This window comes from Pelophylax lessonae (genome assembly GCF_965119305.1).
Source record: "Pelophylax lessonae genome assembly, chromosome: 5".
Lineage (NCBI taxonomy): Eukaryota > Metazoa > Chordata > Amphibia > Anura > Ranidae > Pelophylax > Pelophylax lessonae.
The window spans coordinates 42,549,734-42,621,822 of NC_138772.1; positions in this window are offsets into that span (position 1 = coordinate 42,549,734).

Sequence of the window (72,089 nt, forward strand, 5' to 3'; positions counted from 1 at the left end):
AGTTTATCAATTCTCAGCAGGAAAGGCATCATAGACATCAGTGAAAAACACCAAATTAACCATTTAGTCAGGCTCAGTTTTTTGTTAAAAGCAACCAAGTCAATTTTTTTTTTTTTGCTTTGAGAATTGTATTTTTTTTCTTTTGCATGCAATAGGAGGTTTTCCATATTTGAAGATGTCAGTAAAAATGTTGCCTTAACCACTTAAGCCCCGGAAGATTTTACCCCCTTCCTGACCAGGGCCTATTTTTGCGATTCGGCACTGCGTGACTTTAACGGACAATTTGCACGGTTGTGCGACGCTGTACCTAAACGAATTTGATGTCCTTTTTTCCCCACAAACAGAGCTATCTTTTGGTGGTATTTGATCATCTGTTCGATTTTTTGATCATGCGCTATAAACAAAAAAAATGCGAAAATTTCGCAAAAATAACAATATTTTTCAAATTTTTTTATATGAAATTCCCCCCAAAAAAATGTAAAAATCAAAATTTTTTAACATTTTAGGCCAATTTGTTTTATGCTACATATGTTTGGTAAAAAGAAATCGCAAAAAGCGTATTTTGATTGGTTTGCGCAAAAGTTGTTGCGTTTACTAACTAAGGGAAAGATTTTTGTCATTTTTGTTGTTTTTTTTTTTTTTTTAACGGGTAATGGCGGCGACCTGCGATTTTTTTGCGGGACTGCGACCTTGCGGCGGACAGATCGGACCCCTGACTGACATTTTTGACACTTTTGGGGTTACCAGTGAGATTACTAGATTACTACAGTAATCAGTGCTATACATATGCACTGTTACTGTAAAAATGACACTGGCAGTGAAGGGGTTAACTTTTTTTGAGAGGGAGGGGTTAAGTGTTTCCCTAGGGGCAGGTTTCTAACTGTGATTGGTTGTGGCTTGAGGTGTAAGAACAGTGATCAACGGTCCTACATAGCAGAACCGTATGATCACTATTCTTACACAGGGGAGAAGGACAGGCGGCTTTGTTTACACTAGCGCCTGCCTTTCTCCCGCTCTAACGGACAATTGCGAGTGCCCGGGAAACATCGGGTCCGCCAGGCACACGCGCGGGGGGGTCCGTGAGTGAGCAGGAGCGCACCTCTGGCGGCACGCGCTCGCTCCCTAGAGTCTCACAGGCTAGCGACGTAGACCAGCGACGTAGACCTACGTCGCTTTGCCTGTGAGGGGCTGACTGCCGACGTAAATTGTCGTTAGGCAGTTGGCAAGTGGTTAAAGATAACGTAATCAAAAACACATAAATGAAGTAAAAAATAAGTTTGTGACAAAAAGTATAAAAAAATTCAATTTAAAATGTGCAAAGATGGTAACAATAGTTCCAATCAGAAGATGCATGCACCGTTGTGTAGTGAAAGGATTCAGAAAACTTCTATGTTCACTATGTGGGCCGTCACCAGTAGTTGGATGGACTCTTACCAGAATCTATGGATTCAATCAAGGAGTCAGCCTTCAAGCAGTAACGTAGTGTTTGATGCCAAGACCCAGGTGGTTACGTCAAACCTCATGACATCTCAGATTCACCAGTATCATTTTGGGTATATATGGCAACGATGATAATGCAGGTTTCCTTCATGTGATGTTGACTTCAAGCCCGTAGTTGTCTTCTCACGGTGAAATAAACAGTGGACCTCTTTTTTTGATTCTTTGGCAATTGATCTCTCAGCATCGTCGCCCTGGCAGTGCTCCTGGTCTCGCTGTGCGGGGCCCAGACACTCCACAGACAGCCGGAGGCTTCTCACCTCCTCCCAGCTCCCGGGAGCTGTCCGTGGGTGGCCCCACACTGGGAGTAGACTAGGGGCACCAACAGGGCAACACCGCTGAGGAATCAATTGCCAAAGATTTAACAAAAGAGGTCCACTATGTATTTCTCCATGAAAAGACAGCAACATCACATGAAGGAAACCTGCAATATCATAGTTGCCATGCAAACTAAAGAGATTCTGTACCTAGATCTACACTGAGCCCATTGATTCTTCACTAATAATGCCCAGAATACAAATTCTACTCCATAGATTGTTCTATATTGTTCTAAATTGTATTTCATTAAAATTGATTTTACAAAATAAAAGTGACTGTTGCTATATATTCCTACAAATGTAAATGTGGGTCTCTGCTTTCCCCTTAAATGTCTTCAGTTTACCATAACAAGCATTCAGCCCATAGCGGTATGTCATTGACATGCAGACAAGCTAAACATTCTCAGCCAATGGTGTTTATCTCTGCAAAAATCAGAAATATTCATGGATTCGGAGAGCAGAGTAAATTTATTGTATGCTATAAATAAGATTTTGATAAACTGCGTTTCTGACCTTGGAGAGCCTGGCTGGCACATTACGGGACTTTGATACACAGCATGTTCGGTGTCTGTGATTTGTTGTCAGCATTTTGACGGGGATGGTGCCGCTCGCTGAACTGCAGACACGGGCCACTTAGACAGCCACTCCGAGTCCAATTTTCTACTGTGCTTTTATCTTTACAAAAATGTTTTATTTGTTCTCAGTCATAGACCTTGAGTTTTTTTTTAATGCTTTGAACATAAAAGGCTTTCATTGACTGACCAGCTAAAGTTTGCATTAAAGTTTATTTTTCATCCTTTCTTGTAAATGTACAACATTCCTAACTGAATTTGTCAACAGTCAAAGCAAATCAATGGTGTTCAAGAGTACTACATTTACAATATGACTGCAAAATGGGCACCTGGATTTCTGTGCTTGATATCCAATGGTTTCATAAATATCTGGGGTACTCAGTTATGTATCTACAGGCAGTCCCCAGGTTATAAACATCTAACTTACAAATGACCCTTACTTACAAATGGAGGGAGACAACAGGAAGTGAGGAAACATCTACCACTAGGGAGGGAAATTCACTCCTCCAAGAGTTCTCATGGGAAAAAGGTGTCTCCACTGAAGCTTTATCACCAATCCTTGTCTCCACAACAACCCAAAATTTTCAAAATACAGTTGTCATAGGGAAAGAAAGTGAGGTGAAATCTTCTGAACGGGGGCACAGACAGCAAAACACATGGTACAGGGGTGCTAACCCTTCCCTATGCTATCCAAAAAACTTAAAAATTATTCTTTTGGCTGGAGCTAAACTTAACCACTTCCCCCTAGGTGGACGTCATATGATGTCCAAACTTTACGGGTTTATACCGGGATGATGCCTCTAGCTAGAGGCATCATCCCGGTACCGTTGTTTGAAGCCGACGGTCGGCTTTCCGTCGGTACCGATCGATGCGGCTCGGGAGCCGCTCGATCGTTACCCGGGGGGCGGGAGGGGACGCCCCCCCCCCTCCCGCTGCCTTCCGCGGCTTTTACCGGGGCTCCCGGTGGCTGGATGGAGTCCCGATGAATGCCGGAAACGGCATCGATCAGGTCTCCGATGACGTAACCCGGAGGCGGCGTCCATGACGTCACTTCCGGGTTACTGTGCTGCAAAACGGCGCCAAATTTGAAAAACGGCTGTATGCAAAAAAACGCAGTTTTTCGGCGTTTTGCATACAGGGAAGTGTAGTGGAGGGGTCTAGGGTCTTTTAGACCCTCGATCCCTCCATAAAGTGTACCTGTCACTGCATATTGCTGTCACAAGGGATGTTTACATTGCTTGTGACAGCAATAAAAGTGATCAGATTTTTTTTTAAAAAAAAACTGTAATAAAGTTAAAAAAATAAATAAAATAAATGGGAAAAAAAAAAAAATTTAGCCGCCCCGATCACCGTTAGCTCGCGCACAAAAAAAAACGTATACGGAAGTCGAGCCGCGAATGAAATCGCTGTTCAAACCACACATGTGAGGTATCGCCGCGATCGCCAGAGCATGAGCAATAATTTAAAAAAAAGAAAACTGGTAACTGTTAAATAAATTTAAAGTGTCGCCTATTGAGATTTCTATTGATCGTAGTCTGTCGCCATCCCACGGGGGGGCGCAATTTAAAACCGTAACATGTTGGGTATCTATTTACTCGGCATGACATCATCTTTCACAATATACAAAAAAAATGGGCTAACTTTACTGTTTAGTATTTTTTAAATGCAGTGATATGTAATTTTTCCCAAAAAAAATGGCGTTTTAAAGACCGCTGCGCAAATACCGCGTGACAAAAAATATTGCAATGACCGCCATTTTATTCTCCAGAGTCTTTGCTAAAAAAATATATATAATGTTTGGGGGTTCTAAGTAGTTTTCTAGGAAAAAATACTGGTTTTAACTTGTAAACACAAAGTGTCCGAAATAGGCCTGGTATGGAAGTGGTTAAAAAATGTACCCGTTCCGACTTAGAAACAAATTTGATTTAAGAACAAACCTACAGCCCCTATCTTGTTTGTAACCCGGGGATCGCCTGTATTGACTTTACTGCTAAAATCAAAGCTCAGGACCACCCTCTTGTATCTACCACGAGGCCACCCATCACAGTGATGGGTAAACAATGAGGTGCGCAAGAGAGTGAGCTAGTGCTTAGACTTCAAAACCCAACTCTAGCCAAATTTTTTTAAATTGTTTGGATAGAGATTGTCATTTTAAATTATTCCCAAATTGCCTTTAATAATAAGAGTGCCAGTTTCTGCAATATTTAGAATTTATTGTTATCAGCCACACAAAAAGAACTCTTTTTCGCATTTATGTTTCCATTGATTACTTAGAGCCTCAACAGCTACCAAATATCACATTGTTAATTTTTTTTTATTATGATTAACTTGGCCTCACTGTTACAGACCAACAGTAACTACTCCGTTTGAATTTATTTTTTTGTTTTATAACAACTGAACTGAACTGCCAGGAGGGATGGGGTAGGAAGCCACTGAGGGACAGAGATGGCCAAGGCAATATCAAAAGCTGCAGGAAGCATTAGGGCTGGTACCAATTGACTAATCGGTTGTTTCAGAATTGCTTCTCCACCCAACATGGGAATTCCTGGGAATTTGGCTGGAGTTGGGTTTTGAAGTCTGAGCACTAGCTCACTCTCTTGCACACCGCACTGTTTACCCATCACTGTGATATGTGGCCTCATGGTAGGCACAAGAGGGTGGTCCTGCGTAAGGATGATCGAACTTTTGAAAAGTTTGGTTCGGCCAGAACATCTGAACTTCCCGAAAGTTCGGCCCGGATTTCAGAACCCCATTGAAATCAATGGGACCCGAAGTTCGGTAATAAAAAAAACACAATTTTTAAGCCCTAAAACCCAATAAACGCCCCTAAAAAGTGCCCAGGGTTCTGGGTCATGCCCCATTAACTATTAATCACACAAAAAAAAGTTCTTAAAAATTGTCATTTTTGATAAAAAATCCAATTATTGAAAAAATTAAAAAAAAAAAAAAAAAGAGATTTTTTGATTTTGACTTTGGATTTAGTATCTGGGGGGTCTAAAAGGTGTGCATGTGAATTTCAGCTCTGTAGCATGTCCAGACCCATGAAGAAAAAAAAAGAAAAATTTTCAGTAGAACAGGGATGTGGGACCCTCCTTTAACACCTATATGATCTTTTTTTTCTGGTTCTGGACATGCTACAGAGCTGAAACTTCACAGGTACACCTTTTAAACCCCCCAGACACAAAATCACACAAAAAAAGTTCTTAAAAATTGTCATTTTTGATAAAAAAGCCAATTATTGAAAAAAAAAAAAAAGAGAGATTTTTTGATTTTTATTTTGGATTTCGTATCTGGGGGGTCTAAAAGGTGTACCTGTGAAGTTTCAGCTCTGTAGCAAAAGGTGTGCATGTGAAGTTTCAGCTCTGTAGCATGTCCAGAACCAGAAAAAAAAGATTGTTTGTATTAGAACACTTTCTTTCAGGACAGGTAGTTAGCTTCTCTCCCGGTTTAATAGCAGGCATTTTTTGGGGTTCTTTGCAGTCAGGAAAAACCTCTGAACTTGTGTATAGTGGTACTGTGCACAAGTTCTGATGTTTTGCCTGCCTCCAAAAACCCCCAAAAAATGGCAGCAAAAACACACCTGGTCATTTTTTTTTTGGATGCTAGCGTTTTTTTTGGCATTTTTTTGGGTTCTTTTGAGGCAGGCAAAACATCTGAACTTGTGTATAGTGGTATATATACACACATACATATATTTATATACACACCTAGACATATATAGGTGTGATAGTAGCAGAAATATATCTGCGTAAATGATTTAATTAGCGCAAGCATTTATTTCTGCTACTATCACACCTATATATGTCTAGGGGTGTATATACAGACATATATGTATATATATACCCCCTATACACATGTTCAGATGTCATGTCTGACATCAAACATGTCCTCAAAAAAGCACTGACAGTGGCAGCCCCTGCAGCATAAAAAATGCTTGGCTGGTAAGAAGCCATAATGGTGTCCCGAAGCTATTCAGAGAAATGATCATTTCTCTATAGCGGTCACCCTGCTATGGAAGGGTTTGGTCACCCTGCCATAGCAGTCACTGTCAGTTAACCCTACACTACACTACGGTCCCCTGACACTTCATACTTTCCCTACAGAAACTAAATTTTTGAAGCTAACTTAAGTGTAAAGGAGCACTCTAACTACACTAGATATCCCTTTCCTCACACTAAAAATAGCTAAATGACACTTTTAAAGTAAAATTAACAGAACTGCTTCCACTCTCTTCCATGTCCAGTATAACAATGCTAGGAATATGGCGGGGGCGATTTTATATACTGGGGGGCGTATTCACTAATGATTGGTCAAGGGACCCCCTAGTCACTCCAATCACATTCCTAGCATTCTCCTGCCCCCTCAATTGGCTTTTGCTAATGGTTCTGGTCCAATCACGGGCTTTTAAAGCCCATTTCCTGAAGCATTGCATTTTGGGCGGTTCTGGTTGCCGAATTCCGAACTTTTTGGGCAAAAAGTTCTAAATTCGGCCGAACCTCGAACACCCAATGTTCGGGCCGAACCGATGGTCGACCCGAACCGTTCGATCATCCCTAGTCCTGCGCTTTGATTTTTGCTGTAAAGTCAATAATTACATAACTTAGTACCCCAGATATTTATGAAACCATTGGATATCAAGCACAGAAATATTATAAATAATTGTAAATTTAGTACTCTTGAACATCGCTGGTTTGCTTTGACTGTTGACAATTTCAGTTAGGAATGTTGTTCATTTACAACATGGGAATGCAAAAGCAGCTCAACCTCACCTGCAATGAATTCTGAATGATCCCAGAAACATCTCACACTGCTGTCAAAAGTACGCTGCATCTACTTTTTTTTTTTTAATTCTTTATTAGAAAGAAAACATACAGGCATACCACTTATCAACAACAGGTACAATCAACTTCCAAGTACAGCGAGCAAATAATAAATTATGGACAATACAGACAGCACTTCAAAATGTACCAACATAGCATTAATACTTCAATAGAGCACATCAGAAACAAAATGTAAACCCTCCGCGAAGCCCACGGCCTAAGCTTGTTAGAGCTAGATAGTGAACAAATAAATTCGCAGGACACCCTCAGGCAGCCCCCCCTGCCCCACCGGCATCCATCTCATGGCCGGCTACCGGGGAAGGGAGGCCCCCCTCAGGCGCCCCGGAATGCCGCGGCAGACACCAGAGGGCCCACTGGCGGTACTTCCCCCAAAGGGGTGTCGTACCGCACCACTCCAGGAAACTGACTGATCCACTGTATAGGGATCCAATAATACAATAGCCAATACCCTGAAGCGGCAAAGAGGATAAAAAAAAAAAACCTATAGACGGTATGCCTAAAGCCAAGAAAAAGAAGAAAAAGCCATGGAGAGTAAACAAAGAGAAAAGAGAAGGGGGAAGGGGACCAGGGCGAGAAAGGAAAGGGTCAAGAAAGAGCCAAAGAGGGGGGTGAGGGAAGGCCGGCCGACCCCCGCCCAGCGACCATTAGCGGGCAATCAACTCCGTGTATTCCGAAGTATACTTAAATTCGTGCCAGTAGAACCAGCGTTTCAGGAACTTTTCTCGTGTACTGTGCTCAGTGGCTACTAGATCTTCCATATCGTGGAGACAAGAAACCTTGCGGAGCCACATAGCTACCGTAGGAGGCTGCGTCTGCTTCCAGAGCGGGGGGATGCAGCTTTTAGCTGCCGTGAACAGAAGTGGCAGAATTGACTTCCGATAGGACGCCCTCGGATATTCATGATGATGAAGGAGGAAAAGGGCCGGGTCCAGGGGGAGGGAATGGTCCGTAAATTTCTGGGCAATGCGTAGGACCTCCTTCCAGAAGGATTGTAAACTCGGACACGACCAGAAAACGTGTAGGTAGGTGCCAACCTCCTCCCCACATCGCCAACAAACATCCGGGCAGGACGGAAACATGCGATGAAGCCTAGCTGGGGTATAGTGCCAGGGGGTTAAACACTTATTGCCTACCTCCTGATACCGCGAGCAGCGGGAGGTTTTGTACGTGAAAAATAATATCCTCTCAACCTGATGGTCCGTGAAAGATACATTCAGGTCCCTTTCCCATTTGGCAATAAATGGGGGACGGAAAGATTCATCCTGCGAGGCTAGCGCCCGGTAGACCAGGGAGACCGTGTGGCGAAGGGGGGATGTGTCAGAACACAAATCTTCAAAGTACGTGAGCCGTCTAGAAAACAAAGACGCCGAAGGAAGAGCTTGTAGAAAATGAGCCAGCTGGACTCGTTGCCAAAAAGACAGGGAGGTAAAGGGCGCTGTGGAGTTCATGGAAGACCGCAAAACCCAAGCCCCAGCCCTCACAAAGTGCCGAGCCTGATGAACCCCGGCGTTCTTCAAAGTCCTAAATCCGGGCTGATCCACCCCGGGCCTGAAGTCCGGGCTATCAATCACCGGGAGGAGAGGCGAGGGAAATGACGCCAACCGACCATTGTGGCACAGACGCCTTCCCACCGCCAGCGTGGAACCCACGGTCGGATGGGCATCCAATTCCCTGGGCACCGGGTCAGGGCTCCAAAGGGCGGATTCCAGGGGAGTCCCGACGGACAAACGTTCAAGGCGGACCCATTGCTTCATGGGACCATGGCGGTACCAGTCGACAATGCGAGAAAGATGACACACCTCATAATAGAGGACTGCGTCCGGCATCGCCATTCCCCCACTCAATTTAGGCATCCGGAGCACCCGCAGCGCCAAGCGGGGGGAACCCCTACGCCACAGGAACTCCCGAAACACCCTATTCACCCTCCTGAGGAAGGAGGACGGGACCTTAATGGGCAGTGCCTGAAGCACATACAAGAGGCGGGGCATGATGTTCATCTTTATAATATTGCAGCGCCCAAACCAGGAAAAAGTCCCTTGGCTCCACCCCTCCAGATCCTGCTTGATACGAGTCAAAAGAGGCGGGAAATTACAGTCGAAGACTTTCTCCGGGCAACTCGGGAGAGATATCCCCAGGTACTTGATGTGAGACAGGCCCCATTTAAAAGGAAAGTCAGCTCTAAGGAGAGTTGACAACGAAGCCGGCAGACCCACCGCTAGAGCCTTAGACTTAGAGTAGTTGATTTTATAAAACGACAATGACTCATAGACCCGAAATTCCCGCAGGAGGTTCGGAAGGGAAGTGAGAGGACGTGTCAGGAAGAAAAGTAGATCGTCCGCGTATGCCGCCACTTTAGGCGACTCACTGGCACTCACCGACAGTCCGGCCACATCCGTATTCGCCCTCACCTTCCTCAAAAAAGGCTCTAGAGCGAGAACAAAAATCAACGGGGAGAGTGGACACCCCTGTCGAGTGCCATTTGCAATGTCGAGGGAATTCGAAAGGGATCCGTTGACCTTCACCCTAGCCGAAGGCCTAGAGTAGATGGCCCTGATCCAGGACAATTGGCGCGCTCCCAGGCCCACATGTTCCATGGTAGCCAGAAGAAAATCCCAATTCACCCGATCGAACGCCTTTTCGGCGTCCGTCGACAGGACCAGCATTGGGATTCGACGGCTATTAGCATAATGGATGAGGTCAATCGCCTTGGCGGTATTGTCCCGAGCTTCTCGGGCAGTAACAAAACCCACTTGATCATCGTGGATCAAACTTGGTAGCAGGGGAGCCAGTCTAGAAGCTAGGATTTTGGTGAAGAGTTTCAGATCGATATTTAGAAGAGAAATCGGCCTGTAGCTTGCACATAGCAGTGGGTCCTTACCCTCCTTGGCCAGGACAGTTATATGAGCACGCAAGGAGTCGACCAGCAGGGCCGCCGACTCACCTGCCGCATTGTATGCGGATAAGAAGTGAGGCGAAAGGACCTCTTCAAAGCACTTGTAGTACGCAAGGGTGTATCCATCCGGGCCGGGTGCCTTCCCGGGTTGCATGCCCCCCAAGGCTGCAGTGAGTTCACCAGGGCGCAGAGGTGCGTCCAACTCTTCCACATCTTCCGGAGAAAGGGTGAGGAGGCCGGAAGCCGAGAGATACGATCTGATCTCCTGGATCCTGGCAGCACGTGATGACGGCGAGGGGTCAGAGGGCAGATTGTACAGGGAGGAATAGTACAGGCGAAAAGCCTCAGCTATGTCCGCCGTCGAATGAACCCTATGGCCCGATGAGGTGGAGATCTCCGGGATAAATGCCCTAGATCTTTGTTGTCGCAAAGCCCTGGCCAGCAATTTCCCACACTTGTCCCCGTGCTCGTAGAAAGCTCGGCGACACTTAGCCAGGGCGGCCTTGGCTTGGAAGAGGACCAGATCACGGAGCTGATCCCGAAGAACAGCGAGCTCCTGAAGAACAGCAAAGGCCTGAGACCGCTTGTGAACCATCTCCAGTTTGCCAATTTTCGCCAGGAGGTCGGACATTTGGGCACTCCGTTCCTTCTTCCTCCGCGACCCGAGCTTAATCAGGACCCCTCTCATATAGCTCTTATGGGCCTCCCAGACCATCATGGGCGAACTGTCTGTTGTGGCATTGGAGGCGAAGAAGTTCCTCAATTCAGCACCAAGTTCCCCCAAAATAGCAGGATCCTGGAGAAGGGTGTCGTTAAGCCTCCACTGCCATTGTGACAACTCAGGGGATCGCAGGTCTAGGTCGAGGAGAACGGGAGCGTGGTCCGAAATAGCAATAGAGCCAATAGAGGCAGCGGAGACCCTGGGAAGCAAGGACTGCGGCAACAAAAAAAAGTCGATACGCGAATATGAGTCGTGTGGGGGGGAGAAGAAAGTATAACACGCCACGGATCCACCAAGCGAAAAGCATGAATCAACTGCTTGAAGCGACGTAGAGCAGCATAGGATAGCTGGGAGGAACCCCTAGAGGTGTCCACCAGTGGATCAAGAGCCAAATTAAAATCCCCACCCATAAGAATCTGTCCTGTAGCGAAGTCTGCCAGCTTAGAAAGCACTGAGTCCATAAAGCAGATTTGGTTCGTATTGGGCAAGTAGAGATTCACCATAGTGACAGGGGTGGAACCCAACTGGCCCTTCACAAAAAGGGCCCTGCCCGACTCGTCGCTCCACACATCCGAGAGCGTCCACGGAGCATTACATTGAATCAAGATGCTAACCCCTTTAGTCTTGGAATCAGAGGAACAGCCATGGTAAACCGTTGGAAAACGCCTGTTTCCCAATTTGGGGATCTTGCTCAATTTGAAATGCGTTTCTTGCAAGAATCCAACATGAGCACGGAGACGATGGAGTTCCGACAGCACAATGGAGCGCTTCTCAGGGGTATTGAGCCCCTTCACATTTAAGGAGACCAAACGGACCGGGTCCGGACGAGGGGCGGCCATAACCCCCCCAACCAGCGGGTCCAGCCCACCAGTTGAAAACGAAAAACCAAACGGAGCGGAGGGGGAAGAGGAAAGGAGAGGGGGGAAAGAAAAAGAAGGGGAACAGCAGAGAGATAGAGGCAAGTGATGAGGTGGAGGGAAAAAGAGAGAGAGAAGGAAAAGGCACAACACACGCGCCTAATTACACAGTACTAAGGTGCCGAAGCACAAGAGAGAATTCAATCTCATAGGACCCTAGGGCCCGGACCACCAACCCCGCAAGCAGGGCACAATGGACAGGCACCCAAGGATCACCCTACGTGGGAAACGAGGAGAGTCACCAACTGGGAGAGGTAGGTGACCGCTCCCCGGCTCCCCAACCGGCCAATAGAGATCATAGCAACATATTATAGTAACCAGCTGAAAATACCAACAACCCACACATAAAAAAACTAGTAACATAGAGCAACAGTCTGAGCCCCGTAACTGGAGAGGAGACCGCCCCCCCCCCCGCCCGAGAAGAACCAAGTTAACAATTCCAATGGTACTCAAGACAGAGATGTCAGAGTCTGCACCCTCCCCCCCGTCCAGACGTCCCCCTCTGGATCAGTAGCATCGGATTGGCCGGGGACCCACCACACCACCCCACACATATAACACCAAGCCAAGTGAGGGGGGGAAGGGGGAAGGGGGAGAAAGAAAAAGGGGGGGGGGAAGGGGGAGTAAGGGAGGGAGGGGGGAAGGGGGAGGGAGGGGAGGGGGAAATAGAGGGGGGGAAGGGGGAGGGAGGGGAGGGGGAGGTAGAGGGGGGAAGGGGGAGGGGGAAAAGGGGAGGGGAGGGGGGGAAGGGAGAGGGGGGGTGGAGCAAAAGTGAATTCCGAGAGCCGCCCCCGGCTCACCATGACCGGCAGAACCCCGCATCCCCTCTCCTGCAGCGCGTGGCAACACCCAGATCCGGCACGTAACCCAAACAAGCACGACCAGACCCAGGCGCTCCCCCAGTAACCACAGAAGAGCAGGTGTGCATACATCTGTAGAGCAGTAAATTTATGCCAACAATTAGCAAGCAATATGGGACACATAAAATACTACTATACTACACGGAGAGCTAAACTTGCAGAGAGTCAGCAGGCATACCAGACACCCAGGCATGGAGGCGGGAGCAGAGCACCGCACTGAGCCGCCCCAGGGCCCCCGCAGGTCAGCACTAGGGGGAGCAGAAAACAAGGAGCCGATCCAGGGAAGTCAAAATCCACAAGAGGGGGATAAGGGGGGGGACTGATGGCCGGAGCTTCGGAAGTTCGGCATGGGCAAAAGTTAGTGGCACCGGGAGACATTCGTCCAGCTGGGGGGACAGTCACCACAAGGCAGGACCAGGGAAGGGCAGGTGAAGCTCAAGGATGAGACCCGGGACAGGCAGGGGCGGAGGGTCAAGGGGCTAAGTCATAACTCACGGAACCTCGGCAATCCTGGATCAATACTCCGTGGAAGCCAACAAGGGGCTAGTAGAGCGCGCCACGGGAGCACTGCGTTGCCGACGGCGTCCCTCGGATCGGGGTCTCGATGGTCCTCCTCCAGGAGAGCGAGCGTCTCTATCTGGAAGCCTGGCCAACCAGTCCGGGATCTCCAGAGGAGCGATGGCTGCAAACCGGAACAGGGCTGGGAGGTCAGCATGTCTGCGGAGGACGAAAGTGGAGCCATTTTTGCGGACGATAAGTTGGAGGGGAAAACCCCATCTGTAAGTGGCATCCTGGCTCCTGAGATGCTCCAGCAGGGGCTTCAGCATCGCTCTGCGGATCAGACACATCGGGGAAAACCTGGATCTGTGCCCCATCAAAGTCAATCGGGCCCTTCGTCCATGCAGCTCGCAACACCTGTTCCTTCACCGGATACCGATGCACGCGGCAAATGACATCCCGAGGTCTCGTAATGTCCGTCGGTTTGGGGCCCAAGGCCCTATGTATCCGGTCGAATTCCACGGTAACAGGGGGGTCCGAAGGTAAGATCCGTGCAAGGATGGCCCGAACCGTCTCCAGCAAGTCCTCCTGTCCGGTGGCCTCGGGCAGGCCCCGGAGCCGCAAGTTGTTACGGCGGCTCCGGTTCTCCATGTCCTCCATGGCGAGCTGGTGTTCAGCAAGGACATCCGCGTGGACCGCCTGTGTCCGCTCCAGGCGCTCCACCCTAGCCTGGAGGTCTCCGATTGCCGTCTCCCCGGTCGCTACCCACTCCCGAACATGGGACACTTCTGCGGTCAGCACTTGGAAGTCCCTCTTATGCTGCTCCGTAACTTGTGCCACCAGAGCCTCCATGTCCATCTTAGTGGGGAGGGAGCGCAGCAGAGCCCAGATGTCCCGCTCTTCACTAGGGTCCCCAGCCGAGGACGACTGGGACAGCTGCAAGGGGCTCAGGGAAGCCATAGCAGGCAGGGGAGCCGGAGGGGATGCCGCCTGTACAGACCGGGACACCGCGGCCGGGTCGACACTGCCACGTGGGCCCGCCACCAGCTTCCGCAGCACCGGGGTAGCAGAATCCGGAAAGAATGAACGGATCGGGGCCGACGGAGTAACCTTGGAGGTAGATTTGTTCTTCCGCCGTTTGTAGGAGCTCATGTCCGCTATAAAACAGCCGGTTAACGATCAATTTAGCCGATCAGGGGGGCTAGGGAGCGGGAGCACCAGAGTCAAACGTCCTCACACCGCCATGACCTAGCCACGCCCCCCTGCATCTACTTTTAAAGGCCTATCAATTTTTTTTCTCTCTTTTGGGGCAATTTCTTTTCGTTTTGCATCTCCAGTACAGGAAATTAAGGGAAATCTACCCAGTGGGACACAAACAGCAAAAAAAAAAAAACAAGCAACAAAAAAAAGGTTTTGTCTATGCTGTTGTGTAACCTAAATTATTTCAGTTAACCAAAAACAAAACAGCGGCTAGATTTTGCTTGAATGAATGAAACATGATTTAGGTATGAAGGGGGGAACCTTTCAATCATATACCCGTCCTCCATTCATAGATCCTGTTTCATTTATAGAAGTAGTAATGGCTTTTATGCACGGAGGAGCTGGGCAGAAATAGCGTTCATAATCTGGCACTTATTATGAGAATATGTATGTAATATTGAATATTACTTCAACAGCGCATATCCTAGAGCAGGATGGTGTTAAAAAGTGCTATATAAGAAAATGTATATTTGAAGAAAATTAAATTAAATTAGTGATACCAAATGTAATGGTTGTAACACTATATGTAGTCAAAATTTGACTGTGGGATTGCTGCTGTGGACAACCCTGAGGGTATTCATATGACACTAAGTAATATGATGAGTATTACCCACAGCGCATATCCTGTAAGATGTAAAGATGTGTTGTGACTAGGGTTGAGCGAACACGGACTGTATTATTCGTGTTCGTACCGAATAATTGTTTTTTTGTTGCCCGAACACGGACCCGAAAACTTTACTGCATATTCGGGTAAAAATCCGTGTTCGGTCGTTTTATTTCTGGGTTTTGCATGCATTGGCGCGCTTTTCATGGCGGGCTTTCAACAGCCAATCAACAAGCGTTTAACTGGTGTGCCTTAAGCCATCCCAGCCATGCCTACAAATGTATTAGTAGCTGTGATTGGCCATCTGAAGCATGTGACCAAGTCTTTATAAGTTCCAGCCAGCGCCGTGCGGCGTCATTCTGCTGTGTACTAGTTCAGGGACAGAGCACACATACGTGCTGACTGCTGATTAGGGACAGACAGGCAGGCAAAACTCATTTGTGTCCGCATAGAATTGAGGGACAGGTCGGAGTGTGTTAGGTAGGGCGAGTTGTAGGCATTTTAGGGCGAGGCTGCTGCTGATTTTTAGGGTCAGTTTTCTACGATCGATTTTGCTGTGTGGGAGGGGTTTTCAGTGACCGATCTACGATCTTATCAATCCTTTTAGGGAGAGGCTGCTGCTGATTTTTAGGATCAGTTTTCTATGATCGATTTTGCTGTGTGGGAGGGGTTTTCAGTGACCGATCTACGATCTTATCAATCCTTTTAGGGAGAGGCTGCTGCTGATTTTTAGGGTCAGTTTTCTACGAACGATTTTGCTGTGTGGGAGGACTTTTCAGTGACCGATCTACGATCTTATCAATCCATTTAGGTAGAGGCTGGAGATAGGCAGGTGTCAGTGGTCCACATCGATTTAGCTGTGTGTGGGGTGCAGTGAACACAATTTTTTTTGCCCACTGAGGAGGAGGGAGAAAAGTATTTTTCTATCAGTCACTGTGTGCAGCGTTTTTCCTTCAGCTGTGCTGTGCTGACTGATCATACACTGCTGTGTTCAGTTCACATGTGCTATTATTGAGTGGTTTCAAAAATCATACACTTTTTTCTATTCCACTATTCAATATACAGCCTTGGGTTAAAAAAAATTAAATTGTGGCCTGCAGCAGAGCTGAATGATATTTTGGGTTTTTGGGGTTCGTCTCATACTTCTGAAGATTTGAGGGTGCTGCCTGTTCCAAACTCCTCCTACTCCTCATCCAGCCTTTTAGGGGTACAAACAATAGTAATTGGGGCCTAGTGTGGTTTTGTACGTGTGAGATACATACACTTTTTTTGATCATATTTTCTATTCCGCTATTCAATAAAAACCTTTGGGGAACAGTTAAATTGCGGGATAGTCTGTGTTGGTACGTGTGAGATCCACCTTTCCAAGTTTTTGGGGTTCATCTCATACTTCTGAAGATTTGAGGGTGCTGCCTGATCCAAACTCCTCCTACTCCTCATCCAGCCTTTTAGGGGTACAAACAATAGTAATTGGGGCCTAGCGTGGTTTTGTACGTGTGAGATACATACACTTTTATTAATCATATTTTCTATTCTGCTATTCAATAAAAACCTTTGGGGAACAGTTAAATTGCGGGATAGTCAGTGTTGGTACGTGTGAAATCCACCTTTCCAAGTTTTTGGGGTTCATCTCATACTTCTGAAGATTTGAGGGTGCTGCCTGTTCCAAACTCCTCCTACTCCTCATCCTGCCTTTAGGGGTACAAACAATAGTAATTGGGGCCTAGTGTGGTTCTGTACGTGTGAGATACATACACTTTTTTTGATCATATTTTCTATTCCGCTATTCAATAAAAACCTTTGGGTATAAACAATTAAATTGCGGGATAGTCTGTGTTGGTACGTGTGAGATCCACCTTTCCAAGTTTTCGGGGTTCATCTCATACTTCTGAAGATTTGAGGGTGCTGCCTGTTCCAAACTCTTCCTACTCCTCATCCAGCCTTTTAGGGGTACAAACAATAGTAATTGGGGCCTAGCGTGGTTTTGTACGTGTGAGATACATACACTTTTTTTGATCATATTTTCTATTCCGCTATTCAATAAAAACCTTTGGGGATCAATTAAATTGCGGGATAGTCTGTGTTGGTACGTGTGAGATCCACCTTTCCAAGTTTTTGGGGTTCAACTCATACTTCTGAAGATTTGAGGGTGCTGCCTGTTCCAAACTCCTCCTACTCCTCATCCAGCCTTTTAGGGGTACAAACAATAGTAATTGGGGCCTAGTGTGGTTCTGTACGTGTGAGATACATACACTTTTTTTGATCATATTTTCTATTCCGCTATTCAATAAAAACCTTTGGGTATAAACAATTAAATTGCGGGATAGTCTGTGTTGGTACGTGTGAGATCCACCTTTCCAAGTTTTCGGGGTTCATCTCATACTTCTGAAGATTTGAGGGTGCTGCCTGTTCCAAACTCTTCCTACTCCTCATCCAGCCTTTTAGGGGTACAAACAATAGTAATTGGGGCCTAGCGTGGTTTTGTACGTGTGAGATACATACACTTTTTTTGATCATATTTTCTATTCCGCTATTCAATAAAAACCTTTGGGGATCAATTAAATTGCGGGATAGTCTGTGTTGGTACGTGTGAGATCCACCTTTCCAAGTTTTTGGGGTTCAACTCATACTTCTGAAGATTTGAGGGTGCTGCCTGTTCCAAACTCCTCCTACTCCTCATCCAGCCTTTTAGGGGTACAAACAATAGTAATTGGGGCCTAGTGTGGTTCTGTACGTGTGAGATACATACACTTTTTTTGATCATATTTTCTATTCCGCTATTCAATAAAAACCTTTGGGTATAAACAATTAAATTGCGGGATAGTCTGTGTTGGTACGTGTGAGATCCACCTTTCCAAGTTTTTGGGGTTCATCTCATACTTCTGAAGATTTGAGGGTGCTGCCTGTTCCAAACTCCTCCTACTCTTCATCCTGCCTTTAGGGGTACAAACAATAGTAATTGAGGCCTAGTGTGGTTCTGTACGTGTGCGATACATACACTTTTTTTGATCATATTTTCCATTCCGCTATTTAATCAAAACCTTTGGGTATAAACAATTAAATTGCGGGATAGTCTGTATCGCTACATGTGAGATACACCTTTTTAAATTTGTTTGGCGCATCTCCTTCTACCGCCGAGGATTGCAGGGCGCTTCAGTTTGCCTCCTGTTCCCAACTCCTCCTACTCCTCTTCCTCATCCTGCCTTTAGGGTACAAAAAATTGTAATCGGGGCCTAGTCTGTGTTTGTACGTGTGAGATACACCGTATTATAACATTTTTCCTATTCCGCTATTCAATATACATCCTTTTGGAGTGTAAGAAAATTAAATTACGGCATAGTCTGTATCGGTACGTGTGAGATACACCTTTTAAATTTGTTTGGCGCATCTCCTTCCACCGCCAAGGATTGCAGGGCGCTTCAGTTTGCCTCCTGTTCCCAACTCCTCCTACTCCTCTTCCTCATCCTCCCTTTAGGGTACAAAAAATTTTAATCGGGGCCTGGTCTGTGTTTGTACGTGTGAGATACACCGTTTTTTTTTCCTTTTTCCTATTCCGCTATTCAATATACACCCTTTTGGGGTAAAAAACATTAAATTGCGGCATAGTTTGCATATTTGACTGTCAGATACACCCGTGCGATACTGTTGTTGTTTTGTTCCGCTATTCAATAAACACCTTTCTAGGGCAAGATCATAAATTACAGAAATATGAGGAGACCGTCAAATAGGGGCCGTGGCCTGGGTCGTGGTGCTGCTGGTAGAGCTCCTGTTGCAAGGAGAGGACGTGGTCGATCTGTGCCAGCTACACGCACACGTGAAACACCTTCCTCAAGTGTGAGTAGGCGACAGAACCTGCAGCAGTATTTGGTAGGGCATAATGCGCCTCTAGACGTGATGAGGCCTGAAGAAGTACAGGCGATATTAGATTGGGTTGCTGACAGTGCCTCCAGTTCCTTCACATTGTCTCCCACCCAGTCTACTGCAGAAAGGTCAGAGTTGGCACCTGCAGCCAATGTCCAACCGTCTTTCACCTCACCCCCTTGGAAATCAGGCAAGCAGTCTGAGCCCCAAGCCATACAGCAGTCTCTTCTTTTTTTTGAGGACTCTGTTAGCAGGGTTTCCCAGGGCCATCCACCTAGCCCTGCCCCAGAAGTGGAAGAGATTGAGTGCAGCGATGTCCAACCACTTATTTCTCAAGATGAGTACATGCAAGGACCATCGCAGCACGTCTCCGATGATGAAGAAACGCAGGTGCCAACTGCTGCGGCGTTCAGAATTGTGGAGACCGACAAGGAGGGCAGGGGTGAAGACTGGGTGGAAGATGATGTGGAGGACGATGAGGTCCTCGACCCCACATGGAATGAACGTCATGCAGGTGACCTGAGTAGTTTGGAGGAAGAGGCGGTGGTCGCACAGAGCCACCAGCACAGCAGAAGAGGGAGCAGGGTGCAGAAGCGGAGCGGCCGTGCCCTAGACACTACGCCTGCTACTGCCCAACGCAGCAAGGGAACGAGCGCCTCAAAGTCAGCTCAAAGGAGTTCTCTAGCGTGGAAGTTCTTTAGAAAATGTGCTGATGACAGGACACGAGTGGTTTGCACCCTGTGCAATCAGAGCCTGAAGCGAGGCATAAACCTTCTCAACCTGAGCACAACCTGCATGATCAGGCATCTAAGTGCAAAGCACGAGCTGCAGTGGAGTAGACACCTTCAAAACCAAGAAACGTCTCTGGCTCATCCTGCTTCCTCTTCTGCTGCAGTCTTGGCCGCTCCAGCCACATCTGTAGTGATACCGCCACCTGCCTCCCCGCAAACAGAGGATCTGTCAGCAACACCACCACCTGGGTCACCAACCATCTCCACAATGTCCCGTGGAAGCGTTCAGCTTTCCATCTCCCAAACACTTGAGAGGAAGAGGAAGTACCCCCCTACCCACCCGCGATCCCTGGCCCTGAATGCCAGCATTTCAAAATTCTTGGCCTTTGAAATGCTGTCATTCCGTCTGGTGGAGACGCACAGTTTTAAAAACCTTATGTCGGTGGCTGTCCCACAATACGTCATGCCCAGCCGCCACTACTTTTCCAGGCAAGCCATCCCTTCCCTGCACAACCAAGTGGGGGAAAAAATCAGGTGTGCACTGCGCAACGCCATCTGTGGCAAGGTCCACCTAACTACCAATACGTGGACCAGTAAGCACGGTCAGGGGCGTTATATCTCCCTAACGGCACACTGGGTAAATGCAGTGGCGTATGGGCCTGAGGCGGATAGCAATTTGGCGCATGTCCTTCCACCACCGAGGATTGCAGGGCGCTTCAGTTTGCCTCCTGTTCCTAACTCCTCCTACTCCGCTTCCTCATCCTCTACCGCCTCCTCATCCGGACAGCGTAACACCTTCACCACCAACTTCAGCACGGCCAGGGGTAAACGACAGCAGGCAGTTTTAAAACTTGCCTGTTTGGGGGAAAAAACCACACACCGCGCAGGAGTTGTGGAGGAGCATGGAACAGCAGACAAATGGGTGGTTGCTGCCAGCGAGCCTCAAGCCCGGCCTGGTGGTGTGCGATAACAGGCGAAATCTCATAGCAGCTCTGGGCCTAGCCAGTTTGACGCACATCCCTTGCCTGGCGCATGTGCTGAATTTGGTGGCGCAGAGGTTCCTTAAAAACTACCCCGATATGTCAGAGCTGCTGCAGAAAGTGCGGGCCGTCTGTGCGCACTTTCGGCGTTTTAAACCTGCTGCTGCTCGCCTGTCAGCGCTGCAGCGTAACTTCGGCCTTCCCGTTCACCGCCTCATATGTGACGTGCCCACAAGGTGGAACTCCACCTTGCACATGCTGCAAAGACTGTGCGAGCAGCAGCAGGCCATAGTGGAGTTTCAGCTGCAGCACGCACGCGTGAGTCTCTCTGCGGAACAGCACCACTTCACCACCAATAACTGGGCTTCCATGCGAGACCTGTGTGCCTTGTTGCGCTGTTTTGAGTACTCCACCAACATGGCCAGTGCCGATGACGCCGTTCTCAGCTTAACTATCCCACTTCTATGCCTCCTTCAAAAAACAATTCGGGCGATGATGAAAGAGGATGTGGCACAGGATGAGGAGGAGGAGGAGGAGGATGAAGAGGTAACATTTCCAAGGCTTTCAGGGCAGTCATTCACAAGGAGCTCCGAGGGTGGGTTCCTGCACACACAAACGCCAGGGACACAATTGTCCAGCAGGGGCACAGTTCTGGAGGATGAGGAGGTTGAGGAGGAGGAGCTGGAGGAGGAGATGGAACCATGTTCACAGCAGGGTGGCACCCAGGCCAGCTCATGGCCATCACTGGTGTGTGGCTGGGGGGATACAGAGGACACGGACGATACACCTCCCACAGAGGACAGCCTTTCGTTGCCTCTGGGCAGCCTGGCACACATGAGCGATTACATGCTGCAGTGTCTCCACAACGACCGCCGAGTTGCCCACATTCTAACTTGTGCTGATTACTGGGTGGCCACGCTGCTGGATCCCCGTTACAAGGACAACGTACCGTCCTTAATTCACTCACTGGAGCGCGCTGGTAGACGCGATGCTGCTGGCATTCCCACCTGACAGCGGGGCCACAGTGGAAGCACAAGGCAGAGGAGGAGGTGGAGGAGGAAGAGGTCGCCAACGCAACCAGGGCACCGCCAGCACCTCAGAAGGCAGGGTTAGCATGGCCAAAATGTGGAAAAGCTTTGTCAGCACGCCACAACAAACAGCAGCACCAGCAGCTCATATGGAACGTCTTAGCAGGAGGCAGCATTTCACCAACATGGTGGAGCAGTATGTGTGCACACGCCTAGACGTACTGAATGAGGGGTCTGCCCCCTTCAACTTCTGGGTCTCCAAGTTGGGCACATGGCCTGAGCTTGCCCTTTACGCCTTGGAGGTGCTGGCGTGCCCTGCAGCCAGTGTATTATCTGAACGGGTATTTAGCACGGCTGGGGGCGTTATCACAGACAAGCGCAGCCGCCTGTCCAGAGACAATGTGGACAAGCTCACGTTCATTAAAATGAACCAGGCATGGATCCCACTGGACTTTTCCGTACCTTGTGCAGAATAGCGATGGATACCGACCTTACCCAGCCATTGTTCTATTTTTGCTCTTTCTCACTCTTTTGGGGTGTACCCTCATTTAAAATTTGTGAAAAGAAGCAGTGTTGGCTACCTCGTCCTCCTCAGGACCAGATTAACGTAGGGGCTATTGGAGCTGCAGCTCCAGGCCCCTACCTTTATATAGGCCCCGGGTTGGCCATATTCACTGTTACCGCTCTTCTGTCACTTGTAAACACAGAAGTCTGGCTTCTATGCTCGCTTCCCCAGGCAGCTCCCTCAGAACCTCCCCACACAGCACGAAGGCCGGACAAGGAGGGACAGTTGCCGATGCATGGATGTGTTTATGGGCTTCAGAGACAGCATCCCATGTTGAATTAGGCATGCATGGCTGCACCCTTCCTCCTCTGGGTGCATGCCAAGGCACGGCCCTTAAGGCCCTTCAAAATCCTCAGCACCAAGCCCATGATGCTCTTAATCCAGCCCTGGTCCTCCTCCACCGCCGCTTCCACCTACACCGCCCATAGGTGTGCGCAGCCTATTGCATTAGGGTGTGCACCCCAAAGTTGAAATACACATGCATGTGTTTGCCTACATGTACATGGCCCCGATACATTACTCTCCCTGCTGGCAAAGAGAAATAGAGCAGAGCAGGTCCGAGGGAGATCTTTCCCATCTCCTCACTGGCAAACAGAGCGATAATGCTATGTGCCCTAGGTGATTAGGGTGTGCCCAGGCACATCCGGCACACCCTGTGCGCACGCCTATGAGACCGCCACATCCACCACCACCTCAACCTCCCTCCTACTCCATATGGGCCTCGTCCTTCAGAGATGAAGCACATTGTTTTATTTTTCTGTTTTTTTTGTTGTTGTTTTAAGTTATTTCCCTATCCACATTTGTTTGCAGAGCACTTGTCATGCTCTTAACTACGTTTTGCTGCCATTTGCAGCACTCTAGCCCTTTCCATTGGTGTTTTAGAGCCATTTTAGTGCCTGAAAGTTCGGGTCCCCATTGACTTCAATGGGGTTCGGTGTCCGGGAAAAGTTCGGCAAAAGTCCGGGACACGGACCCGGACTTTTTTTTAAAGTTCGGCCGAACCCGCCGAACACGGACATCCAGGTGTCCACTCAACTCTAGTTGTGACCCCTATACACTTTTCCTGTGTGTTTTGGTTACCCAAATAAAGTGCAAGTACTGTGCTTAATATGACTTTGCAGTCAAATAATAAATTTACACACATATAAATAAATAAGTTGTTGCTCAAATCATGTGGTATCTACCACCATCAGTAACCTTAAAAAAAAAAAAAAATATATATATATATATACTGATATTAAAGGAACAAAAAATCCGAAAATATTGTTAAGTGAATAAATATAGTGTCGATATAATCCAAAAAATATTAATATTCCAAGGTGAATGTTCTAGCTTCATGACGGTGTTTTGCACTGTTTGTTGGTTTAAAACACCGTCACTGAAGCTAGAACATAAGCCTTACATATGCTTATTACTCTCACATGTTACAATGCCATGTAATGGAACCCCTGCAAGACTGTCTCTGTGTGATGTCCTCTCTCTTCCAGGCACAGCCTTCCTGTTTAACTAGCCTCTATTAACTAGTTAAACAAGTTAATTAGCATTCAGATAGATATATTACAGCTTCTGAATTGTAGGAGCTAACTAAAATGTATTATTGCATAAAGTTTATGATATAAATAATAATCACTAAAATAGCCATGGAAACACAGAGGGGCTTCAGGATTTATGAGTGTTTTGGAAAAAAACAAAAAACAAAAAAAAAAAAACAATTGTTCTTGTTTTCTTAGAATCTTAGTAAAAAGGGTGTACCTACTTTTTACACAGTGCATCACTGCATCTATAGATATTTTTGTTGAATAGATGAATCAAAGGGCAGATTTTCCATGTTATTTATTTAAGTAAATCACCTTTATCTGTAGGTTCTGTTGCAATGAAGGTCCAATTTTGCCTGTTTTACTGCTGGCATTGACTGGCAGGGTTGTGCATGGTGTGTATGTGTCACCTAGGTTTTTCACTTGCACAAGGTGAGGGGCTCCAGGGTTTAAGGCTTATGTAGAGAAAACAAACCTTTTCTTTTTTTTTTTCTTTTTCTTCTTTCTTTTTTTTTTTAAATATATTTTACTAGTTTATTTACAATAGAAAGATGTCATACATCCTACACTTACCTAATATTTTTACACATAGACATGACGCAAAGGGGAAAAAACAAACAGGGATACATATTCAAATAACCCTTTACACCTTGTTTAATCCAGCCTTCAGTACTTATTTGTCCCCTATTTTACTTCAAATTACTTTTTTTCTTTTGCCTATTCAAACCCTATCTCATTTGTATTTCTCTAATTCTTTATTTCAGTTCCCCCTTACTTTACTTATTGGTCTCTTCCACTATGCATCACTCTCCCCATCTTATTCTGAGCAAAATACAAACTGTTTTATATATACATTGTGCAAAAAAAAAAGGGGGGGGTTTCCTTCTCCTACCCACCCCCTTCCCACCCTACTTCTCTCTAGCTATGTGTTTTGCACTCAACCTACTTGTTCCTGTTCTAAGTTCTGCTCTCTCTCTTTCTCTTTCTGCTGTGGGAGCTGCTGGGTGAAAAGGCTAACTGTTGACAGAACACTAAAATTGGTACAAGTGCTGCTTGTGTGTGTTCTATGGGAATCCATTAGCATACCTCCCTACTTTTTAAGATGGAAATGAGGGACACCTATGAGCAAAAACAAGTAGGCATAGGACACGCCTCCTGCCATGCCCTCTTAAAGGAGAATTATACAAGAAAAAGGTATTAGTTAGATCCGCAAGTGCTTTTTTATTTTACCACTACCATTCATTTATATTGGCTTTTAACATTTACAAATGCAGCAATTTAGAAATTGGATGAAAGATTTAGCACTTGGAAAAACTTTTTGAAAGATAAAAAGTGAATTTTTTATACAACTATACAGATCAGTTTAAAACGAGGGACAGATGAGGAGGAAAGAGGGACAGAGGAACTTTGTTCCAAATCAGAGACAGTCCCTCAAAATCAGGGACAGTTGAGATCTATGCCTTAGGGCAGGGATATGCAAACTGTGGCCCTCCAGCTGTTGCAGAACTACAAGTCCCATGAGGCATAATAAGACTCTGACAGCCACAAGCATGACACCCAGAGGCAAAGACATGATGGGACTTGTAGTTTTGCAACAGCTGGAGGGCCACAGTTTGCATAACCCTGCCTTAGGGGGTCACCCTGTTAATCCTAATCTGGGACTGACCTGAGTTTAGTTAGTGACTTGAACAAGCTGACGTTTTATTTGTTTTATATTATGGATTTGATATACAAAGTCTTTCTTCAATGAAGTTGTGTTTGTTTGCTGTAAAGAGAGAGAAAGGTGGTCGGCACATGCAGAAGATATGTTCAAAAATGCTTTATTGTAAATCCATAAGGAAAAAAAAACATGACACATATGGTCCAAAGGTGCTCAGTAAAGGCTTTTTACACTCTCGTGGTTACTCATTACTAGTTACCCTGGGGGTGCACACTCAGTTAAGACCATTAGCCAGCAGCTGAAACCAATCAATCAACCATAGTGGAGGAAAGAAACCACCCACCATATATGATCACTGGCCCTGTGGCTCAGGTCTAAGGCAAACGTGCAACCATACAAATAAAATCACAGAGTATAAACAGGTATAAACATATATATACAAAATGAATAATTTCCATAAACAATAAACAAAGTAACAAAAAATGTGTAAGAAGGCAATCAATTATGGAAATGCTATATAGATGATCTCCTTTTGGTTTGTGAATGGGAGACCTGGAGCCTTTTTTGTCAATTTGTTAGCTCCAATATGCATAATCTGACATTCTCAGGAAAAATGGCACACGAGGAAATTTCCTTTTTAGATGTCCTATTGGTCACATCGCACAATCATGTGATTACACATTAATATAGGAAACCATTGGCAGGCAATAGTCTCCTCATGGCCCTATCTAGTCACCCGAAACATGTGATCAGGGGGATACCAGTTGGACAATTCATTAGTATACGCCGGGTTAGTAGCGGGGAAGCGTATTTTGATATGAAGGCAATTTTTCTCTATAATAGGTTCAGAGAGTGGGTTTACCCCAAGTGGGCATTAGATCATGCCCATACTATCGCTAAGGCCAAAAATAGAGAGGAGTTTTTGGATAAACCGGAGAAACCCCGTTGGGTTCGTTCTAGATATGGTAATAAACCCCACTATGGTCACCCTATATAGACAGGAGTTTAATAAGATTGGTGATATAGTTAAGAGATATTTTCCACCTTTATTTGAGGATGAGTCCTTATCTGACATCTTACGTGATGGAATAAATAGTATACCAAGTAAAGTTCATTCTTTAGCCAGCTCTCTTTCTCCCAGATTTTGTTCCACCTCTAGACAAACTACCACCTGGTTGCACTTTAAAGGAAATTTTAAATGCGGTGCTGGGGACTGTCCATGTTGTCCCCATATTTTGGGAGGTGAAGTAGTTTCATCCAGTAGTAATGACATGATCATTAATTTGAAACAATTTTTTAACTGTAATACGAAATATGTGATCTATGTCACTACATGTAAATCCTGTAGAGCTCAATATGTAGGACATACCACTTGTAGATTACAAGATTGTTTCCAGAAACATCTTAATGATATCTGAGTTTGGAAATCTACCAATGTAGCCAGACATTTTAAAAGACATCAATCTAGTGTCTGTACAAGTTGTGGAAAGGGTTAAACTTCCAGCCAGAGGTGGAGATCTGTTCAGACTACTATGTAGGAGGGAGGTGTTTTGGATCTTCCATTTATGTACACGCATTCCCTTTGGTTTAACCATTCGCCGTCGCTGCACTGCCTTTTTTCATTCGGCAGTGGGGCTCTCGTAGGCAAAATCACGTTAATAGGCGTCATCTGCTTGGGAGGCCACTAGGGGGCGAGTGCGCGCCACCGGAGGCGTGCTCCCGCCCCGATCGTCAGCGGGGAAGCCAGTGCTGGTGCCAGGCGGCTCCGATGGCCGCCTGACATCGGCGATCTCTCCCTGCTGAGAGAGAAGGATGGTTATAAATGATGTAAACACAGCCGTCTGTCATTCTCCCTGACATGATGACAGAGACCATGCGATCCTGCTATATAGGATCACATGTCTCTATGATCATTTCAAAAGCCCAACCCCCCGACAGTTAGAATCACTCCCCTAGGCTTACATTTACCCCCTTGATCACCCACAGGGTTAACCCCTTCCCTACCAGTGTCATTATTACAGTAAAAGTGCATATTTTTAGCACTGATTACTGTAGTAATGTCACTGGTACCCCCAAAAGTGTAAAAAATGTCAGTTAAGCCCCGTACACACGTACCGATGGTCGGCTTACAAATGTTCCTCTTTTCTCCCCGGGATGTCGGTGTCTGCTGAAAAGTGCAAAGACAGCACAAGGACAGCACAAGAATTTTGTCCGCCGACTGCAGAAGTGATGTCATGTAATGGTTAACTTTCCCTGTGTTTTCTATTTTCTGAGCATGCCCAGTCTTGCAAATCTGCGGTCTGTCGGCCGAATTGTGTACTGACAGGCGAACAATCGTCCGTTCTGGTGTCGGCATACAAATATTTTCATGTTTGCACGAAAGACTTTTGTCCGCGGATTGTGCGCAGACATCTGTCGGAGGCACCATACTAACACACGTACAATCGGCAGATCCTTCGTCCACCGACGTTTGTATGCCGACGATCGGTACGTGTGTACGGGCCTTTAGGGGTCAGATCTGTCCGCCGCAATGTCGCAGTCCTGCAAAAAAATCGCAGATCGCCGCCATTACTAGTAAAAAAAAACAATAAAAATGACATAAATCTTTCCCGTAGTTAGTAAACGCAAAAACTTTTGCGCAAACCAATCAAAATACGCTTATTGCGATTTTTTTTTTAACCAAAAATATGTAGCAGAAAACAAATTGACCTAAAGTATTAAAAAATTTTGATTTAAAATTTTTTTTGGGAATGTTATATAGCAGAATGTGAAATATATTGTTTTTTTTTTTTCAAAATTGTCGCTATTTTTTGTTTATAGTGCAAAAAATAAAAATCGCACAGGTGATCAAATACCAACAAAAGAAAGCTCTATTTGTGGGAAAAAAAGGACACCAATTTCGTTTTGGGTACAGCGTCGCACGACCGCGCAATTGTCCATTAAAATAACGCAGTGCCGAATCGCAAAATAGGGCCTAGTGATTAAGGGGCAAAATCTTCTGGTCTTAAAGTGGTTAAACTATGAGTGGGATGTATCTCATTATTTTGAATAAAGTTTTGCTTGCTCATTACTTTGCACCTCCATTCTGTGTTTATGTCTGTGTCTGCTGATCTATCGATAGTGAACAGAATATATGGCTATTTTCTTCCCTCATGGTACTCTACATTCATTACTTGCATTTACCAATAGGATGTGAATGAATATTCTCCCATCCTTTTTTGTATATTCCATTTTGGGATACATAGATTTAGTATTTTGAGCACTCTGGCCATACATCTTATTTATCTTATTTCCATCATCTATTATCATTTAGAGTTCCCATATTTCTATAGATCTATCAGTGAGATTATAATATAGATCGGCATGTCCCACTTCCGTGAGTGGCTATGTCTTATGATGAACGTTTTTTGTTGCAGCTGAAAATGACTTGCAATTTTTTTATTGCATCTGTTTTTAGGAATATTGAGATATTTATATATGTCTTATATGTGTTCATCATTCATTACAATAATAAAATGACTTTATCTCCTTTAAACAACACTTTTCTCTTCCTTTTTATATTTTTTTCTATGAGTATCTGACATTAAATTGATTCCATCGACTGTCTGCATGACATTATCGTTAGATTACTTTCATAGAATGTGCCCTATGTCATTTTTTCTTGTCATCTTTTGTTTATAAATGTGTTTTTTTGCCCTTTGTTTTTTGTTTTCGTTTTTTTGCTTTCATTAATATTTGTTTCTATAATTGATTGCCTTCTTACATGTTTTTTGTTGTTTTGTTTATTGTTTATAAAAATGATTCATTTTGTATTTATATGTTTATACCTGTTTATACTCTGTCTCAGTCCCTAAAAAAAAAAAATTGCAGATCGCCGCCATTACTAGTAAAAAAAATAAACAATAAAAATGACAAATCTTTCCCGTAGTTAGTAAACGCAATACCAATCAAAATACGCCCATTGCGATTTTTTTTTACCAAAAATATGTAGCAGAAAACAAATTGGCCTAAGATGTTAAAACATTTTGATTTTTAATTTTTTTTGGGAATGTTATATAGCAGAATGTGAAATATATTGTTTTTTTTTCAAAATTGTCGCATTTTTTTGTTTATAGTGCAAAAAATAAAAATCACACAGGTGATCAAATACCACCAAAAGAAAGCTCTATTTGTGGGAAAAAAAGGACGTCAATTTTGTTTGGGTACAGCGTCGCACGGCCGCGCAATTGTCCGTTAAAGTAACGCAGTGCCGAATCGCAAAATAGGGCCTGGTCATTAAGCAGCAAAATCTTCTGGTCTTAAAGTGGTTAAACTATGAGTGGGATGTATCTTATTATTTTGAATGAAGTTTTGCTTGCTCACTACTTTGCACCTCCATTCTGTGTTTATGTCTGTATCTGCTGGTCTCTTCCCTCATGGTACTCTACATTCATTACTTGCATTTACCAATAGGATGTGAATGTATATTCTCCCATCCTTATTTGTATATTCCATCTTGGGATACATAGATTTAGTATTTTGAGCACTCTGGCCATACATCTTATTTATCTTATTTCCATCATCTATTATCATTTAGAGTTTCCATATTTCTATAGATCTATCAGTGAGATTATAATATAGATCGACATGTCCCACTTCCGTGAGTGGCTATGTCTTATGATGAATGGTTTTTGTTGCAGCTGAAAATGACTTGCAATTTTTTTATTGCATCTGTTTTTAGAAATATTGAGATATTTATATATGTCTTATATGTGTTCATCATTCAATTATTCATTACAATAATAAAATTACTTTATCTCCTTTAAACAACACTTTTCTCTTCCTTTTTATATTTTTTCTATGAGTATCTGACATTAAATAGATTCCATCGTCTGTCTGCGTGACATTCTCGTTAGATTACTTTCATAGAATGTGCCCTATGTCATTTTTTCTTGTCATCTTTTGTTTATAGGTGTGTTTTTTTGCCCTTTGTTTTTTGTTTTCGTTTTTTGCCTTCATTATTATTTGTTTCCACAATTGATTGCCTTCTTACATGTTTTTTGTTACTTTTTTTATTGTTTATGGAAATGATTCATTTTGTAAATATATATATATATATATATATATATATATATATGTTTATACCTGTTTATACTCTGTGATTTTATTTGTATGGTTGCATGTTTGCCTTATGCCCTGTACACACTATCAGATTATCTGAAGACTTTTGTCTTCATATTTACCTTTTTTATGTAGTGCAAGGGCCTGCCGGATTGCATACAAATTGAAAGTGTTTAGGTTTGACCTCATATTATATGGTTTTGGTAAGTCTGCAGACAAAAGTCTTCAGATAATCTGATAGTGTGTACAGGGCATTAGACCTGAGCCACAGGACCAGTGATCGTATATGGTGGGTGTTTTTTTTCCTCCACTATGGTTGATTGATTGGTTTCAGCTGCTGGCTAATGGTCTTAAGTGAGCGTGCACCCCCGGGGTAACTAGTAATGAGTAATGCCCCGTACACACGTGCAGATTATCTGGAGACTTTTGTCTGCAGACTTACCTTTTCTATGTAGTGCAAGGGCCTGCCGGATTGCATACAAATTGAAAGTGTTTAGGTTTGACCTCATATTATATGGTTTTGGTAAGTCTGCAGACAAAAGTCTTCAGATAATCTGCACGTGTGTACGGGGCATAAGCAGGAGGGTGTGAAACCCGTTTACTGAGCACCTTTGGACCGTGTTTGTCATGTTTTTTTTCCTTATGGATTTACAATAAAGCATTTTTGAACATATCTTCTGGATCTGCTGCCACCTTTCTCTCTCTTTACGGAGGACCTCTGGTTGTGGACCAGGCAGGCACCCAGATCTTCACAGCAGTACATGAACAAGCAGGATAGGAGTTGGCGCATCACACATACCTATATAGCATCAAGGGGTATGAACTTCATGTATAGTCATTAGTCTGGTGTAGTTGATGGCTGAAATAGATGACACTCAGGGCCAGCTCAGCTGCAGGGAGACGTCAGCTCTGAAAGTGGAAATAAAAGCAAAAAGCAGAGCGCCTCTAAGTGTTATCAGTTTAAATAAAAGGGTAAGGCAGGTACAGGAAAACTGCTCACATTTATAACAGTATAAAATAGCTCATCTGGTAGTTTGCAGGAACACAGGGGTTCACGGCTGGATGTTGTGACTCCAAAATGTGGTGCAAGGGATGGTGAAGGAGGGAGATGCCTGGAGGGCCGTGCCCAGCTCTGTGATCGTTTGCTGCCTTGCCGAATAAAAGTGCGAAGACAAAACTGCTTGGACTGTTCCCGGGTGTCCCTGTCCCATACATGGTTTACTGCTGTCACCACCAGTTGAGTCTGTTCTCCTTATGAGATAGACAGACGATAGATAGATAGATAGATAGATAGATAGATAGATAGATAGATAGATAGATAGATAGATAGATAGATAGATAGATAGATAGATAGATAGATAGATAGATAGATAGATAGATAGATAGATAGATAGATAGATAGATAGATAGATAGATAGATAGATAGATAGATAGATAGATAGATAGATAGATAGATAGATAGATAGATAGATAGATAGATAGATAGATAGATAGATAGATAGATAGATAGATAGATAGATAGATAGATAGATAGATAGATAGATAGATAGATAGATAGATAGATAGATAGATAGATAGATAGATAGATAGATAGATAGATAGATAGATAGATAGATAGATAGATAGATAGATAGATAGATAGATAGATAGATAGATAGATAGATAGATAGATAGATAGATAGATAGATAGATAGATAGATAGATAGATAGATAGATAGATAGATAGATAGATAGATAGATAGATAAAGTGTTAGCTACAATAACTATAAAACTCTGCATTTCATTGCCCATGCTTGCCTGAGCATCCAATTGCCATGTGCTTTCAGCACATTGACAAATATATTTTGATAATACAAAATGCCAGATGGAATTATATTGTGAATTGACAAGTCAGCCTTTTTCAATTACAACATTGATTTGTTGGCCAGACACTCCTAATGATTTCTGGTTTACATTGTAATTGAGAGCTTGCATTGTGATATGATCAATTAGGAAAATATCGTAAACTACTATGTCAATGTACGTCAGTGACATTTGTGCAAATTTGAAGAAAAAGCCATGGGTTCTTGTGTACTAACGCAGAAACACAAATATGATCCGTAACACTTAATCTATCAGAAATAGTTAAAGGTGTATTCCATTTTATAACATGTTGTCTTACAATATAAAGTTGTCAAAGTAAACTGTATGAAAAGCGTATGTTCAAGTTTAACCCCTTTACTCCTAAGGCCCCTTTCACACGGGCGAACCACCCGACGGAATCCGACGATCCCCCCTGAGCAGGCGGGTGACAGCTTCGTCTCCACTTTGTGTGCAGAGACGGAGCTGTCAGATCCCCGCTGTCCTCTATGGGGAGACCTGATGAGAACGGACCGCCTGTCTGCTCCCATCTGATCCGATCCTATAGACAGATGGAAAATAGGGTTTCCGTCCGTGGATCGGATCGGATAGCAGTGGGTGTCAGCAGACATGTCTCCGCTGACACCCACTGCCCCATAGGGATGCATGGAGCATACAATCAGGTCCGCCTGAAAAACTGACAGGCGGATCAGATCGCCCGAGGGAAAGGGGCCTAAGAGTAAAACAAATCTTAATGCCTAAGCACAATTTTGCAACTTTGACATGGGTAAGTAAAACTGTAAATATCATCATAACTACTTTATGCATCCAGATGGATTATACCTTGTTTTTTTTTTTTTTTGTTTTTTTTAGAACAAATTTACCACATTTGGTGGTAAATGGTAATGAATATCTCCTGATATTTTTTTTTTTTTTTTTTATAAAAGGAAAACTGGCCCAAAATAGTAAAAAAAATCATTTTTAAAAAAAATGTAGCTGCAGATTTCATTTTATTACCATAACCTTCCACCAAAGAATTAAAAATTCTCCTGCTCCTGATAATTGCAGCTACACCACATATGTGAATGTTATTTGTTGTTTGTACCTGTAGTACAGCCCAGAAACAATAGTGGAAATTTTGCTTTTTTTTTTTTTTTTTAATCCTACCTAAAACACACTGACACTGATACTTTAAAAAGAAAAATTCTGTGTAAAAAAAAAAATACTGACCCTGACCTTTGACCCTTTACCCTGACCATGACCCAAACACTAACCCTGGCACAGACCTAGATCAAACCTTGATCTAGATATTTTTATTTTATTTTATTTTTTTATTATTATTTTTGTTCTTATACGTATTTCATTTTTTACACACACTTTTCTTTTTTCTCTCTGCAAGGACAGAGAGAGATACAATGTATCTCTCTCCTCCATGCACAGAGAGAGAAAACATGGGGGCGGGCTTCGCAGTGATTGAGCACCGTGATAGCCAATCATTAGTATGGGGCCCGAGGCTGGGCGTACGCCGTGCGACACGCTCCCAGCACGAAGGGAGATATGCAAATATGCGGCCCCAGGGGAAAAAGCCCAGTCCAGTGAAGCTGCATATTTGTGTTAGGTTGGCTTCAAGGGGTTCAAAATACGGAAAAAGGTATTCCTCAATACTTCACAGCACCCTGCCTCCGTACTCCTCTCAGGAGTCCTCCACCTTGTTGAAAGCAGTGGATTGGCTCTTGAGAGGAGTTATGCAAATATCAAAATGCCTTGATTGGGGGATGGAAGTCTGGAGGAGTGGAAGGCTGTATTTGCATGCAGACAGCAGTGCTGTATCTTGGCCTAGGCCAACAAGGCCCAGGCCTAGGGCGGCACTTGACAGGGGGGGGCAGCAAAAAGCTGCACCCTTGCACTGCAGCCAAATGCTACTCTCCTCTGCCCCCAGGCACTGATGGGCACTCATATGCTGCACTGATGGGCACTAATAGGCTGTACTGATGAGCACTAATATGCTGCTCTAATGGCCACTGATGAGGCGGCAATGGTGGGTACTGATAAACTGCACTGATGGGCACTAATGAGGCTGCACTAATAAGGCAGCACTGATATGCTGCACTAATGGGCACTGGTATGCTGCACTGATGGGCACTGATATGCTGCACTGATGGGCACTGATGAGGCTGAACTTATGGGCTGATAGACTGTGGTTGTGGTCTGTGGTTTACAGATGACAGGGCGGGTCATGAACAGGAAGGGGGTGTGGCCTTTACAGGAAGGGGTGGGTCATATTTAAATTAGGGGGTGCACAAGTTTAGTCAGGCCTAGGGAAGCACAAAACCTAAATACGCCACTGGCAGACAGTCCTAAGTATGACCATGTGCTGCTAAGATTTCATGATTAAAAGAGCTGAAATTCACTGAATAAAAGGGGTGGGCCAGGGACAATCAGCATGGGAAGGAAAGGCCTAGATGGGGCTCTATCTGACTTGCTGCAGCTTCTCATGTACATTGTGAGAAGCTCACAGTGTGCAGTGGAATCAGTGTAAGCCATTTCAATTCAGGAGGGGAGCCTGTTCTACTGTGCATGGCTGAAGGAAAGACTGCAGTTCGACATATAAATAAATCTGTATTTAATGAAAAACATGTTGTTGTCCCCAGCTGTTGGCATACTTCATTCTGTGCACACAGCATGTACACAGAGAAATAAATACAGTGTTAAAAAAATACATCCCAGTGTTTAAAAAAATATATATATTTTTTATATTTAATTTAAAATATGAAAAAAAAAGTTTTAACATTTGTATCCATTTGTCGGTTTATAATAAAATATTTAAACAATATTAAATCACTTGCCTACCAGGCCATAGCCGAATGATGGCTACAGCGTGGTCGGCTTATTCTGGGTGGGCGTACAATGACGTACTCCCAGAACCGCACCCTGGGATGCGCATACGGAAGTGTCCATGCATGCTGGGTTCACAGAACCCGATGTTCTGCCGAAAACTCCAACTTGCCAAGAACTCCAACCATGTTACTTCCGGTGACTCTACACCAGGAAAAATTGGAGATTTCTACCACTTGGTGTTTTCACAGAACACCGGTAGCCTATACACTCCGGTACACGCTATGATGAGTGGACATTGTTAGTCTGCCTGCTAGTTGTCGCCACTTTGGAGGCAGCCATATTGTTGGTTACTAGCGGGTGGACTAAAAATATAAACTCATTATAGCATGTTCCGGAGTGTATACGCTGCTGCCTGTTCTGTGAAAAAAAACAAGTGGTCCAAATCTCTGATTATTAATGGTGTACAGTCACTGGATTGGAGTTCTCGGCAAGTTGGCATTTTCGGCAGAACACCGGGGCATTACAGATCATCATAAAGGGCCAATGACAGTGGCCCTTTACCACGTAATCAACAGAGCGATCAGTTGTCAATAAATGCATGTCCGGTTTAGTTCTCTCCCTGCATGCTGTACATACCAATCGGTACAGCATGCAAGGAGAGGAGGGAGACCACAGCACTGCTCACCCGTGCCTCACCTGTGCCTCAATCATGCCCACCTGTGCCTTATCCGTACCTCAATCATGCCTCATTCATGGCAATCTGTGCCTCATTCATGCCTCAATCATGCCCTTCTGCGCCTCATATGTGCCTCAATCATGCCTCATTCATGCAAATATGTGCCTCAATCATGCCCATCTGTGCCTCAATCATGCTTCAATCAAGCCAATCTGTGCCTCAACCATGCACATGTGTGCCTCATTCGTGCCTCAATTATGCCTCATCCATGCCAATCTGGGCCTCATCCGTGCCTCATTCATGCCTATCTGTGCCTCATTGATGCCCATCTGTGCCACATCAGTGCTCATCAGTGCCACATCCATGCCACATCAGTGCTCATCTGTGCCATATTAGTGCTTATCCATGACACATCAGTGCTCATCCATGCCACATTAGTGCTAATCCGTGCCTCATCCATGCCACATCAGTGGCATGCATGCCATATCCATGCTCATCCATGCCACATCCATGCCGCATCAGTGCTCATCCGTGCCACATCGGTGCTCATTCGTGCCACATCAGGGCTCATCCGTGCCACATCAATGCCACATCAGTGCTCACCTGTGCCACATCTATGCCACATTAGTGCTCATCCGTGCCCCATTTCATGCCACATCAGTGCTCATCTGTGTCATATCCATGCCACATCTGTGCTCATCTGTGCCACATCCATGCCACATCAGTGCTCATGCATGCCATATCCATGCTCATCCATGCCGCATCAGTGCTCATCCGTGCCACATCAGTGCTCATCCGTGCCACATCAGAGCTCATCCGTGCCACATCAATGCCACATCAGTGCTCATTTGTGCCACATCTATGCCACATTAGTGCTCATCCGTGCCCCATTCCATGCCAGATCAGTGCTCATCTGTGTCACATCCATGCCACATCAGTGCTCATCTGTGCCACATCCATGCCACATCAGTGCTCATACATGCCCCATCTATGCCACATCCGAGCTCATCAATGCCACATCAGTGCTCATTCATGCCACATCAGTAGTCATCCATGCCACATCAGTTCCACTACAGTGCTTATAAGTGCCCTACAGTGCCTCATAAAAGTGTAATGGGTAGTCAGGAAATTAGATTTGTAATTTTATGTCCCTAGAGCACCTAATGGTGCTCCCTGCATGTTGGACCTCTGTATGTGGCCAGGCTGTGTAAAAGTCTCACACATGTGGTACCATACTCATGAGGAGTAGCAGGATGTATTTTGGGGTGTCATTTTTGCTATGTAAATATCTTATAAATGGACAACTTTGTGTAAAAAAATACGTTTTAATTTTCTTTCTACATTTTTTCAAAAACATGTGAAAAAAAAAAAAAATGAAATGTTCAAAAGACACATACTACTTCCTACATTATGAGTTGGGGTGTTTGCTTTCCAAACGTTCATTTTGTGGGTGTTTATATTACCCTGGTGCTCCAGGGCCTTCAAAACTGTGATAGGTTGTCAGGAAATGATATGTATACTTGCATGTTGAGCCTCTGTAATTTGGACCTCTGTATGTGGACAGGCTGTGAAAAAGTCTCACATATGTGGTATGGCCATACTCAGGAGGAGTAGCAGAATGTATTTTGGGGAGTAGTTGCAAGTATACATATACAGTGTGTGAGAAATAACTTGATATAATAACAATTTTGTGAAAAAAAATCTTAATTTTGCAAAGAATTGTGGGAAAAATTTGCAACTTCAAAAAACTTACTATGCCTCTTGCTAAATACATTGGAATGTATTTGGGGGGTATTTGTACTGTCCTGACTTGTTAGTGTCTCAGGAAATGAGATAGGCCGGCAGTACATCATATGTTATTAGGTGTAATCCATTTTCAATGATTGACACTATAGCTTGTAGACTCTACTCTATAACTTTCACACAGACTAAATAATATATACTTATTTGGGGTATTTTTACCAAAGATATGTGTAGCAGTACCCAAAACGAACAAAAAGGCATTGTTTTTTTTACAAAATTTGCGGTCTTTTTTCATTTATAGCGAAAAAAACCCCAAAAAAACCAAATGGTGATGATTAAATACCACCAAAAACTGGGTACAGTGTTGCATGACTGAGCAATTGTCATTCAAAATGTGTGAGCGCTGAAAGCTAAAAATTTGCCTGGTGAGGTAGGTAGGAAGGGGGTATAAGTGTCCAGTGGGTAAGTGGTTAAAAAAACTGTGCAAGTAAATGACTCAGAGTTATTGTCTAGTTACCAATGCAATGTACACTATACTGCCAAAAAGTATTGGGACCCCTGCCTTTATATGCACATGAACTTTAATTGCATCCCAGTCTTAGTCTGTAAGGTTCAATATTGAGTTGGCCCACCCTTTGCAGCTATAACAGCTTCAACTCTTCTAGGAAGGCTGTCCACAAGGTTTAGGAGTGTGACTATGGGAATGTTTGAACATTCTTCCAGAAGCACATTTATGAGGTCAGGCACTGATGTTGCACAGGAAGGCCTGGCTCACAGTCTCCGCTCGAATTCCTCCCAAAGGTGTTCTATTGGGTTGAGGTCAGAACTCTGTGCAGGCCAGTCAAGTTCCTCTACCCGAAACTCGCTCATCAATGTCTTTATGAACCGTGTTTTGTGCACTGCTGCACAGTTATGTTGGAACAGGAAGGGGCCATCCCCAAACTGTTCCCACAAAGTTGGGAGCATGAAATTGTCCAAAATGTCTTGGTATGCCGATGCCCCACACAATAACCCCCCCCCCCTCCACCAAATGATTTTAACCAGTGCACAAAGCAAGGTCCATAAAGACATGGATGAGTGAGTTTGGGGTAGAGGAACTTGACTGGCCTGCACAGAGTCCTGACCTCAACCCAACAGAACACCTTTGGGATGAATTATAGTGGAGACTGCATGCCAGGCCTTCCCTCCAACATCAGTGCCTGACCTCACAAATGCGCTTCTGGATAAATGGTCAGACATTTCCATAGACACACTCCTAAACCTTGTGGACAGCCTTCCCAGAAGAGTTGAAGTTGTTATAGCTGCAAAGGGTGGGCCAACTCAATATTGAACCCTACGGACTAAGACTAGGATGCCATTAAAGTTCATGTGCGTGTCAAGGTGGGTGTCCCAATACTTTTGGTAATATAGTGGAAGAATGGTCAAACATTCCCATAGACACACTCCTAAACCTTGTGTACAACATTCCCAGAAGAGTTGAAGCTGTTATAGCTGCAAAGGGTGGGCCAACTCAATATTGAACCCTACGGACTAAGACCAGGATGCCATTAAAATTCATGTGCGTGTAAAGGCAGGTGTCCCAATACTTTTGGTAATATAGTGTGTATATATATATATATATATATATATATATATATATATATATTTGGTTTGGGCATTTATTCTTCAATGATCCCTATTGTGAAAATGTTTTTATTTGGAATGGTCTACCAATGCACAGCAGTGCACTGAAAACCACAACCAGTGGCGGCCCGTGCATAGGGGGCGCTAGGGCACCGCCCCCCTTAAAAAATGGAAAAAAAAATTACAAAAAAGAACAATAAAGTTAGGAAAAAAAAAATCGGTTCGTCGGCCTGACCGGCCTATGTGGTGGCTAAAGGGGGGGGGTGGGGTTTACGATCCAGAAAGGCGCCGATTGGCTGCCTTCTGGGGGCATAACCTGGGCGCAGGAAAGAGCGACATCCTTCATGATGTCCTGGCTGTGATTGGTCCAGTCTCCAGCCTGGACCAATCATCATCCAGGACATCCGATCGCTGACGTCAGGGGCGGTGGCGGTGCGTGCGTCAGTCACTCACCATCACCGCCGCTCAGACGAGGGAGAAGCCGCTCACCTTCCCGCCGCCGCCGCAGAAGAGGACGAACTGGATCGAGGAGGGGAGAACCCGCCGCTGCCAGGTAAGTACATTAAATTGAAGGGAGCACGCACGCTGGTCTCTGCATTGATTGGGGTACGATGCTGTGGCACTCTGCAATCATTGGGGTACAATTCTGTGGCACTTTGCAATCATTGGGGTACAATATTGTGGGCACTCTGCAATCATTGGGGTACAATGCTGTGGGCACTCTGCAATCATTGGGGTACAATATTGTGGGCACTCTGCAATCATTGGGGTACAATGCTGTGGGCACTCTGCAATCATTGGGGTACAATGCTGTGGGCACTCTGCAATCATTGGGGTACAATTCTGTGGCACTCTGCAATCATTGGGGTATAATGCTGTGGGCACTCTGCAATCATTGGGGTACAATGCTGTGGCACTCTGAAATCATTGGGGTACAATGCTGTGGGCACTCTGCAATCATTGGGGTACAATGCTGTGGGCACTCTGCAATCATTGGGGTACAATGCTGTGGCACTCTGCAATCATTGGGGTACAATTCTGTGGCACTCTGCAATCATTGGGGTACAATGCTGTGGGCACTCTGCAATCATTGGGGTACAATGCTGTGGCACTCTGCAATCATTGGGTTACAATGCTGTGGGCACTCTGCAATCATTGGGGTACAATGTTATGGGCACTCTGCAATCATTGGGGTACAATGCTGTGGCACTCTGCAATCATTGGGGTACAATGCTGTGGGCACTCTGCAATCATTGGGGTACAATGCTGTGGCACTCTGCAATCATTGGGGTACAATTCTGTGGCACTCTGCAATCATTGGGGTACAATGCTGTGGGCACTCTGCAATCATTGGGGTACAATGCTGTGGCACTCTGCAATCATTGTGGTACAATGCTGTGGACACTCTGCAATCATTGGGGTACAATGCTGTGGCACTCTGCAATCATTGGGGTACAATGCTGTGGCACTCTGCAATCATTGGGGACAATGCTGTGGCACTCTGCAGTGATTGGGGACAATGCTGTGGTGCTCTGCATTGAAAGGGGCTCGCACGCTGAACTCTGCATTGATGGGGGCACGGAACAGTGTTCATTGCATTGAAGGGGGCACAGCACAGTTGCATTGAAGGGGGCACGCACGCTGAACTCTGCATTGTGGGGGCACAGCACAGTGTTCATTGCATTGAAGGGGGCACAGCACAGTGTTTATTGCATTGAAGGGGGCACAGCACAGTGTTCATTGCATTGAAGGGGGGACGCACGCTGATCTCTGCATTAAAGGGGGCACGCACGCTGGTCTCTGCATTGAAAGGGGGCATATACCATCTCCTGTACCATGACCTGTGACATGCCTATACCATATCTGTGCCATGCCTATACCATATCTGTGCCATGCCTATACCATATCTGTGCCATGCCTATACCATCTCCTGTACCATCACCTATGCCATGCTTATACCATCACCTGTGCCATGCCTGTACCATGACTTCAAAGTCACGCAATTTTTTACTGCGTTCTTGGCGCGAAGCAATACCTATTACATTTTTCTTTTTGTGCCCCCCCCCAAAAAAATTTTGAGCTGAAAATTTGCCTGGTGAGGTAGGTAGGAAGGGGGTAAAAGTGTCCAGTGGGTAAGTGGTTAAAAAAAACTGTGCAAGTAAATGACTCAGAGTTATTGTCTAGTTACCAATGCAATGTACACTATACTGCCAAAAAGTATTGGGACCCCTGCCTTTACATGCACATGAACTTTAATTGCATCCCAGTCTTAGTCTGTAAGGTTCAATATTGAGTTGGCACTTAGCTCCCCTGATATAAGCTGATCACACTGCTTCTGTTGCACTGAAAACCCACCGGTGTTGTCAGTCCTCCAACCACAATATATATATAGTGAGCGCACCTATACTTCAAGCAGCTAGTACACAAGGTGACTGTACCAACCCTTGTATCAATATAATCTAATAGATGTGCAGCTCTTAATAAAGATAATATACTATTGTAGCGGAGAAATGTATACAAGGAAACCCAATGAACACGAAGTACAAATATATATATATATATATATATATATATATATATATATATATAATTAAAGGAAAATTCCATGTAAAGAGGGAAATCATTCAGTTTGTAGTTGACAGTTGTACTATCAGCTCACCAGAAATAGGAGGTATTAGGGCAAACAAATAACATCCATTAGGTATCACCAGGTGCATAGGGAAATCTTCACACGTGAGTCTTCACCCGAACAATGCACTCACCAGAGAGAAGATTTATGGAAGCATTAATCAGTAGTCACTCAGTGCTCAGTCATCTTAAGTAAATGCCAAAGTTGAATGAGGACAGGTATCCAAAACACCACAAATGATGGCAAGCACATGGACGTGGCGGCGTGACGTCAGCACAAAGGCCCCTTCTGACACGTTTCGTGCCATGCACGTTATCAAGGGAATGCCTCCATCATGTGTGGTGTTTTGGATACCTAGGGATCCTAGAGACTGTTACTGCTGAATGCCCCTCTGGGTGCTAGAAGTCAACTGCTGGGTGTAGGCTAAAGGGGACCCTGGCTTGGGTCCCGAAGAGCAGGGTCCACTATATCCCTTCTACTTTGCTCCACTTGTACAGTTTGCTATACAGTTTTGCCAAGAAGCTGTGCTCGGATGTGAGTAGTTAGGTATCCTACTTTATCCTTTCCCTATCCAAGTTCATAAATTAAAATAAACAACAAAACAAAACCCCTAGACTGGTCACTGGAGCAATGAGCAAAAGTTTTGTGCCTGGCTGTGGGAAATGCTGTGTGCCTGGCTGCAAAGCTGAAAAGGGGAAGAATACCAGTGGCTTCCACAGGGGTGGCGCTCCATTTTAATTCTAGATAGATAGCTAGATAGATAGATAGATAGATAGATAGATAGATAGATAGATAGATAGATAGATAGATAGATAGATAGATAGATAGATAGATAGATAGATAGATAGATAGATAGATAGATAGATAGATAGATAGATAGATAGATAGATAGATAGATAGATAGATAGATATCATGTTATATTAGATGTAAAGTCAGGTATTGTTCTGATAGATAGACAGACAGACAGATAGATAGATAGATAGATAGATAGATAGATAGATAGATAGATAGATAGATAGATAGATAGATAGATAGATAGATAGATAGATAGATAGATAGATAGATAGATAGATAGATAGATAGATAGATAGATAGATAATACAAATTAAATAGCTATTATTATTTTAAGTAGATACAATTGGAAATTAAGTGCTGGATACAATTTTTAGTTGAATATAATTTGCACTATACCAAGGTTATTATTTAGTTAAAAGAAAATAATTCTGTCTCTCTTTATTGCATATGAATATTTTATATTTTTAATATTTTCTATTTATGGCCATGTTAGTAGAGCACTAAACAATCTAAGGTAGCAGCTGAAGGATCATTACACGCCGAGGAAGCCTTTTGGGCTAAACCCAGGTTGGGATGTTTGATATTATGCTTTTAAAGCTGAATTTTTAAGTATGACAATTTTACATAGTTATGTTTGTCCAGTTTAGACCAATGTAATTACTGTATGCACTGTATATACCTGTGGGATCTCGAAGTAGCTGGAAATCACTGTAGTAGGCACTGTTACTACAGGGATAGCTGCTAGCTTCCTGATCACTGCTCGGCACTGGCACTGTTTGGAGAAGACTTACCATTTTTTCAATGAATGCAAAGTGTTCTCTCATTGGACCAGGTAGAGATTGTGACATCACCGCCCTACCTCTCAACCTCGTCCAATCAAAGAACACTTTACATTCATTAGGAAAATGCAAAGTTTTCCTTAAATGTCGCCCCTACCAAGCAAGAAACCTCCTCTGTTCACAATTAAACAGTACCGTCACTTGGAAGGTGACCCCAAAGCTAGTGGAGATTACTGTAGAAACAGTGCCTTCTACAGTCATTTCAGCTTCCAGGAGGATCAGCCAGGTATAGTATATGCATAGCTACAATGTAGAAATAGCTGGATCAATGTAGAAGGATAACACCGCTCAGGCCAGTCAATGTCCACGATCCAAAGTGGGTGCTGAACCTCGGCTTGCCACTCGGAGAAGCATAGTGAACAAACATGTAGTATTCCTGTGAAACGCGTTTAATTTCCTACCCTGCTGTACCTTGTACCATTTATGTGAATAAAGGAATTTCTCTTCATTGGATCTCGTGGTGGTGTGCAACCAATTTCTTCATATATGGATCCATGTACCTATGTAACAATATCCATATCTGGAATTAATCTTTAAAGTATCAAAACTAGCATTGAAAACAATCCCTCACTGACCTCTGTAACTGCAAACACTGTGGAGAAATTCATTCTCAAAGTTCTCAGCTCCTCTCCCCTTATTTCTTATGGCAGTAGAGACTTGGAAGTCTGCCAGCCTTCTAATGTAAATACATAACTTTGATTGTGATGGTGTAATGACATTTCACATTTGAAGATAGAAGTTCTGGTTGAAGAAGAAAAATGAACTTTTTTTTTTAGAGCACTATTTATTTTTTCATTTTTATACATTTCTCAACATTTTATGAATTATTTGCACTATAATTTTCATGGGCACTTTCATTGTTAACAATATTGCAGTTGTAAGTTTTATTTTTATGTAATTTTGAATCACTTTTTATTCTATATTTTCACTATATATTTAGTATAGCGCCCCCTCACTTTATGCCCTTTCTTGTTTCGTGTGTAGTTACACTTTTGGGGTTAGAAATGTTTGGGTGGGGAGTCTTGTACAGAAAAAAGCACAGTCCCCAGGGGTGCAACTGGTAAAGATTTAAGGTCTCACTGGATCTCCCAGAAAAAGAGATATGTGAAATAGTGGATTTTAGCGTGCCAAAAAATAAGAAAACATACAATCATGTACAAAAACTAAGATAAACAAAATCAACAATATTTCTTGAACACTGTTAAAATCTAGAGAATAATTGTTTCAAAAAGCATGTAGTAAATGCCACCAAACTTGTTATGCAAAAGAAAAGGATCACCGTAGCCACACATACGTATGGTCCCTAAAATCAGGGTGAAAGTGGCACTCTCATTCTGGACTCCAGCCAGGGCCTGCCCTCAATGGGTTCCACCCCACCTTTCTGAGTTTAGTCATAGGGAAACTTGTTATACACCCAGCAAAATGCTTGAAGGTAAATAGAGGGTGGTGGGATTGATTCATTTTGCCCAGGATGGGCCTCTTCAGGATCCACTTTTTTACAGCTTTACCACCCAATATTATTACCAAAGAGAATACCGGTGGTAAGAAATATCTGGCAGTATGTGAGAATCCTTATGGTGATAGTACTTCTTGCAATGAATGATAGTTCAAATTAGACAATGGTAGTTGGAATGCAAGGAGGGGAAAAGAGTGTCAACCAGCAGGCAAAAATCAGCCCAGAGAGGGCAGTGCCATCACACACAGGCTCACTAGCAGGATTGCGTGTAATTGGTGGTGCGCTATATCTGAAATATGTGCAAAAATGCAAACAAATGATGTGCAACCTCAAATATATACAATATAGGTGCAAATCTCTAACATATAAACATATGTGAGGAAAAGTCCCAAGACACTAATGTGTCTATGTTGAAACAATTTTCGGTGATGTGGTTGGTGATGGATGGTGTTCAAAAGCAATACGTGACTTGAATTCCCTCCACCTGTTAGAATTCCTCCTTACCGGACGGAATGAAATAAGTGCTCTCCTTAAAGGAAACAAACAATCCCAGGTGCTCCCAAATCAAAAGGTGCTCCCCACCGTGCGTATAAAATAGCCTGCTGGGCTTCTTACCAGATGGATATAGATAATATGCGTAATTGCGTCCCTCTTGGACGGGTATGTCTCTGTATCCAATTGGTCCTTATCAGCCTCTGGTGGATATGGACACGGAATACTATTGCGCTGCTCACGGGCAGATAAGATCCTGTATTCCGATGGCACTGGTAGCCGCTTATAGTAAGCGTTGGGAAGGATCGTATCGTTCCAGCATAACATGTAAAAAGGAATGACTGCTATAGTGCATTATCCTTAGTGTAAACTTTATTAAAAATGAAATTGCACTTACATGAAATGTATGGTAGAAAAGCGTAAGGAATTCCTGTATGACTAGGGTCCGGCTGCAGTCCGGATCCCCAGCGACGTGGTGATGGCACGCCTCCTGTCTGACGCGTTTCCGCCTAATTGGCTGTCTTCGGAGAAAGGAGGCAGGCAAAAATCAGCCCAGAGAGGGCAGTGCCATCACACACAGGCTCACTAGCAGGATTGAAGAGGACAAGAGTAGCCCCATATATGAAGCCAATATCAGCAGCACAAAAAGTGCTGGCAGTCCGGTAAGGTGTATCAAAATAGCGGCGAGAATCCATAAGGATTGATACTGTCTGATATTTCTTCCCACCAGCATTCTCCTTTGTATTAATATTGGGTGTTAAAGCTGTAAATATGAAGTGAGATCCTGAAGAAGCCCATCCTGGGTGAAACGTGTCAATCCCATCACCCTCTGTTTACCTTTAAGCATTTTGCTGGTTGTATAACTAGTTTGGTAGCGTTTACTACAGTGCTTTTAGAAACAATTCTTCTCTAGATTTTAACTGTGTATAATAAATATTGTTGATTTTACTTATCTTGTTTTGTATATGATTGTATGTTTTCTTGTTTGTTTAACCCCACACATTTGGGGTTAGCGGCTATTCCACCAATATATTATTTTTGATATTTGGCATGAGGTTTAATTTAATTTATTTTTAATTTCATTTAATGTAGCAGGTGCTGTAAGGTATTGGAAACGGACCAAAATACAGCTTTGGAGTTTCTGTTCTGAATTTTTGAAGATGAATTACTCCACAATATCTGCAGCTACATAAGTCAGTGATGACTTGTTTAAATGCTCATTTACTGCTTGTTAGGAGTGATATTTTATTGTCCATAATAGAGAAAAGGTGAATTTTAAAACATTATAGTATATGGGAACAGTGAACATCCCCCTTAAAATATATATTTTTATTGGTTTCTATAAACCAACAGGGTTTGATTGTGTTTACCAACCCTTTAGCACAATATTAGTTGTGTTGGATAATTCCACTAAGAAGGATAAAACAAGGTTTATTTGATCTCTTTTACTGCCCAGCTCATTTCGCCTTTTGTTTAATAGTTATTAAATATTTTATGGCATTGGCGAAGTCTTTATTGATGCTTCCTGACATTAAAGTCTCATTTTCTATTTCCAGGTTACAATCTCCATCCAAATAGGACAGGGTGGGCCATTAATACCTTTCAGCTGTAGATGCATCTTCATAGTTAACTGCATCCAAAATCAGGCAATATGGCTTTTATTGCATTATTAGCGTAGAATGTGAAATTACTTCAAAGACCAAATGGCGCTGAGGCTGACTGCATTATGTGTTAGAAATCAGATGGTCATTCTCCCTGAAAAATGTCATCTATATTACAGTATCCATTCATGTACTAATCAAAACTGAATTAGTGGACATGAAAACTTCAAGCACCATTTGTCATGTGGAACTTGCGCTCATCAGCGGTTATACCGTGCGTTCTCTGCTGGGTGAAAGAAAAAGAAAAAAAATGAAGTCGCTTCTGAAATTACCATAATATTTCGGACTCAAGAGTGATGCATTTAAAAGTGAAATGCACAGAAAATTGAATGCCATCCGGGAAGAAATGATGGCACTTTTTAAAATTAATTATAAAACCCTTTTTTTTTTTTTTTTCCTCCCTTGCTCTCTCTGTCTCTGTCCTTCCCCGTCTGTCATCTTCATTCTGAGCGTTTGTCACATTGTGTTCCATTTATAACCTGAGAGAAGAAAGGTTTTGAATATGAAACAAGACGCACAGCATGTTTAAGTCTCATGAGATGTATTTCTTTCCAAATATTCATAATTTCCAGGCTGCGCCAAAGACTTTAGGCTAGAGTCAACAGGTACAGTATTTATTTATTTTCCAATAAACTATTTTGTTTTTTTGTACTGCCTGCAAGCTAGAGAGATTGCTAAAATCTCAATGTCACTTCAAAAGTCATGTTCAATCTTTTTAAATCTCCAGCTTTCATTAAAATAGTAACCAGATATCGTTCCATGAAGGTCCTTGTTCAGGCACTTCCTGATATAGGGTGACAACGCCCTCAGTCGAAGTTGTGATGACGAAACGCGTCAGCGCGTGAGCACGCGGTCACCAAGGTAACAGGACGCCTGGACGCCGTACACGCCACCCGGGAGCCACCGGTCAGCTGATAGATAGAGATGTATAGAACTGTTCGCCGGCGAACAGTTCCCGGCGAACTTAGCATGTTCGCGTTCGCCGCTGCCGGCAAACATATGCGATGTTCGGTCCGCCCCCCATAAGACATCATTGAGGCAAACTTTGACCCTGAACTTTACAGTCAGCAGACACATTTCCAGCCAATCAGCGTACCTCCCTCCCACACCCTCCCACCTCCTATAAATAAGCAAGGGCAGCATCCATCTTAGATCATTCTGAAGCAGTGTGTGTAGTGAGAGTAGGGAGAGCTGCTGCTGCTGCTGCTGCTGCTGCTGTTAAGCTAGGGACAGTTAGTCAGTGTTCCTGGTCTTGCAGTGTTCTTGGTCCACTACTGCTGTAATATCAGCACCCCAAAAAGCCCTTCTAAGGGCTGGTATTTGTGTTTTTTTTTTTTTTTAATATATATATATATATATATATACCTAGCGTCCCCAAAAGCCCTTTTAAGGGCTGGTAATTGAGTTGTTTCTTCATATATATATATATCTATATCTATCTAGTGTCCCCAAAAGCCCTTTTAAGGGCTGGTAATTGAGGATTTTTTTATTTATATATATATACATATATATATATATATATATAGTGTCCCCAAAAGCCCTTTCAAGGGCTGGTAAGGTAATAGATTTTTTTCTTTATATATATATATATATATATATATATATATATCTATTGTACACTGCAGTTGCCTGCCCGCTGTGTGTGAGAGGCCACAGACCTACCACAGACTGTACTGTGTGCACACCACACTCATTTCGGGTGGCACAGGCACAGTACCTGGCATTTTAAAAAATATTTTTTTTTTCTCTGTCATAATTGCAGTGAGTGCTGTGTCAGGTCCACAGAGTGCACTGTACCCACTGCAGTGCACTGCCCACCACTGATATATATACGTTGGCACAGCATCTTGTTGCAATAAATTGAAAAAAAAAATATTTTTTATTATTGCAGTTGCCTGGGCTGCCAGTGACTGTCAGGTCCACAGAGTGTACTGTGCCCACTGCAGTGCCACTGTGTGCCCACCCACCACTGATATATAAGGTGGCACAGCAGCTTGCAAAGTAAAAAAAAAAAAATATATTTTTTTAAATTGCAGTTGCCTGGGTGCCAGTGACTGCTGTCAGGTCCACAGAGAGTGTACTGTGCCACTGCCCACCCACCACTGATATATAAGGTGGCACAGCAGCTTGCAAAGTAAAAAAAATATATATATTTTTTTAAATTGCAGTTGCCTGGGTGCCAGTGACTGCTGTCAGGTCCACAGAGAGTGTACTGTGCCACTGCCCACCCACCACTGATATATAAGGTGGCACAGCAGCTTGCAAAGTAAAAAATATATATATATTTTTTTAAATTGCAGTTGCCTGGGTGCCAGTGACTGCTGTCAGGTCCACAGAGAGTGTACTGTGCCACTGCCCACCCACCACTGATATATAAGGTGGCACAGCAGCTTGCAAAGTAAAAAAAAATATATATATTTTTTAAATTGCAGTTGTCTGGGTGCCAGTGACTGCTGTCAGGTCCACAGAGAGTGTACTGTGCCACTGCCCACCCACCACTGATATATAAGGTGGCACAGCAGCTTGCAAAGTAAAAAAAAATATATATATTTTTTAAATTGCAGTTGCCTGGGTGCCAGTGACTGCTGTCAGGTCCACAGAGAGTGTACTGTGCCACTGCCCACCCACCACTGATATATAAGGTGGCACAGCAGCTTGCACTCATAGTACAACAGTAACAACACATTAAAAAAAAAATGACAGGCAGAGGCAGGCCACCCCGCAAGGGCCGTCGTGGTCGTGGTGCTGTGATTTCCTTAGGCTCTAGAATAATGCCCAGTGTTCAGAGGCCACCACAGCCCCTGAACTCAAAAAATTCTGAGGCCATAGTTGACTGGCTTACACAGGACACCCAATCGTCTACAGCTTCCGCTCGGAACCTTAATGCACCATCCTCCTCCAGCTCAGCTTCGGGCACCTCTCAATTTACCACTCGCCAGCCCGCCGGCACCACCACCAACACTAGCACCACAGCCGCTTCACTTGATCCGTCAGAGGAGTTATTTTCACATCAGTTTGAAGAAATAAGTGATGCGCAACTATTAGTGCCAGAGGATGTAGATAACGGGGATATGTCTCAGTCAGGCAGCATTATACACATGGACGTACATTGTGATGATGATGATGTTGTACCTGCTGCTGCTGCCTTTGCTGAGTTGTCAAGTGAAGCGGCTGATGATGACGATGTGTCTGTGGATGTCACCTGGGTGCCTGCTCGAAGAGCAGAAGAAGAGGGGGAAAGTTCAGATGGGGAGACAGAGAGGAGGAGGAGACGAGTTGGAAGCAGGGGGAGGAGGTCATCGCAAGGAGCTAGTGGCGCAGTCAGACAGCATGTAGATTCGGCACCCGGGGTCAGCCAGACAGCACGCCAATCAACGCAAGCTGTTGCCACCACCAGAATGCCGTCCTTGCAAAGCTCAGCAGTGTGGCATTTTTTTTGTGTGTCTGCCTCTGATATCAGCGATGCCATTTGTAACCTGTGCCAAAAGAAACTGAGTCGTGGGAAGTCCAACACCCACCTAGGTACAACTGCTTTGCGAAGGCACATGATCTCACATCACAAACGCCTATGGGATCAACACATGAGTAAAAGCAGCACACAAACTGAAAGCCACCATCCTCCTCCTGGTCCAGCATCTTCAGCCACGTCAACCACTGCTGTCCTCCATGCCCCCTATCAACAACCCGCCCCTCCGCCTCTCACCTTCAGCAGTTCCTGCTCGTCACCTGCCCACAGTCAGGTGTCTGTGAAGGAAATGTTTGAGCGCAAAAAGCCAATCTCGCAGAGTCACCCCCTTGCCCGGCGTCTGACAGCTGGCTTGTCGGAACTCTTAGCCCGCCAGCTTTTACCATACAAGCTGGTGGAGTCTGAGGCCTTCAAAAAATTTGTCGCTATTGGGACACCGCAGTGGAAGGTACCCGGCCGAAATTATTTTTCACAAAAGGCAATCCCCAACCTGTACTCTATTGTGGAAAAGGAAATCATGTCACGTCTGGCACACAGTGTTGGGGCAAGGGTCCATCTGACCACTGATAGCTGGTCTGCAAAGCACGGTCAGGGCAGGTATATAACGTACACTGCGCATTGGGTAAACCTGCTGGCGGCTGCCAAGCATGGAATGCGTGGCTCTGCTGCAGAGGAGTTGGTGACACCGCCACGACTTGCAGGCAGGCCTGCTGCCACCTCCTCTACTCCTCCTACTCCATCCTCTTTGCTAACCTCCTCGGCTGAGTCCTCTTCTGCTGTTGCGTCTTGCTCCACACCAACTGCACCCCCCCGGCTCCCCAGGGGCTATTTCACATGCCGGATACGACAGTGTCACGCTGTCTTGGGGTTGACTTGCCTGAAAGCAGAGAGTCACACCGGACCAGCACTACTGTCCGCCCTGAATGCACAGGTGGATCAGTGGCTGACCCCGCACCAACTGGAGATCGGCAAAGTGGTGTGTGACAACGGGAGCAATTTGTTGGCGGCATTGAATTTGGGCAAGTTGACACATGTGCCGTGCATGGCACATGTGTTGAATCTGATTGTGCAACGTTTTGTGCAGAAGTACCCAGGCTTACAGGACGTCCTCAAGCAGGCCAGGAAGGTGTGTGGCCATTTCAGGCGTTCCTACACGGCCATGGCGCACTTTGCAGATATTCAGCGGCGAAACAACATGCCAGTGAGGCGCTTGATTTGCGACAGCCCGACACGTTGGAATTCAACACTGCTAATGTTCGACCGCCTGCTCCAACAAGAAAAAGCGGTCAACGAGTATTTGTATGACCGGGGTGCTAGGACAGCCTCTGCGGAGCTGGGTATTTTTTTGCCACGCTACTGGACGCTCATGCGCAATGCCTGTAGGCTCATGCGTCCTTTTGAGGAGGTGACAAACCTAGTGAGTCGCACTGAAGGCACCATCAGCGACATCATCCCATATCTTTTTTTCCTGGAGCGTGCCCTGCGAAGAGTGCTGGATCAGGCCGTAGATGAGCGTGAAGAGGAAGAGGAAGAGTTGTGGTCACCATCACCACCACCAGAAACAGCCTTACCATCGATTGCTGGACCTGCGGCAACACTGGAAGAGGAGTGTGAGGAAGAGGAGTCAGAGGAGGAATGTGGCTTTGAGGAGGAGGAACACCAACCACAGCAGGCATCCCAGGGTGCTCGTTGTCACCTATCTGGTACCCGTGGTGTTGTACGTGGCTGGGGGGAAGAACACACCTTCAATGACATCAGTGAGGACGAGGAATTGGACATGAGTAGCTCGGCATCCAACCTTGTGCAAATGGGGTCTTTCATGCTGTCATGCCTGTTGAGAGACCCTCGTATAAAAAGGCTGAAGGAGAACAACCTGTACTGGGTGGCCACGCTACTAGACCCCCGGTATAAGCAGAAAGTCTGTGACATGTTACCCAATTACCGGCAGTCGCAAAGGATGCAGCAGCTACAAAATAAGTTAAAAACTATGCTCTACACAGCGTATAAGGGTGATGTCACAGCACAACGGGAATCCAACAGGGGAAGAGGTGAAAGTAATCCTCCTCCTACCACCACAACCACGCCGGCAAGGACAGGACGCTTTACAGACGTCTTGTTGATGGAGGACATGCGGAGCTTTTTTAGTCCTATGCATCGCCACAGCCCTTCGGGGTCCACCCTCAGAGAACGACTCGACCGACAGGTAGCAGACAACTTGCCTTAACTGCAGATATCGACACTCTGAGGAGCGATGAACCCCTTGACTACTGGGTGTGCAGGCTTGACCTGTGGCCTGAGCTATCCCAGTTTGCCATTGAACTTCTGGCCTGCCCCGCTTCAAGTGTGCTGTCAGAAAGGACCTTCAGCGCAGCAGGAGGTATTGTCACTGAGAAGAGAAGTCGCCTAGGTCAAAAAAGTCTTGATTACCTCACGTTTATTAAGATGAATGAGGCATGGATCCCGAAGGGACTGACAGTGGGGGATGCATTTGACTAAAAAAGGCCTGGTGATGACTGAGATGCCTTGGCCTAAAAATGGTCCACACGCTGCTGTATATAATCATTCTCTGCATGCCGGATGACTTACGTGACGTCTCCGCCACCAACTACGGTTCAAGCAGCAATGTTTTAGTGCACTTTCTGCCTTAAAACCTCAATTTTTCAGGCCGCTGCTACAACAGCGGCTGCAACAATACCTACTTTTTCATGCATGTGTACATGCCTAATTTTTCTGGCCTCTGGTGCTACACTGTGGCTGCAAAAAAACAAAAAACAAAAAAAAAGGCACATACATGTGTCAATTCCCCTTCGTGATCGTTACCTTGTCGTGGTGAAGGGGCTTGCGTATCACAATGAAGCGATCACCTCTAGGATTGTGTTGGCACACCCCAGATGATAAGGTCGTTGCTTCATTGTGTACAGACCAAAAGCGATCCGCAGGATAATTTTTCATAAAAAAAAACATTCATTTTCTTTCATTCTTTCTGCGGAGCTGGGTATTTTTTGGCCGCGTTACTGAATGCTCATGAACAATGGCTGTAGGCTCATGCGTCCTTTTGCGGAGATGACAACCCTGGTGGTCAGTCGAACCCAAGGCAACATCATCGACCTCATCCCATATGCGTTTTTTCTGGAGCGTGCCCTGCGAAGAGTACTGGATCAGGCTGTAGATGAGCATGAAGAGGAAGAGTTGTGGTCCTCATCACCACCAGAAGCAGCCTTGTCGTTGTCAATTGCTGGACCTGTGGCAACGCAGAGAGAGGAGTCTGAAGAAGAGAAGTCAGAGGAGGAAGGTGGCTTTGAGGAGGTGGAATACCAGCCACAGCAGGCGTCCCAGGGGGCTTGTTCTCACCTTTCGGGGACCCTTGGTGTTGTATGTGGCTGGGTGGAGGAAGAGACCTTCAATGATGTCAGTGAGGACAAGGAACGGGACATGGCTAGCTTGGTATCCAACCTTGTGCAAATTGGGAGTTTGCGGTTGTGCAAATGGACTGACTGACTGTTAAACGGGGAGTTTGGTCTGTCAGAGTTTGGTCTGTCACTGTGAAGCGGGCGACGGGCGTAACCCTTACACTACTTGACCGATAAAACATCATACCTGATCGTATTCACACACTGGATGTTTTAGTGCTGGTTTACACTGCCGCTACCACTAAAGTAGCGTCGCTTCCAGTGCGACTTTGGCGCGACTTAGCGCGACTTTGGCGCGACCTCATCGCGAGGTGACTTTTTATTTGGCCAATCACAATATCATGTTTTGTGACCGTCACCTAATTTCCTTTTCCTGTTTTTTGTTTTACATATTTCCCCATGTGTGCAGTGTTGTCTGTGTCATAGCTCAACTGATAGGCATGTTTGCCTTGGCATATCATATTTCAGCTTGCCAGAAAGAAAAAAAGACAGCTGGAAAGACACTGCATTAGTTTTCTACTAAAAATCATAAGAAAAATGCTGTTTTTTTTGGGTTGTGGACATACTACAGAGCTGAAACTTGACAGGTACACTTTTTAGACCCCCCAGACACTAAATAATAAAAAATGACATGCCTGCCTAAAAAAATGCCCGATAAATGCCTGCAAGAGAAAAAGACAGCCGCAGAGAAGCCGTATTCCTGAAAATATAAGAAAAATGCTGTTTTTTAGGGGTTCTGGACATGCTACAGAGCTGAAACTTGACAGGTACACTTTTGTGACCCCCCAGACACTAAATACAAAAAATGACATGCCTGCCTAAAAAAATGCCCGATAAATGCCTGCAAGAGAAAAAGCCAGCCGCAGTGAAGCCGTATTCCTGAAAATATAAGAAAAATGCTGTTTTTTAGGGGTTCTGGACATGCTACAGATCTGAAACTTGACAGGTACACTTTTGTGACCCCCCAGACACTAAATACAAAAAATGACATGCCTGCCTAAAAAAATGCCCGATAAATGCCTGCAAGAGAAAAAGACAGCCGCAGAGAAGCCGTATTCCTGAAAATATAAGAAAAATGCTGTTTTTTAGGGGTTCTGGACATGCTACAGAGCTGAAACTTAACAGGTACACTTTTGTGACCCCCCAGACACTAAATACAAAAAATGACATGCCTGCCTAAAAAAATGCCCGATAAATGCCTGCAAGAGAAAAAGCCAGCCGCAGAGAAGCCGTATTCCTGAAAATATAAGAAAAATGCTGTTTTTTAGGGGTTCTGGACATGCTACAGATCTGAAACTTGACAGGTACACTTTTGTGACCCCCCAGACACTAAATACAAAAAATGACATGCCTGCCTAAAAAAATGCCCGATAAATGCCTGCAAGAGAAAAAGCCAGCCGCAGAGAAGCCGTATTCCTGAAAATATAAGAAAAATGCTGTTTTTTAGGGGTTCTGGACATGCTACAGAGCTGAAACTTGACAGGTACACTTTTGTGACCCCCCCAGACACTAAATACAAAAAATGACATGCCTGCCTAAAAAAATGCCCGAAAAATGCCTGCAAGAGAAAAAGACAGCCGCAGAGAAGCCGTATTCCTGAAAATATAAGAAAAATGCTGTTTTTTAGGGGTTCTGGACATGCTACAGAGCTGAAACTTGACAGGTACACTTTTTAGACCCCCCAGACACTAAATACAAAAAATGACATGCCTGCCTAAAAAAATGCCCGATAAATGCCTGCAAGAGTAAAAGACAGCCGCAGAGAAGCCGTATTCCTGAAAATATAAGAAAAATGCTGTTTTTTAGGGGTTCTGGACATGCTACAGATCTGAAACTTGACAGGTACACTTTTGTGACCCCCCAGACACTAAATACAAAAAATGGCATGCCTGCCTAAAAAAATGCCCGATAAATGCCTGCAAGAGAAAAAGACAGCCGCAGAGAAGCCGTATTCCTGAAAATATAAGAAAAATGCTGTTTTTTAGGGGTTCTGGACATGCTACAGAGCTGAAACTTGACAGGTACACTTTTTAGACCCCCCAGACACTAAATACAAAAAATGACATGCCTGCCTAAAAAAATGCCCGATAAATGCCTGCAAGAGAAAAAGCCAGCCGCAGAGAAGCCGTATTCCTGAAAATATAAGAAAAATGCTGTTTTTTTAGGGGTTCTGGACATGCTACAGAGCTGAAACTTGACAGGTACACTTTTTAGACCCCCCAGACACTAAATACAAAAAATGACATGCCTGCCTAAAAAAATGCCCGCTAAATGCCTGCAAGAGAAAAAGCCAGCCGCAGAGAAGCCACATTCCTGAAAATATAAGAAAAATGCTGTTTTTTAGGGGTTCTGGACATGCTACAGAGCTGAAACTTGACAGGTACACTTTTGTGACCCCCCAGACACTAAATACAAAAAATGACATGCCTGCCTAAAAAAATGCCCGCTAAATGCCTGCAAGAGAAAAAGCCAGCCGCAGAGAAGCCATATTCCTGAAAATATAAGAAAAATGCTGTTTTTTAGGGGTTCTGGACATGCTACAGAGCTGAAAATTGACAGGTACACTTTTTAGACCCCCCAGACACTAAATACAAAAAATGACATGCCTGCCTAAAAAAATGCCCGCTAAATGCCTGCAAGAGAAAAAGCCAGCCGCAGAGAAGCCATATTCCTGAAAATATAAGAAAAATGCTGTTTTTTAGGGGTTCTGGACATGCTACAGAGCTGAAACTTGACAGGTACACTTTTTAGACCCCCCAGATGCTAAATCCAAAGAAATTTTTTATTTTTATTTTTTTTTAATTTTTCCAATAATTGGCTCTCTATCAAAAAATTATAATTTTTAAGAACTTTTTTTTGCGTGATCCCTCTCCGGCATGCCACAGTCCAGGTGTTAGTCCCCTTGAAACAACTTTTCCATCACTATTGTGGCCAGAAAGAGTCCCTGTGTGTTTTAAAATTCGCCTGCCTATTGAAGTCTATGGCGGTTCGCCCGGTTCGCCGGTTCGCGAACATTTGCCGATGTTCGCGTTCGCCGTTCGCGAACCGCGAATTTTAGGTTCGCGACATCACTACTGATAGAGAGTGATGGGCAGTGAGCGCAATACAGCGGTACCAATGCATATGTGTTGACCTACTGATAATGTCTATGTTGGATTTCACATGCTTTAAAGCAAGGTTCTGAGGTTTGGAGCTGTTTGGTGGGGGCAAGTTCCGCTACAAGAAAATGTGATCCTTTGGCCTACACCAGGGGTCTTCAAACTATGGCCCTCCAGTTGTTCAGGAACTACAATTTCCATCACGCCTAGCCATGTCTGTGAACGTCAGAGTTTTACAATGCCTCATGGGACATGTAGTTCTGCAACAGCTGGAGGGCCGTAGTTTGAAGATCCCTGCTTTAAAGTTTACGTCTTTGTTTAAGTGCAATATTTGAAGGGAGATGGGGTTTTTAACAATAAATAGAGTTTTTTTTAGCAATACTATTCTATGAGTCCCCCTTCTATTTCTCTATGGTTTCACTGTGAATTGGAGTTCTTGATTCTATATCTTTTGAACAACACTGTGAGATTGAGTTAAAATAACAGGAAGTAGAGGAGGTTCCAGCTTTTTCCGGAAGTGTATGGTGCAGTGGAAGCAGATACCTGACCAATATTCTTAAAGGCTCAGTGTAAAATGTTCTTCTGGTGAGTGTGTATTGCCTGAGGGGAATCACGAAAGGTGTGGTGAAGGCGCATGTTGTGAATAACCAATACACCAGTGAAGGATTAGGACTGCACATTAAAAGAACTGTATTGAATTATTAGTCCATTGAAAGCCTCTTTTGAGACAATAAGGACATTTTATAGCCCTGCTAATGTGTTCTCTTCCAATAGCTTTTATTCCCTTATTTGGGGAAGGTAACACATGTGGTATTGATTAAACTCTCAATCCTTGTAACAAATATTGAAACTGAAGCTCCACACCACTGCTAGGAGGTAGGGATACAACTTTATTCCAATCAAAGTCAAGAGGACAAATGTCCCTCTACTTTGATTGGAATAAAGTTGTATCTGAACCTCTTAGCAGTATTTGGCTCTTCAATTTCATGTTTTGTTACATTATACTGGAATGTAGAGGCTGACTGTCCAGGAACCAGATGATTTACATCAACATCAATACTTTTAGATAACAAGACCATGAGATAACCCTATGGGTCCAGTGGTATTTTTCCACATTCCTCAAACGCTCCATCCTTGTCTCCTGATCACCCTGCACATGCTCTTCTAGTGGAGACTCTACACGACAATTTTGAAACAAATTACTCAGGTCCTGTCACCTTTAGAAAACCTAAAAGCTGTTATGAGCAATGACATTCAGCCGCAACTGAGGAAAATTCATGTAGACAGGAAGTTCTTGCAAAAAGCCTGGAGATAATCAGGAACACCAATATGCAATACAGGAAATACAAATCTCCACCAGCTCATCCCCCACAGTTATTACCGTTTGTATCATGTGACCCTTCTTCCTAGTGTAGCACCCTCCTAGGTAGGTGCTGGAGAGTGAGTATAGTTTTTGGCTCTGTCTGCCTATCAGAGGAGCAGCAGATAAATTCTATATTGCACTCTGCTTAACAGGGAGCAGGATCTGTGAGTTAGGCCTGCTCAGTGTGTGATTCATATGGTCTGAGGGAGTGTCTCCACTGTGCCCAATGGGGAGGCACATTGGACAGTGGAGAAAACCTGGCCAATGAGGACACAGGTTTTGATACAGCCAGGGATTGGCACAGACTGCTGTCTTGGTGCATTGTGGGGCATAAAAAGCCAAGGGCACGTGTGCACAAGGTCTTTGGCTGGAAGCAGAGTCCCGGAAGGAGGGTGGCGGCTGCCTCCTCTTCTAAAGTAGCTGGTGTTAATTAACTACTTGCCGACCGCCGCAAGTAGATATACTGCGGCGGTCAGCCCCGGCCAGGCAAAGTGACGTATATATACGTCACTAGCCTGTGACCGGTTTGTGAGCCAATAGCGTCCGAGCGCTCGCCCGCCGCGGCTCGTTCACAGAGGAGTCCGCGCGTGTGACCGGCTACTACGATCGTCAGTAGAGCGGGAGAAAGGCGGGCGGCTTATGTAAACAAGCCGCCTGTCATTCTCCCCTGTGTAAAAATGGAGATCAGACGGTTCTACTATGTAGAACCGTTGATCTCTGTTTTTAAAATAGGAGACCTGTCCCACTACAGTTAGAAGCACGCCCCTAGGACACACTTAACCCCTCCCTCTCCAATACAGTTAACCCCTTCCCTGCCAGTGTCATTTTTACAGTAACAGTGCATATTTTTAGCACTGATTACTGCATTAATGTCACTGGTAACCCCAAAAGTGTCAAAAATGTCAGTCAAGGGTCCGATCTGTCTGCCGCAATGTCGCAGTCCCGCAAAAAAAATCGCAGATCGCTGCCATTACTCGTTTAAAAAAAAACACAGAAAATGACAAAAATCTTTCCCTTTGTTAGTAAACGCGATAACTTTTGCGCAAACCAATCAAAATACGCTTTTTGCTATTTTTTTTTACCAAACATATGTAGCATAAAACAAATTGGCCTAAAATGTTAAAAAATTTGGATTTTTACTTTTTTTGGGGGGAATTTCATATAAAAAAATGTGAAAAATATTGTTATTTTTTCAAAATTGTCGCTCTGTTTTTGTTTTTAATGCAAAAAGTAAAAATCACACAGGTGATCAAATACCACCAAAAGAAAGAAGAAAATGTTAAAAAATTTTGATTTTTAAATGTTTTTTTTTGGGAATTTCATATAAAAAAATGTGAAAAATATTGTTATTTTTGCAAAATTTATGCTCTTTTTTTGTTTATAGCTCATGATCAAAAAATCGCACAGGTGATCAAATACCACCAAAAGAAAGCTCTGTTTGTGGGGAAAAAAAAGGACGTGAAATTCGTTTAGGTACAGGGTCGCACGACCGCACAATTGTCCGTTAAAATCACGCAGTAAAAAATCACAAAAAAAACCCTGGTCGGAATGGGGGTAAAATCTTCCAGGGCTTAAGTGGTTAATAATAATAAAAACAATATTTTCCAAATCAAAATATATATGTGTAGCACCCTACAAGGTAGGTGCTAGGTAAAAGTATAGTGGGCTTTGGCTGCCTAACAGCAGGGCCATGATTTTTAGCTGGGCTGTCATGTCTCCCAGGTGTGGCTACTGAGAGGGGAGTCTCCCCACTGTCTCCATGAGAGCATTATCATTGGGCAGTGGATGAAACCCAATCAGTGGCCCATTCAGGCCTGTATCTACCCCAGAAGGCAGATTCTGACGCAGAGGATTCTGGGAGTGGGTATAGGTTTGAGGGGAACGCATGAGGCAGCGCCTTTGGAGGGAAGCAGAGTCCCAGTAGGGAGAGTACGGCTGTCTCTCCTCCTGTCTGAGGAACCGGGTGTCTGGGGCGGCTTGCCTGAGAGTGCAGAGTGAGAGCTGAGCTGCAGAAGGGATCCAATGTGCTGAGGAGGGGCTTAGTTCCAGGAAAGTATTCCAAGTTTGTGAGTACTGTGAACTACCCCTGGGGGTCTGCCTAGCTGTGAGGGGACCACTCTGGTGAAGGTCCAAGGGATCCAGAAGCTAGCTAGCAGTAAAGGGGGTGCCTAGTCAGGGGACCCTAAAGTGTCATAGGGGGTGCCTAGTGAGAGGACCCTGAAGTGTTAGAAGGGGTGCCTAGTCAGAGGACCCTACAGGGCCCTGAAGAGTTAATGCGTATAGTGTACCATGGGAAGTGTACAGTGTTGAGAGCTGCAGCAGCACAAGCAGTTACAAGGAGCTACCTCAGTCAGTGAAGGGCTGGAGGGAGCTGTTCATTGGACTTTTGAGTTAACCACTTTACTGCTGCTCACTAGAGCTCTACTGCGGCAAAGTGGCTCGATAACGTCTGGTGACGTAGACCTACGTCGCCAGACCTTCCCCTCTCTCAGCTCACTCCCGCTGTATTCAGTCACAGCGGGAGTCTGGCCAGGGGAGGAGCGGCGGTGATCACCGCCGCTCTTCCCCGATCGTCGGGGAATCGAGTGTGGAGATCCGCCCGCTTGTGTAAACAAAGCGGGCGGATCTCCTAAGTGACAGGCAGGGTCAGATTGCAGGGTTCAGCATAGCTGAACCTGCGATCTGTCCCTGTGTCACTCAGTCCCCTCCCCCCACACACGTTAGTAAGCACCAGGCATACATTAACCCCTTGATCACCAATAAATATTAACCCCTTCCCTGCCAGTGTCATTTTTACAGTAACAGTGCATATTTATAGCACTGATTACTGTAGTAATGTCACTGGTACCCCCAAAAGTGTCAAAAATGTCAGTCAAGGGTCTGATCTGTCCACCGCAATGTCGAAGTCCCGCAAAAAAAATCGCAGATCGCCGCCATTACTCGTTAAAAAAAACCCCACCAAAAACGACAGAAATCTTTCCCTTAGTTAGTAAACGCAATAACTTCTGCTCAAACCAATAAAAATATGCTTATTGCAATTTTTTTTACCAAAAATATGTAGCAGAAAACAAATTGGCCTAAAATGATAAAACATTTTGATTTTTGGATTTTTTTGGGGGGGAATTTCATATAAAAAAATGTGAAAAATATTGTTATTTTTTCAAAATTGTCGCTCTTATTTTGTTTCTAGCGCAAAAAGTTAAAATCGCACAGGTGATCAAATACCACCAAAAGAAAGCTCTGTTTGTGGGAAAAAAAGGACGTCAATTTCGTTTGGGTACGGCGTTGCATGACCGCGCAATTGTCAATTAAAGTCACACAGTGCCGAATCGCAAAAAGTGGCTCAGACGTAAGACAGCAAAATCCTCCGGTGGTAAAGTGGTTAAAGAGAGTGTCAGGACTCAGGAGTCAAATGTCCTACAGTCCTGGATCTTCTGAGTTAACCTGTGTGTTAAAGTTGAAGTTCTAGCACAGTTCAGCAGAACAGTATCTTCAAACACCAGGGAGCGTTGGCCAGCATTCAGTTGGCATCAAGACAGCGCTAACAGGCATTTTTCTGTACAGTGTCCTAGTTGAACCTAGTTGAGCCAGAGGAGTATCCCACTCATTCCCTTCTCCCATCCCCATTACAAAATAAACAAAAACAAAACACAGATGCCGGAATGGTCATTGTCTCAGTTCTCACACTTGGGTTCACAACTTAAATGTGTTGGAAGTTTTATCGGTAACAATGGCAAATTGCTACATATGCCTTTTTTCTGATACACTTTGCTTTAGCCAACTAGATGTTAGGGTTTAGATGTACTATAGATGCAATAGGTTGGAGTTTAACCACTCTTTAGAGAAGCGCCATCACATGGTTATGTGGCTGCTTTTAAATCAACTGTTAGCACCAGTAGAGTCAGACTTGTATAAAGTACTCAAAATTTCTACTTGAGTAAAAGTACAAGTGCTCGATCAAAAAGTGACTTAAGTAGAAGTGGAAGTGCTCGCAGAAAAAGTTACTTAAGTAGAAGTACTAAAGTATTCAACATTTTTTTTACTTAAGTATTGCAAGTAGTTTTTTCAAAAAATTTGCTACTTAAGTACTAAAAGTAAAAAGTACCAGTAGTTTTGAAAAAAAAATTCTACTCAAGTACTGAAAGTAGAAGTAGAAGTACTGTGTTATGTAGTTATTAAAGAAAGAAGTCAAAAGTTTGAACATCATATTGTTTTTTATTATTTCAAATGATTTATTCAAACGATTAACCTAAAGGACAATCACAATTCCTTGTAACTGTAACTTTTTGTAAACAAAAAACAGATAAAGTATGTCCCTCCCTTCCCCTTTTAAAGCATCCACCTTTTAAAGCCAGGGGTGGTCTCCTTCCTGAGCTTCCTCACTCTCACAGCCAGGCAGATCACTTGAAGTTGAAGGGCCAGGGGTGGAAGGTGGTGTTTTTGGTTCGTCCATCTTTTCAGCTGATCAAAAGGCAGAACTTCTTCTTAATCGCGGTTTGATTTGATTTGCTCAATTGATGATGATGTGCCAGGCCAGCTTCATCAAACCTACAACGCTTAAAGTGAAAAATGCATCAAAAACTACTAACAAAGTGGCTGTGCTAAAAATGCTAATAAAGTGCCTGCAATTATATATATTCTTCTTGTATTCAAAATCATCGCCCACAGTATCAAAAATAAAGTGACATGTCTGTGCTAAATGCAGTGCAAATTATTCACACAATGTAAATGTAATTCATATAAAATATATATGACAATACCACAATAAAATAAGTTGTGATTGTGAATAAGTTAGGTGCAAGTTTAAGTGTGTAAACTAAACTTTATAAGGAAAAGTCCATAACTGAATTCCAGTGTGCAATCTAAGAAGTGCTGTCACTTGCTGTCAGATGCTTCCACCTTTCTTCTGTGATCTGCTCAAGTAAAGTGGTGGACTGGATAGCCTCTCTCTCTGCCTCTCACCTTAGTAGCACTGGCACTGCACTGGTTCAAAAAGCTGTCTATATTATTTTCATTATAAGAACTTGTCAGAACATGCTTCCACCACCTGTCCTTCACACTAGTAGTGCTCATTTGCTTTGCTCAAGTCAAGTGCCACTGCCAGTGGCCACTACAGTGCAGGCACAGCCGCACAGGCAGAGGCAGGCCGCAGGAAGCACAGGCACCACCACAACACAACACTTATGGTCCATGGACCATGGATGGTCGGATAATCATCATAGCCATCAGTCTCACTCTTCTTGGTTCAAAAAAGCCACCCATGACCCGTGTGTATATAATATATTAATATTTTATATTGATTATTTGATTCTCAAATGACCCTCTCCACGGTCCACCTCACTCACCTCATAGAGAAGAAGATGAGATGACGAAGAAAATGCTCCGAGTCCCGCCGCCCGCGTCACAACTCCTCTCAGTAAGGGCCCTAAGGGGTGGAGTCTGAGTGACACACGTCTAGAGGCGGAGACCTCGAGCGGGAAGATGGCAGCATGGCTCCTCCAGTGCGGTCTTAACTTGATGATCATGACCGTGATTCCGCGGGCCGCGGCGCGAGCGAGGCTGTGGGATTGATTGAATTGAGTTGTGCTGCCTACTGCTACACGCTACCTACTACTAAATTGTGAGTCAGTATATTTTATTTCATTTTTATATATAAAAGCGGTATTGTTGAGCACTACTAGCCACTAGATCTCCTGGCTGTCACTTTGTCACATGTTGGGGAATCACAGCGGCTCGGCTCCAGAAGTGGCGGGTGTCCCCGTCATCCTGCCAGGGTCGCCAAGAAGTTCATCACCTAAGTTATTAATATGTTATGAGGAGAGGACCTATGAGATTGAGAATTGAAATGATTAAATATATATGGCTTTTTGAACCAGTGCAGTCAGTGCCAGTGCCACAGTGCCACCCAGACGCTATCCACCAGTGCCACCACCATTAAGTGTGTTGGTCGGTCACTCGAGCACTGAAGGAGGTGGAAGCATCTGACAAGTGAAGTCACACTTTAGATTTGCACACTGGAATTCATTTATGGACTTTTCGTTATAGAAAGGTTTACACACTTCAACTTGTTGCACGCACCTGACCTAACTTATTTCATAACTTATTTTATTGTGATTTATTGTCATATTTTATATGAATTGAATTTACTGTTACATTGTGAGAATAATTATTTTCACTGCATTTAGGCTTTAGCACATTCATGTCACTTTATTTTTGATACTGTGTGGAGTGTGGGCAGGGCACTGGGGGCAACGATGATATATCGATTGCACAGGCACTTTATTCGCACAGCCAAGTTGTGTTTGTTAGTAGTTTCTTGATGCACTTTAAGCGCTGTAGCACAATTTATTTGTTTGTTTCATATTTTCTTTTTATTGGAAAGATTTGGTATAGCAGCTTTTATTATACACAGCCTTTATTTTCGTATGCGCTGATTTACAAATGACATTATACACATTTTTTGAGCTTTATGCAACCTGCCATCTACTGTTCTGGCAGTGGTAATTTTTTTAAAAGTAACGAGTAACTATGCAGCACAAAAAAAAAATACTTGAGTAGAAGTATCAAAATCATCGAAAAAATGTAGTGAAGTAAAAGTAGAAGTAGGAGAAAAAAATTCTACTCTAGGAAAGTACAGATACCGCATTTCGGTACTTAAGTACAGTACTTAAGTATTTCTACTTCGTTACTATACATCTCTGAGTAGAGTATTGTACCAAGTTAGCCATTTACAGCATTAATGCAGGAAGTTTAGAGTTTAAGTAAATCCTCTTGTATTGGCTAAATTAAAGTTCAACTAAAGCCCAACCTTTTTGTTTATTTTGGAATTACAGTAGTAAGGGAGGGTTATATCCCCTGCATGTTTCTTGTTTGCCATCTGTTTCCCATTGCAGAGATTTCCTTTCACTTCCTGTTCCAAAGCCACAATAGAAAGTGACAGGAAACCCCTTCAAAGTTATGGAAATCCCTGGTTGTCTCCAGGATCACCAGAATAAGTGTGGGCAATGAAAGATTTCCTCTCTATTCCTGTTCAGGAGAAAACTAAAAATTTTGTGTTTTCACTTTAACTTTTGGTGATAACGGTCAACAGAAAAAGGGATGGCAAATCTCTAACAGGGGCCAGACAACATCTAAAACAAAAAAAAGAAGCTTTGCCTTTAGTTATACTTTGAGCTATTAACCTCTTCCCTACCGGCCACAGTATATATATGTGGCAGTAGAGAAGTGGTTGTACCAGGATCATGGTTGAGGCTACAACCATGATCCCAATGTCATTTTGTAATACCATTGATTCTCTTTCAAGTAAAGGGGATCTGCGTGGCTAAGCAGCCATTGGAATACTTTTACAGGTGGTGGAAGGAGGTCCAATGCCTTTACCCCCATCCCCCCGGCTGTTGCCTTTACTGGCCTCTCCTGAGCAACCAGTAATGATGCGGCCGGCAGCATCCAGCTCGGGATTCACAGTGAGAAGAGCTGAAGTTGTTCCTCTCACTGTGTGATGTCAGACTCAGAACCTGGAAGTGATGACTACTTAGTCATTTCTGGTTCTTGGCTCTTTGCTTACTGGCTGTATAATGGCCAGTGAAGCAGCCGATCAGACGGATCTATGTATTGGAGTCTCGCTCACGCGTAAACAATGATCGCACCACACATGTGACATGAAGGTCAGAGCAAGAGCAATAATTCTAGCATCAGACTCTCCGTGTAAACCTAAACTGGTAACCTGCAAAGGCTTTTAAAATGTTACCTATGGATAATTTAAAGTACCATAGTTGGTTGCCATTCCATGAGCGTGCACATTTGTAAAGTGTGACATGTTTGGAATCTATTAACTTGGCGTAACATCATTTTTTATATTTTACCAATATAATTGGTGTTATATTGTGTTTGTGCTCACTAAAATTCATTAATGTGTATTTCTTCCAAAAAGAAATAGCATTTAAAGAGGAAGTAAAGTCCCCCAAAAAAACCAAGAAAAAAAAAGCCCTGTAAAGAGAAAGGTATAATGAGCTAGTATACATCGCATACTAGCTCATTATGTAGTACTTACCTTAAAACGAAGCCCCCGCCGTGCCGCCACCTCAGTGACAGGACGGCGACATGTCCGGCCGTCCTGCTTCCGGGTTCGCGTCCTTTCGGCCATCTGATTGGCCGGAGGTGCGATTACATCACTCCCGCGCCTGCGCGCGGGAGCCGCCGTTCACGGCACTGAGCTCTGAAGGAACAGCACGGGTGGCCGTTCCTTCAGAGTGCCTGCGCCGATGACGTCATTGGCAGTATGCGCTCTAAATATCTCCTAAACGGTGCAAGTTTGGGAGATATTTATAGCACCTATAGGTAAGCCTTAACCACTTGCCGACCGCCGCACGACTATCTACGTCGGCGGTCAGCCCCTCACAGGCAAACTAACGTAGGGCTACGTTGCTTGCTTGTGAGGGTCTAGGGAGCGAGCGCGCGCCCCCGGAGGCGCGCTCCCGCTCCCGCGTGGTCACGGACCCCCCCGCGCATGTGACCAGCGGACCCGATGTCCGCCGGCCACTCGGCGATCGGCGGGGGAGAGGGAGAATGTCAGGCAGCTTGTGTAAACAAGCTGCCTGTCATTCTCCTCGCTGTAAAGACACTGATCACATGGATCTACTATGTAGATCCGTTGATCAGTGTCCTTACAGCTCAAGCCACAGCCAATCACAGTAGAAAGCACGCCCCTAGGGACACACACAGCCCCTCCCTCCCAAATAAAGTTAACCCCTTCACTACCAGTGTATTTTTACAGTAACAGTGCATATATATAGCACTGATTACTGTAGAAATGTCACTGGTAACCCCAAAAGTGTCAAAAATGTCAGTCAAGGGTCCGATCTGTCTGCCGCAATGTCGCAGTACCGCAAAAAAAATCGCAGATCGCCGCCATTACGCGTTTAAAAAAAAAACAACAAAAATCTTTCCCTTTGTTAGTAAACGCGATAACTTTTGCGCAAACCAATCAAAATACGCTTTTTGCAATTTTTTTTACCAAAAATAGGTAGCATAAAACAAATTGGCCGAAAATGTTAAAAAATTTTGATTTTTACATTTTTTTGGGGGGGAATTTCTTATAAAAAAATGTGAAAAATATTGCTATTTTTGCAAAATTGACGCTCTTTTTTTGTTTATAGCGCGTGATCAAAAAATCATACAGGTGATCAAATACCACCAAAAGAAAGCTCTGTTTGTGGGAAAAAAAGGACGCCAAATTTGTTTAGGTACAGCGTCGCACAACCGCGCAATTGTCCGTTAAAGTCACGCAGTGCCGAATCGCAAAATACCCCCTGGTCGGAATGGGGGTAAAATCTTCCGGGGCTTAAGTGGTTAATATAGGCTTACCTATAGGTAAAAGTTTGTGAGGTGGGTTTACAACCTCTTTAAAAAAACTGCCGTGCATGAGATAAAAAAAATTGCAACACCCACCATTTTATTCTCTGGGGCCTTAGTCAAAAAAATATAAATACTGTTTGGGGGTTCTAAGTAATTTTCAAGCAAAAAAAAAAAAAACCTATACATTTTACATGTAGGAGAGAAGTGTCAGAATAGGCTTGGGAACCAAGTGGTAAAATGCAAGCTTTTGGGTTAATATAGATCCCTTCTTTAGGATTTATGCATAAAACCTGAAGAAGGGTTCTAAGGCATCCCAATAGTTTGACGTTTTATTAATTTAGGTTTGCCAATAAAGGGTATAACTTAAGTTCCAACCTTTTTGCAATTCAAATGTTAGAAACATTTTATATTTCAGGTCTTTTTTGCAGGCTAGCTGAATTGAGTGCTGGTAATTTTTTTGGCTGCCTTTCCTTTCAAACAAACATTCTTTGTGACCTGAGATACATGTTTAGGTAAGAGAGGGGAAGAGAGGGGAAGAGAGGGGCATTGCTCAGGGAAAAAAAACTCACAGTGCTGGGTTATCTTAGCGAAGAGAATAGATTTTTTAAAGTTGAAGTTAAAGCTGAGGATTTTTAAACCATCTTATCAGTTTTTGTGTTGCTGCTGCAGCTATGAGATTGTCTAACCATCTGAAAATATTTGCCAATAATCACAGCACACCTTTCATCAAAATGCAAGGTACCCTTATTTAGTAGAGGCCCAGCTCTTCTCATGTAAACTTATTAGTGAAATAAAAAGATCTTTGGGAGAAAAAAATGAACTAAGTTCTGATGTCCTCACCTAGGTGTGGGTGCCTTTTGGTAAAGTCTTTTGAGAGCGGAAGACCCAAAATCTCACAAGAACATTCTCCATCATTGTGCAAGATTCTCCTAATAGATGGTATCCTCAATTTTTACAGGATACTGCTAGGAGACTGAGCGACGTCACCTTCACCTAAGTAAGAATTCAATGTGTAAGGTAAGTAAACTTTTTTTTTTCCCATTAACATTGTTACATAATGAAGATGGGGCTTTACTAAATAGCTAAAGAAGGGAGGGAACTCTAGAAGTACAAGCCCGATTCCCAAAAAGTTGGGACACTGTACAAATTGTGAATAAAAACAGAATGCATTTCAAATTTCAATATTTTATTCACAATAAAACATAGATGACGTATCAAATGTTTAAACTGAGAAAGTGTATCATTTTAAGAGAAAAATAAGTTGATTTTAAATTTCATGGCATCAACACATCTTGAAAAGTTGGGACAAGACCATGTTTACCACTGTGTGCCATCCCCTCTTCTTTTTATAACAGTCTGCAAACGTCTGGGGACTGAGGATTCAAGTTGCTCAAGTTTAGGAATAGGAATGTTGTCCCATTCTTGTCTAATACAGGCTTCTAGTTGCTCAACTGTCTTAGGTCTTCTTTGTTGCATCTTCCTCTTTATGATACGCCAAATGTTTTCTATGGGTGAAAGATCTGGACTGCAGGCTGGTCATTTCAGTACCCAGATCCTTTTTCTACGCAGCCATGATGTTGCAATTGATGCAGTATGTGGCCTGGCATTGTCATGTTGGAAAATGCAAGGTCTTCCCTGAAAGAGACGACGTCTGGATGGGAGCATATGTTGTTCTAGAACTTGGATATATCTTTCAGCATTGATGGTGCCTTTCCAGATGTGTAAGCTGCCCATGCCACACGCACTCATGCAACCCCATACCATCAGAGATGCAGTCTTCTGAACTGAGTGCTGATAACAATTTGGGTTGTCCTTGTCCTCTTTAGTCCGGATGACATGGCGTCCCAGTTTTCCAAAAAGAACTTCAAATTTTGATTCGTCTGACCACAGAACAGTTTTCCACTTTGCCACAGTCCATTTTAAATGAGCCTTGGCCCAGAGAAAACGCCTGCGCTTCTGGATCATGTTTAGATATGGCTTCTTTTTTGGCCTATAGAGTTTTAGCAACGGCGAATGGCACGGTGGATTGTGTTCACCGACAATGTTTTCTGGAAATATTCCTGAGCCCATGTTGTGATTTCCATTACAGTAGCATTCCTGATCGAGCATCCAGTATGGTTTTCCAGCCTTGACCCTTACACACAGAGATTGTTCCAGATTCTCTGAATCTTTGGATGATATTATGTACTGTAGATGATATCAACTCTTTCCAATTTTTCTCTGAGAAACTCTTTTCTGATATATCAATAAATATCTCAAACCGTGTGAGGTAATGATTGCCACCATCCCATAATTGCACAGTACATAAAAAGAAGTTTCTCCTCTGCGTCGGATTTTAAGGGCAATAAATGCAAAGATTTAGATAAAATCGATCAAAATTTATTGAACATAAATACAAAAAATAAACATGTATTTAAAAAGTTGATGGAGCGAAGAAGCTCTTGGTACAACAATTGTTATGACAAACAACAAAGTGCAGTAGACCCCATGTGGAGGGAAAATCCAACGCGTTTCAAAATATGATATGAACTTGTAGTTCTATTCTTCATCAGGGAGTATTCCCACCTCTATAATGGAAAATAACAATGATTTCTGATATTGCTCCACTATTTTTCGCCGCCGCAGCATTGGGGGAATTGGTGATCTTCTGCCCATCTTGACTTCTGAGAGACACTGCCACTCTGAGAGGCTCTTTTTATACCTAATCATGTTGCCAATTGACCTAATAAGTTGCAAATTGGTCCTCCAGCTTTTCCTTATATGTACATTTAAATTTTACGGCCTCTTATTGCTACCTGTCCCAACTTTTGTGGAATGTGTAGCTCTCATGAAATCCAAAATGAGCCAATATTTGGCATGACATTTCAAAATGTCTCACTTTCAACATTTGATATGTTATCTATATTATATTGTAAATAAAGTATACGTTTATGAGATTTGTAAATTAGTTCATTCCTTTTTTACTCACAATTTGTACAGTGTCCTAACTTTTTTGGAATTGGATTGTATGATTGCTCATTGTCAGGGAGGCGAGTAAGTCAACAGTGGGGAGACCTTGAATCTCTTCTGGTAGGTTCATTTGGAAGACTGGGGCTCTCAAAACATAGGCCGGAAAGTATAACAAAAATTTGCCCCTAGTGTGCCCACTCGGTTAGCGTATGGAGAGGTCAGCATAGTTTTGTGGGCAGAGGAGAATGTGAAGTCTATCCATCTAACCCAAGCATGGCAAACTTCTTCCCCTTATATAAAGAGACCATTGGATCTTCCATGTTTATGATTAAATACTTGCAAAGGATAAATATGCAAGCTTTAGGAGCCTTAAGTTGCTTTATGAGGGCTAATTATTATTATTTCAGGTACTTATATAGCGCTGTCAATTTACGCAGCGTTTTACATATACATTGCACATTCACATCAGTCCCTGCCCTCAAGGAGCTTACAATCTAAGGTCCCTAACTCACATACATACATAGTAGGACCAATTTTTTTTTTTTTTTATACAGGATCCAGTTAAAATACCAGCATGTCTTTGGAGTGTGGGAGGAAACCCACGTAGGCACAGGGAGAACATGCAAACTCCAGGCAGGTAGTGTCGTGGTTGGGATTCAAACCAGCAACCCTCTTGTTGCTAGGTGAAAGTACTAACCACTACACCACTGTGCTGCCCAGGATTTGCTGAGATGCTGTTGAGGTGAAAACTTTAGCTATCTGGATTTTCTCCTAAATCCACAGAAGGCAAGCAAAGGGTCACTTTTTTTTAGCTTTATTCCAAACAGACCAGAGAACAGTGAATGCAGCTCCAGTAAGAAGGAACAATGTACAGTTTATGAAGCAATGTAGAAACACCAGCTAGTCCTGGGAATCGGCTGACTGCAGGGTCTCCTTTTAGGCAAAACTTTTATGATTTTTCCTCTTTTTTTTTTAGCTTTGGTTAGGGTTTGGGAAGATTTAAAGCATCTGTCAAGGTTTGATTTTTGTCTGTGACACCATTGAGGAAATGTTCCCTTACTTCCTGATGATGTGGCAGGTGGATCTTCATCATTAGCACAGATAGCAATAAATATGTGGTCAGATGTTCTAACCCCAACCCCCTGTACTACAGATGAGTTTTTGTCTGTGTCTAATTTGACTGTTTTTGTATGTTGATAGGACCCTTTTTTATGCTTTGAATGCTCAGGGTAAAGAATTCACTCTTTGGTGAGCAAAAGAAAGCATCACAGTTTACTCTCTCGTTCATTTACTTAAAGCGTAACTCTACTTTTGTTGAGAAGAAAGCATTCCCCTCTGGGTGATCTCTGTACATTGCAAGGATTTTCACAAACTTTGTTGCAGATTCCTACCTTTTGTTATTCTGAAGAAATCATTT